The following is a 59,729-nucleotide window of genomic DNA, read 5'->3' as shown; positions in this document are numbered from 1 at the left end:
TAAAATCTGATCTGAAGTACAGACAAGTGACTCCAGAGGGCAGGACGTTCGTGTTATGAGGTATGAAACAAGGAGCTGGAACTGTGTGTGGCGAGGCACGCATGCAAGAATCGACAGGATTTAACGCAGTTTGGAGCATGGAACGTGAAAAATGAGGCTTGTTTTTGCAGTAATAAAGCTTTTCAGTACTTTGACATTATCCTCTACATCTGCACACAGAACCTATATGGATAAGACTGTCTTTTCGTGGTTTATCATATTTTAAAGCATATGAATGTAAACATTGACAGATTACATTAAATGAAAATATATAAAATCTGCTTTTAACAAAATAAGACAGGAGACTTGTTAGTGTTTGAAACCGTGAATGCAAAATAAAATAAAATAAAATAAAAAACATTACAACAATGTAACAACAGCAAAAAAAAAAAAATTAATAATTTGGCATCATTTGTCTAGAATGGACAACACAGGACCGCATGATCTTGAAGTTCTGATAACCATGCATTGACCCGTACTTACACGACGGTAACGTGGATATAAGATTCTCAGGTTTAGCGCGCATGGCTGTAGCACAGCGTATTACGCCTATTTAACTGCAAAGGTGGTCAGATTTTAGGTCGCTTTGTACTGAATTGACACTGCTTCTTTAGGGTCACTGAAAGTCAACACTGGGCAGCTGTGAATGTTCACGTCCCGATGATGAAACATTTCCATACCGATGAACGTGGTATCTTCCAAGATCATGCAGGAGTCACTGGGGATGAAAATTATGTCATTCCTATGATGTCACCTACAGTCACCAGATCGCCTGTGGGACATTTTGGACAGGAGTCCTGAGAATCCGGCTGAAAACAGAAAGCCGGTCTGAATATGCTGCAGAGCTGCAGGTTCTGGCACAATCAGCCAGATCACAGGGCTGCCAATAATTAATAAAATTTTTCATAAATAAATGTTTTCAATACAGTGGATGTATTTTTTTTGCTTCCTCAGCCAACAGAGCCCAAGTATTTTGGTGAATGAACCCTTGCTTATGAGATCTGGCAACACAGTTCACCCCGGCAAGACACGCCACCCTGCGGAACCATGTCCACGTGTCCATGTCCTTCTGTATAATCCAATGTGAGTGTGCTGGTATGAGAAACTCTCAACAAAATCCTCCCGGTGATTTCGACATAAAATGTTTCAGTTTACTTGACTGAAGTCGCCACATGCTGCTTCTGGGTCAATCATTTTAGGGCTGTCTCTAAAAAGATGACTTTATTCTCATATTTGTATATATATTTCATAAATGTACAGCATTATTATGTCCCTGACCTTTATCTCAAAATGCGACTTTGATGTAATAATTTTATCTCTATTCTTGTGACATTATGACTTTATTCTTGAAATCCAATATTATACTTTTTTTTTTTATAAATGTTGTGGCCCCTGGACCGGTCGTGGTGTTTCCCCAAACCTTCCCCCAGACACATCGTCCACGTCACAGTGCACATTATGGTGCTGTTTTCGTCAGGGATTCCATTGAAATGATCTTGATGAGCTTCATGTCAAATTATGAATGGAGCAGCATGATTCGAGGACACCGTATTGAATAAGGTTACTGAAGTCAGTGTAGAGCTAAACGTTCTCCAGAGGTAAAGCGGAAAGGTCAAGTTCATCTCCAGCAGACGCTCGCTTTCTTTAGTGCTGACGGCGGAGTACGGGACTTTAACTAGAGGACGACACCACCAGGTCCATCTCTTTACTGCCCTCCTGTGTGCTGGTGAGGCCACAGCTTCCGGAAAGCTCCGGGAAGTGGCTGGCCCTGGTGGAGGGGACAGGGGACCCTGGGGACTGGCTAGTCCCAGCTTTCTTTGGAGGCACAGGGGGCGGGTGGCCCCTCTCCAGCCGGGGGATGATGGGCGACCTGAGGCCTGGCGAGAGGGGGCTTGGGGATTTAGTGGTGGGCGAGGATGAGGAGGACGAGGAGGCCAGGCTGCGGTAGTCTGTCCCGAATGGAGAGCTGTTGTGGGAGGTTAACTTTCCGCCGCCTGCCTGCTGGCTGGTAAAGCGTGACAGCACCTGTGTGACGGTGTTGCGTGCCAGCTGCTTGGCGGCGGTGTTCTCGTGCAGGGGCGTCGTGGCTGTGGTCGGAGACAGGTCCCGGGGGGAATGGGGGTGCAGCTCCTGCTCCGCCTGGCTCTGGAACTTGTGGCGGGCGGCCTGGAAGCGCTGGTTGACGCTGGCCTGGTAGGAGGACGGGTAGGTGGGGCTGGAGGCTCCCAGGCTGGCCAGGCGCTTGGAGAGGACCGGCGAGGAGACCGGGGACGAGGACAGAGAGGAGCACGCCGTACCGCTGGGGGACAGACTCTGGAGAGGGGTGGTGATGGGCGTGCTTCCTGCAGAAGGAGCCGCAGGGGATGGTGGGCTCGCTGCTACTGCGGCGTCCATGCCGTTCTCCTGGCCGGGCTTTTCCTCGGGACCTTCTGGCTCGCGGCCAGTGAGGTGGTGGCCATTCAGCTTGCTCAGAACAGAGGTTTTAGTGACCAGTGGGGACTTTCCATCCACCTCTGTCTGGCTTGAGGTGGACACCATGGTTGACGCGGACGTCTTGAGCGACACCAACTTCACGTTCGCCTTCTCTTTCTCCTCCTTCTTGTCCTTTGCTGCGTCTCGTTCGCTGATTTCCTTTCTGAGAGCCTCCACCTGCACCAACACCCAAACTCACATTAATTCTCACACACGCTTAACTTCTGCAGACTATCCTGTGGAATCATTTTTAATCAAGCATAAATATTAGCTACACACGTTTCGCTTCCAATTTATAAAAAACAGCTAATTCTAGCATTGGGAACCACTGCTTTAGGAAACTATTTTCATAAAGTAAGTGAGAAATAGAAATCGACCGCTTGATGGTTTACATTTACGACATTTATCAGACGCCCTTATCCAGAGCGACTTACAATCAGTAGTTACAGGGACAGTCCCCCCCCCCCCCCCAGAGCAATTTAGGGTTAAGTGTCTTGCTCAGGGACACAATGGTAGTAATGGTAGGGGTTTAAACCTGGGTCTTCTGGTTCATAGGTGACTGTGTTACCCGCTAGACTACTACCACCCTCATGGTTATCTGTATCATGGACACAACTTTTTTTTAATGTTTTAACAAACACGATGACTGCTCCAAATGCGCCATGTGGATTTTTAATGCTTTGATTCTGATTGGTGAAGGAAAGTTTTGTGAAAATACGGTCTTTTACGAACGCAGCCTCCTCTCCCTCGGAGAACACACCTGTGCCTGCAGCTCCCTGCACCGCTGCTCCTCCTTCTTCAGCCGCGCCCCCATCTGCTCGCGCTCGGTGTCGAGCTCCGCCAGGTGCCGCTCCGCCGCCGCCTCCGCCCGCCGCACCCGGCCGCGCTCGCCCTCCAGCGCCGCCCTCAGCGCCTGCGCGGCGCCGCTCTCCTCCTGCAGGTGGCGCCAGAGCTCGGCTGCGCGCTGCTCCTGCTCCTGTGCCCGTGCGCTGGCGCGCTGGCACTCCTGCGCCAGCGTGGACGACAGGTGCTGCTGCTGCGCCCGCTCCTCCTCCGCCTGGCCCTGCTGGCGCTGGCGCTCGTGCTCCAGCCGCTGCACCTGCTCGCGCTCCACCTCCAGCTGAGGACCAAAACATACAAACTCATGTCACTGCATTACTGACTGCATTACATAAAATATTTCCGTAAGGAACATTCATGTGTAAGCATATACAGTACAGGCCAAAAGTCTGGACACATTTTCTCATTCAATGTGTTTTCTTTATTTTCAGGGTGGTAGTAGCCTAGTGGGTAACACACTCAGAAGAGCCAGGTTCAAATCCCACTTACTACCATTGTGTCCCTGAGCAAGACACTTAACCTTAAGTGTCTCCAGGGAGACTGTCCCTGTAACTACTGATTGTAAGTCGCTCTGGATAAGGGCGTCTGATAAATAATAAAAATGTAAATGTAAATGACCATTTATGTTGGTAGATTCTCACTGAAGGCATCAAAACTATGAATGAACACATGTGGAGTAATGAACTTAACAAAAAGTGGAGACCTGACCTCCACAGTCACCGGACCTGAACCCAGTCCAGATGGTTTGGGGTGAGCTGGACCGCAGAGTGAAGGCAAAGGGGACAACAAGTGGGCCAACAACACCACTGGGAACTCCTTCAAGACTGTTGGAAAAGCATTTCAGGTGACGACCTCTTGAAGCTTATCGAGAGAATGCCAAGAGTGTGCAAAGCAGTAATCAGAGCAAAGGGTGGATATTTTGAAGAAACTAGAATATAAAACGTTTTCAGTTTTTGTTAAGTACAGAACTCCACTTGTGTTCATTCATAGTTTTGATGCCTTCAGTGAGAATCTACCGTGTCCAAACCTTTGGCCTGTACTGTATTTGAACATATTTACTGACTCACAGGAGGGCTTTACTAGTGCATATCATAGTGAATACAGTATTTTTGAAGTGTTACCTTTTGAAAGTAAATGGGAAAAGACATTTTCCACTATAGTCTCAATTTGATTCTGACTGCCAATTCTTACTGCCAACCACCAGGTGGAACCCTATCATAACTGCTCATGGCCTTTTTCTAACAGCACGTTTCAAGTCTGGGATCGGTGTTCTAAATTGAGTTCTGGGTTCCTGGGTTAACACAAACAACTGGTCTTTTTCCCGATCCCTCTGCCATTTCGCAGATCCCAGCACAACTGTCACGTTAATGTCTCCATAGACTACACTGTTTTCGGGAGCGAGCCCTGTATTTCAAACACATTAACGTTGGGAGCTGGGAAACCCTCAGAAAACCGGGACCCGTCAGCTTAGTGCCTCCTGACCCCAGCTCCGCTGTGGGGATCACACACATCGCGCACACATCCTGTCGCTATAAAACGCCCCACGCTGCCAGTCAGCTGAACAATGGCCTCTTCCTCTTGGATGCTTCCTGCAGGTCCACGGCCCAGTCTGGAACTCCCAACAGTGCTGCATGGACCAGCCAGAATGGAAAATATGCAATTCTCCAGGCTGTTGTAACGACCATGCATGACAGATAACATCTATACCATGTCACATTTCCATCGACTTCTTCTGCTTCAAATTCCACTTATTTTTACTTATTTTACATTCTTATCAATGTGTTTTTATTCTGTGCATTTCAGATGATTGTATTCCATGCTCGGTTCTTTCAGATATTTCTTCATCGCTTCAGTTCTAGATCTACTTTTGTTCTGGATCTAGACGGACGGCGTGTGTGTTTTTGGAAGGAAATCCACCTGCTGCAGAAGTTTTTCCCGCTCTTTTTCCAACATGTAGGTGACATCATCACCCTGCGCCGTGTCTTGGGCATGGCGTCGCTTCTCCTCCTCCAGGTCTGCAATCACCTGCACCAACACACACACACGCACACACACATACATATCAAAAGTTCTATAGTAAAGGGTTTCCACAGACACACACACACTCACACACAGAACTCAAATCCTTTGATCATGGCCTGGTGTGCCGATCAGGTTTCAGCAGATGTGTATAAATCAAGATGACCAGCACACACACACACACACACACACGCCCCTCATATCCTCGTCTTCTTTTACAAGCAGGGAGTGCTGTGCTTCCCTCCAAGGTTAACACGCAGTGTGACAACAGGGCCTTTGTGCTGCCCTGAGACTCACACACAAAGCAGAGAAGCTGGAACAAAGAAAAGGGGGTGCTCTCTCTCGCTCTCTTTCTCTCACACACACACACACACACACACACACACACACACACACACACACACACACTTCATTACTGTTTCCCAGTCAAGGGGGGGCAGGGTGTGAGCTGGATCATGTCTGACAGAGAAATCGAAATTCTGTCTGGAGACAGCAAAGATGAATGTGGTAATAAAGACAAATGAATATATGTCATTTTATTATTATTATTATTATTAAATATATTGGTAATGGTTTAGAACTGTGTGGACAATGTATGTGTGTATTTTTATGTATTTTTCCATTGTTAGATTTAAAAAGGTCCTTAATGGTACCCCAACATACAAAGACGTCAAGTTTTAAATAATTTCAACTGAAATATACGAATTAGCAGTTCTACCGGACTGATCTGAAGGTGACATGTAGCCGGAATGCCGCCTTTATTCTACTCAGACTCACCCTGCGGTGCCGGCTCTCCACAGCAGCGAGCTGGGCCATCATCTTCTCCTGCATGCGTTTGCAGTGGGTCATCACCAGCTTGAGCACAGCCAAGGGGTTGGGGCTCCCGGTGGAGGCTCGGTCCTCCCCTTCCTGCCCCGGACCCTGACCCTGCCGCACCACCTCGCTGTCCCTCTGCAGGGCCAGAAATGGGTCGGTCAGCTCATACTTCCCATAGCGCTCCTGCACGAATGCGTCCCGGTGCTGCGCCTAGAACACACGTAGAGCACACACACCTTCTTTAAATGCACTTCTTTACGAGACAAAATACAACATATTTTCAATAGGTTTTGTGTGGGGCATGTTCACTAATGTAAGGTCAAGGAGTCTTCGGCTTTTACTAAAACAAGTAAGAATCACTTGCTAGTTATCTGCTGATGAAGACAAAGAAAAACTGACTGGACATTTTGTTGGTGTGTAATTATTTCCGCCACCCAGGACACGATCTTTAGTGATGTTGAAAATGTTCCCTCTGTTTACCTCCGGTCTGGTAGTTAAACTTGCTCCAAACATGCAGGTAGATTATCCATCGAAGGTGCAAAAGTGGAGTCAGTATCAGTTCATTAAGTCTAATGAGTGTAAGAGGCCAGCAGCTAATAACTAAAACTCAGTTCTCTATCCACCCATCTATCTATCTATCTAAAAAAAAAAAAAAAGATCCCCATTTGTTTTTCACAGGGGAACCGGAATCTACCCAGCATTCTTCAGCTCTTCCCCGCCTGCCAGTTTACTGCGGGGTCAACGCCTGGGTCAATTTAGGGTCACTAATTCACCTGACCTGCGTGTCTCTGAGCCAGTGTGAACACAGCGAGAACGTGCTAATTCCATGTAGGAGTTCCATGCACACGGAGTCTCAGGTGGCCTTGTGATATGGTCATAAATCGCTGTTTTATATTTAAAATCCCAGAATTAGCTTCTCCCTTATGTTCTCTCACACAGGTTTACGTTCAGCTTTAACCTTGATAAATCTACACTGGATACCGGTATTTGAAAAGTGAGTCCGAACACACTGCTCTATCTCCGAATCAGAATCGGAAAACTTTATTTAACTTTGCTTACATCACGACACCTACAGTACACACCTTCTCATTTTTCGTTTTCTTTATTTTCATGACATTGGTAGATTCTCACTGAAGGCATCAAAACTATGAATGAACACATGTGGAGTTAATGGTCATGACAAGAGCAATGCAGTAGAGAACAGCACTAAAAAATGAAGCTAAATATGAATAATTGTAATAAAAAAGATATATCAGAGATAATAGAGACTTTCTCATTTAATATAATTCCTCTGGTACCTCTAAAATGTTCACGTTTCATCCCACCCCAAGTTGAAGGCAGGGTAAGTTGGAGTGTAGGGTGCTAGTAGCCTAGTGGGTAACACACTCACCTGTGAACCAGAAGACACAGGTTCAAATCCCACTTACTACCATTGTGTCCCTGAGCAAGACACTTAACCCTAAATTGCTCCAGGGGGGGGACTGTCCCTGTAACTACTGACTGTAAGTCGCTCTGGATACAGGCGTCTGGTAAATGCTGTAAATGTAAATGAGTGAATTGTTTCTGCCGCTGGTCCTTCCAGGATCAGGACTTAGAGATACTATACTGATGAAGGAGTAAAGGGTTAGAGGAAATCCATTCTGTGCTGTTGCCAAGAACAGCAGAACAGACTGCCAACTCAGCACACACACACACACACACACTCACTCACACACACACACAAACAGACATATGTCTAATGCAAAAACAATCTGTCGGTGGACTCTCGCTGGCCAAAGATGCTCCGCTTCTCTCTTTAATGATGCAGTCTGTCCCGGCACAGCCTGCTCCCAAACACAATGGAACGGGCACCACCCCCACCGTCCAACACAGGCAGGTGCCCGGCCACTGCCTATCTAGCTCTCTCGGTGTGAGCGTGTGTGAGGGTGATTATGTGCGCAGGACACAAAAGAAGCAGCTGCAGGGGAGGGTTCGACTGTGCCGACGCACAGAAGGATGCGGCTGTTAAATGATTCAGCAGATGGAGACGTCTGCCAGCTGAGAACAGACGGGGTGAAGACCCTCCGAGACCCTTTATTTGTAGTGCCGTGGCCTTCGCTTTTCTTTGTGTGGAGCCAAATCGTGTCAATTAAACTTCTGCGGCATGCCAGAGATTCTCCGCTCTACGTTCGGTGGGGATGCAGCCGAGGTGCTGAAATGGGTCAAGATCAGGTCCATGTCAGGAAATTTAGATCATTTTCACACTCGTCAACGCTTCATCACAGCATTCAGGTGATCACTCACTATCGTTTGGTATTGATCTGCAGTGACCCCCTCCCTCCAAAGGGGACAATGATTTTCTCTGCTTAATTTATTCCGCTTTTAACGGACCAAATGGAAGGCACAGGAAGCGCTTTACTATTTGCACAAATCAACATTGTAAACTAAAACCGGGACAATGAAAGAGGAATAATAATGCTGCTCTGCTCTGATTTAATTCTCTGTATGAATGTTATTGTATATTTGTATTATGAATATTACCTTTCATGTATAGCTGCTAGTTTTTGTATGAACTCTAATCCCGCTGGTTTATTCTTACTTTGAACTCCTTCGTTGAGTTCGGTTGTGCGTGTTTGTGAGAACTACATTTCTTCTCGGTGCGACCCACTTCTGGAAACTGAAGCGCGCTGCATGCTCGTGGTTCGGCAAAATAACCCGAATTCCGACATGTTAGCCTGACGCAGGACAGACACGTGAGAAGCGAGGGAAGAGCAAGAACACAAAACAATTATCACGCTGCTCGCGTCCGAGGAGTGACACGTCTTGCTCTTCTCAGCACGTAGCCTGTGTGACTGCGGTTTACCCTTTAATCTCTTCACACCACACGTGCACACACACACATTCCCTGTGCATTTAATCTGCATTCCTCCTGTCGCATCATCAGTTGAACTCTTGGTGACAGCAGCTCTCATACGACACACATGCCCTCTCAGGCTATGCATTTTAGGATGCTTTTAATACATGAATGCACACATTTCTTTTGTATACATTTTATTCGTAATATGCCTGCCTTTTTTCTTCACACATATGTGTCTTTACATATTTTGCACTGTGCAAATATTTTAGCTGCAAGCAATTTTTGTTAAGGTAGCAAAATCCACTTTGTCAACTATTGATCAAATATTGACTGATCAAATATTGAGTTTCCCACTTAAACAAAAAGAGAAAAAGACAAAGTGTCCTTGCAGCTTCCTGCTGTCCTCTGAGATCTAGTACAATATGGTTCTACATCTACAGACTTAAAGGAGGGTTTTCAGTTTACACTGCAGCACAGCACACGGTTAAATGCACTTAAATGCAGAGGACGCAATGTGTCCTCTGATCTTAACCCACCGCCCTTGGTGGGCAGTGGGCAGCCAGGAAAGGCGCCTGGGAGCAGTGTGTGGGGACGGTACCTTGACACCTTGGTGGTTTTGGATTTGAACCCACAAACTTCTGATTACGAGTCTGCTTGGTTACCCTTATCAACACCCACTTTCAGTTTGGGTTCACAACTGCTTAACTGCTTTTGCACTGTACTGTACATATATTTTTAAGGAAAGTCATAAGCACAATCATTAATTTTATAACACAATATATGTAATAAATACAACATCACCAAACAAAAACATAGAATTGAAGTGACGTGCACTTATCGACTGCACCGTGTTTCAGCCAATCAGGTTTCAGGGTGCAGATTAAGCCCATGCCTGCACTAGAATGCTACTGAATTGAAAGCTTTAACTTAAAACCCCAGTGTGCTAAATATACAAATGCTCTCACCAGTTCAATCTGAGATTATAGGAAGAATGAGTGGCTTCCTGTCATTTTAGCTCAGTTCGGATTTTCGACCGGGGAGTAGCAAGGGCTCCCGGAGGGACGGATGGATGGACCCTTACTAATGGAGGTGTCTCTCGCGCTCTCATTCGGTCAGCGATTTGAGCTAATGACAGTGCCCTGGGGATGTCGGCTTATCATGTCATGAACGTTCTCCTCACGCTTGATCCTCTGCTTAGAGATGCAGTAATCAAACTAGACCGATTTCACTCTCTGGATCAATAATACAGCCCCTGCAGCCAAAAATATCTGAGTGTGTGTGGTACATGGGACCATAAAAGAGCCGCGAGAGATGAACAGACACTTGCCCTGAGTGGTGTTCATGCCGTGATTATGGCACAGCCATTTGCAGCTGGTGTCTGAGGTCATCTGCAGACGTAGTGTCCTGTTACACTTGCTCCATGGAGGGCCTGAGTTCATGTTCCTGGGTTTTTTTTTGTTTTTTTTTTTTCCAGAAGATTTGGAATGTCTGCCCTCAGGTAGGAGGAGCCAAATACAGCCCGTGAGAATGGCTTGGGACATTCCTGGTCCTTGCGTGTCCATGGAGATGGTTAGATCCTGCTACACCGATCAAAGATTGGCAGGAAGTAATTGTGAACAGCGTCAGCATATGCGATGCAGACAACACAACACAGACAAACCAGCCTGTGCTTCTTTCACTAAGACAAAAATTCAGTTTTGTTCAAACGAACATACAAAAAGAAGAACCCAAACCAAAAACAAGCAGCTCAATGCCACAGACCTCGGGAGGTAGCCAGGCACAGGCCATGGCACTAATCCGTGGATAATCGAAAGGAAAATCCCTTCAGTCTCGCCTCATTCCTGAGAGGGTCGGAGCGTTGCCGCTCTTCGGAGGGGCGACATGGCGGTCATGCTCACACGCTTCTGCGGTTCATTTCCCAAAGACCGAATCAATCCCAGCAATCCCGGGGCTGACGACTGCTCGGCTGCCTGTCCGCTCAAGCTAGGGTCTGGCTGGACGTGGGGCGATGAGGGATGCCTTGACTGGGTGGTCATCAACATTCTGAGTTAAATTGCAATCAAATTGTTAACGGTTTCTGACTAATCAGCGACCAGAGGGATCAAACACTAAACAGTCTTTCTGTTTGGTCCATTGGTTTTCCAAAACTACTCTCTATCAAAAAAAAAATCGATGTTCGAACAAAGTGATTCACAATCAGGCTCCTATCAGACATTTTGAACAACAACCTCAAAATCAATCTTACAATCTTGTTAATTAAACTGGCAATGATCTCGATATTTAAGTTTCCATGACTAGGACGCAAAAGTAAAAAAAGCCAAAATGTTCTAAAGGTTCTAAAAGTGAATTAAAACCCTCCTTGGGCACTTTTGCTAAAAGGATCTGAGATTCCTAGCAGGTCCTAGAATTAATAAAGACACAGCTGGACACAAAGCTCTGCAGCTATGGAATAGTCTCAAAAAGAGGCTAAATCCGCCTCGTCTATTTGACAGAAAAAAAAGTGTTCCCACCGAACCCTCTTTCTCATTATTAATATCTTTTTTCTCTTCGTTTTAGACTGTATGCATGTCCCGGTGCTGAAAGCAGTTGCTCTCATTGCCGAACTTTAATTTAATTTCGGATTATTTTTTTTTAATGGAAGGATTTACAAGAACAGGGTATACAATGAACTAGAAACATTAATCCCATGAACTCTATTAACTAGCAAACCCTGACTAAGGCTGCAATAATACAGTGGATCACTTCCCGGATCCTTCTGGAAATCGCCACAGGTCGCTGCTTCTATGCAAGTGCTGTGTAACGCTTCAGAGGTCTGAGGTAGGGAAACGAGAAAAACAAAAAGAACGTACGCCTCCTTTAACTAGCAAAATGCTCGTCTTGCTTTGGTTCAGTTGCGTTCATGATCTGAAGCATGTACTGTGAGGTATGCGCTGAGTGGTCCATCTCTGTGAGATGCTGGAGACAATTAAATTACGGAAAGCTGCAGGATCTAGTAAGCAGCTGCAGGGGCAGAACAGAAGAACCTAACAGAGGGTCTTTTTATGGTCGATATGATCTTGGTTTATTTTACATTGAAGGCAGAAACAAAATGACCCGAGGATGTATGGAATGTTGGTATAGATCGACCCCGATGTGGGGAAATTGGAATTTTCTGGAACAGCAAAACCCCAATCTGCCCATGTGAACTGATTCATTTTCATTACCTAATTCTTGGTAGACTTTAAAACACTTAAAACTGTTTAAATGTGTGCATGCAGTGCAGAAATCTACATCAAATTCCCATGAAACAGCGTGTCTCTCAGTTCCTCAATACAAAAGGGCCAGAGCCGGAAACCGTAAAAGAGAATCAACGGCACATTGAATAGTAGGCAATAGAAATATAAAAAAAAAAAAATGATGAATCGTTTCAGTACTCTGCTACTGCCACTTTTTATCCAGGCAACTTTTTCCATGGAAATGGATCATTCTGATGATGGAACAATTAAGGGTGGAACTGAATTATTAAATATTACATGTTGGGTAGACAGGGGAAGCCTGAACTTCACAAGGAAGACTGATGAGGAGATCCTTCATGTTGTTTCTTGGTTATCAATGGTCCAACCAAACTTGCGATACTGAGCTGAGCTTCCAAACTTCCTCTCAGCAACCATGGAAATGTGCGAAATGCTCTGAGACAAGGCCATTAAAATTCTGTTTAATGCAATATTCTAAAAGTGAAACTTGACTTAAAAATGAAACTTTGTTACTCCAAAGGACGGGAAGTTTCAGTAAACAGTGATACACGGAATGATTAAAAAAAGCGATCCAGCCTCTGAGAAACTACCAAAAAGTGGAAAAAACAAGAGCAGACAGGCCTCCTCTCCATTGCCGTCAGCATGCCACGCCCGGACGCTCACGTTCTCCTGCTCTCTTCCTGCCCTGCACACCAACAATAGCTGTGTGGGGATTCCAGTGAGAACTTCAACAGTGTGCAGATCCAGTTCTACCACTAACAGTAGCCTTTTATCAATAAAATACCAAGAGACAAAGAGAACAAAGATGGGCATTTTTTATAGCAAAGCCCCTTTAAGCATGATAAACATCCTCCCTGGGCCCATTATTTCAAGAGAAGTTGGCCCGTTGTAGAGGTTTGAGACACACTCATACTGCTCTTGATAAGTCACCAGGCAGCCCTAATTTTTGAGTCTTATAACTCATTAATAAACTAAATTAATTATTGACTATTAGTGTAGTGATATGACTGGCAACTGCTTTGCTTTGCTGACAATGGCAGTTACCTACAGCCTCTGAGCCAAGACTTATTCCATCTGCAAATACTCAAAGAGTACAAGACTTGAGCCATGCCAAAATATTTTTTATTAGGGCTGTGAAGATGAATGCATTAATTCCTGTGAATAATTTAAATGAACGCTGTAAAACGCAGTAGTGTTATGCTTCCTGCGTGTCACATGTCCTGCCATGGCCTAACCCGACATGAACCTGACTTATTTGCTGCCAGTTGCACAAGGCAATTTGAAATAATGTGACTTTCTGGCCAAGATGCTCACAAGGAAATTTGCATGAATAAATTTGACCAATTACCGCTGGTTAAATGAATGACAGCCAAAATTTTTAGATATCTTTTATATTTTCCTTCACTGCACCTACTGTCTCATTTTTGTGTGTATGCATTCGGAAATTACAAATAATTAAAAGTAGTGACACGGCTTCCTCTGAGATGTCTCCAGCATGTTGCCTGTCCTGCAAGCAAAACCAGCGCAGCTACGGCTTGTTATGAGCAAGGCCCGAAGGGATTTTGTTTTCTTTCCTTATCGAAATGTCTACATCAATCTGTGCCGTTCCCTTTTTGACAGATTGCCTCAGCACTGCGCCACGCCTAAAGCCTGCCAGAAGACACAACAGCTTTTTAACCACAGGTGAGCTGCTTGTCAAACACGCTTTAGACACAGAGGAATTTGCACTTCAGCAGTTAACAAAAAAACATGGAAACAGGTCGATCTTTAGCCCTCTTTAACTGTCAGGGCCTGGGAAGGAAGGCGCACATTCAGACATTTTAGAGCTTGAGGATTATGTAGGAGGGCTTGGGGTAGCTGAAATGAAAGGAGGCGGGCAGTAGAATGGTCTTTGGCAGGTCAATGGCAGATAATTCTAAAGGCTGGGCTGAATCGTAATCAGGGGACAAGCGAGCGGTTCAACACATCAGGGACAGGACAGGAACCAGACAAGGGCAAATCCTAAGAATGACAAGTAACAGGCAGTTGTCGCGGACCTTTGTCAGTCAGAAGCGGGAGCTGTTTATATAGGACGCAAACACCGGCCACGAAGCGGGAGGACGTGCGCCCCCTGTGGGGCTGGCAGTGAGACGGCAGCCGTGACATTAACATTTAATAGGAACAAAAGTACACCACAGCTCATGAGATTTCGGTTAAGGCAACATTGGCATGTGACTATCATGATTCATTTTAAAAACAAATGTATTTCTTTGCATTCATTGCAATATATTTACCCTACGCATGTTTTCTGCAGAATAAATGTGACAGGCTCTGAGTATTTCATGGTACTTTTAGGGCTCTAAAGTGTGAGACAGTGTGAGAAGCAGGTAAGCACTAAATGTGGACCCTTAAGTTGATGAGTCTACAACATTTATTTCTTATATAGCATCAAAATCACATACAGTGTGCCTCAGCGGGCTTTGACAGGCCCTACAGTTGACACCCCCCACACTTGACCCATCTGCACACAAGGAAAAAATTTGGAGAGAGAAATCTTCTAATATCTTCTCTCACTAATTTGATATTTTATACACACTCTAGACATCTAAACAAGTTTAAGGGACAGCAACAGATTGGTGGTTAGATATGTGAATAGCAGTTTTGGCTGGATTAGTTTCCAGAGAGTGAACAACTTCAACAATTTCAGCCCTGCAATGCAACTGTACAGTGAAAACTGAAAATTAATTAATTGCAAAATCATTTTCAATAATCTGTAATATCCTTCAGAATACTATATCAAATCAAGGATTTATATTTGACTTTCATGAAACAAGTCAATATTATCCAGGAATTTTAACATTAGCTTTGCTCTTCCCACAGGTGTTGCCAGATTGGGTTTTAAATCTTTGGGTATGACAGAAGACCTTTCTTGTTTAAGTAAAATTAATATATACATCGTTTTCTTACTTTTGTGTGTGCTTTGCACACTTTTGGATACGTTTGCACTGAAAAAATCAAATATCTGGCAACTCTGCTTCCACGGCACTTCAGATTCAAGAGCCAAGATTCAAGGTTCAACCCCATCTTAAAGCACACTATAAATGTGGGGTTTATAACACCTACTAAATGCCCCTAAAATCATTGGAAATCAGGGCCCACATTCACTGAAATTACATTTGCAAGAGTCACACAAATGACATATATCTGTATATACACACGCTTATATTATGGTCCATGCATCTCTTGCTTAACTGTGGAAGTCACTGTTACTTAGATGACTGCATAGATTCATCCTCGTCGTACTCGTGCAGGATTTGTTGTTACACCGAGTTGGGAGTTTTTGCCATATTGTTTACACTTGGGGATGTGAAGACTTGTGGAAATTAGATAAACAGACTTGTGTGTTGTGATTCTAAAAATGCATTATGATACACTGCGGAATTGGCAATGCTGCTTTTCTGTTGACCTGGTGCTGCCCCCAGCCTGTGCATTACAAGGCGGGAAAATGTCCAGTTTCTGCTGCGCAATGGACTAATAAAGAAACTTTTAGCCCGGCTGCTGCTCCCAGCACACAAACACAACTCTTCACTTGTTCAGCCAAAACCAACACCGCGGTTACCAATACTGCACTGTCGCCACGACCAAAGATGGGGCTTGGCTAGGTGACCCGAGTCCCAACCTCTTCTCTCCCTTCTCTTTCTAATCCCATCTGGGAAGAAAAAATGTTCATTTATGGCATTGTGGTTTTCCCCCCGGCACTCTGAGCCAGCGCCTGACTCATAAGCAAACAACCCAGGTCGTCCTGGGTCGGGATCCGTCCACCTCTCAAGTTCACGAGCCACCTCGGGGCCTGTCCTGCTAATAGTGGTGTAAGGGCAGAGCAAATAAAGTCTGAACTACAAAAGATCTGAGGGTGGACGGTTGTTGGCGTAGCCTTGCTGGGCTCTCTCCGGTGTAATCTGGCCTGACGGAGATGTGGTGGCTGGCTTCCTTCCGCTCTGAGTAAACAGACGAGGGCCCAGAACCACCGGGCCGAATTAGGACAGGAAACAGGAGTGCAGCAAGGAGAGGACTATGTGGACACACACAGAAATACACACATATGCGTGAAAAAGAAAAACGCCGGGCAGAAACAAAAGAACAGCACTTGCGGGTGTTGATTTAAGTGTAAAAAACTATTTCATACTCGCCATTTGACTCCCGAAAAGTAGTGATCCCACAGACCAATCAGATTGTCCTTTGATGTTTCTGCCTTGACCAAGCAGAACATATAGTGGACATCCACCCCCGTCATGGCACCTCAGGCCAGTCGTTGGCCTTTCGGCACCCCGGTGATACTTCGTATTTATGAGGGGAAGGCTTGGTTATAAATTGGGGATCTTCATTAAAAGCATGGACCTGGATTTTCCCATCTTAAATAAGCATAATCAATATGATTCATAGTATATTATTTGACAAAAATGCTTGTTAGAGTTAAGTCATTCCTACTGATTTGATGACCCTTTGTCATCAATACAGGGGACTGCATTATGGTATCAGTAAATTTTTACTCTCTCGACTGCAGCTGGTCCAAAACGCTTCCACTCATTTTGTTTCTGATACTCAGAAAAAATTCTAAGTTTTATGGTGATACACCACCCTACCTGGTGCTTTTGCAATCTTAGCACCAACATTATAGAATGATTTACCTTCAGATCTAGACTTAAACACATTTCCCCTTACATGTCTGTCTATTTGTATTGCATTTTAATTGTATTTTAATTGTACAGCACACTGGAATGACACTGCGTTGTCTTTAAATTGTGCTCTGTAAATACAATTTTATTTAACTTGATTATTTATGGTTAGGATTGGCCAGTTTAAGGTTCTCATACAGTTTAACTGGTCAGCACATCTAAAAAATACCAAAAAATACCAGCTACCACCATCATGCTAAGCAACAATTTCAGTCTTTGAATCTGAGACAGAACAATTTCTTTTTTTTTTTTACTTAAAGAACATGTATCTCAAATTTCTCATGAAGGTTGTTTCGAGTTTTATGGTTGCAATGCCTTCAGCAAATACATTTAATATGCACCATAAATAGCTTAAGTCATGATTAATGGAAATTCATTTTGATTAATTCATGGCTAAATGAGAGATTAAGTTGTAATGTTTTTTAACTAACATTCTGGAGCATCCATGAATGATGAGAATTTTCCTTTCATGATAAGAAGCAATGTTTTATCAAAATATTCCCAAAAGTACAGACAGGATGCAAATGGGTGTGTAAATGTAGGAGTGGGTGTGTATGTGTGTGTGTGTTTGTGTGTGTGTGTGTAAACCACAGCTTCCTAACAAATCACACAGTCCCAGCCCAGGCCGTACTAATGGGCTTCAGTTCCCATTGACTAATACTCCCTCCAGTCCAGACAGCCCCCTCCACCCACTAAGAAGTCTTTGAAGCATCAAAAACAAGAGCTTGTTATTTCGTTAGTAGCTACTGAGTGTGACAAAACGCTCCAAAAAGCACAGAGCGATAACAACAAAGTAAGCGGATTAGCTACGCATCCAGGATAATTTAATGAGCGTGTTCACACACTGATCAGGCCTGTAAGGTCCAAAACACATGAATCATGTTCATCTTGCCTCGGCGCTGCAGCTGAATTCACCACTAAATCCGGAGGATTTTCTTCCATTCTGTGGTGAAAAAGGGTCTGCAAACGTACCTTTTCACAATTACACATTCTCAAAAAAAAAAATGATATTTATATAACGGTATTTCGCAATAGTGCTTGAGGTTTATAGCAATTTTACAATTAAACAAAGACTGAAGATTAGAATTTGCCAAATTTAGACTGTAGGCGGAAGTCTGAAAATGTTGTTATTGTGGGAGGTAATGGCGCCTGGGATAAATCAGGCCCAAATTACCTTCCTATCTCAGCAAATGGGTTATCTCGGCAGCCATAACTAACCAAACAAAGGCCTGAGGCCGCCTGCTTTTGAAACTGGGCAGAGATTGGGGGTGGAGGCTGCCCTGGGGAAAGCTGGGAAAGCCTGGTGGTGCTAATGAGTGATGTCCCTGGGTGTAAAGAAGCTGAGATGACTCCTGGAACCCCTGGCCCTGTAATTATGGCTGAGCGAGCCACCCGGAACCCTCGCAAGCACCGCGCTCCTATCTGCCCGGAATCCTTCCTTCCCCAGGGAGGAACGAGCTGACCTGATTCTCACAAAGGCTTGGATCTCCGGTTGAAACACTGTAAGCCACAGGCTCAATTTACCACGCTGTTCAGTTTGGGTAAGGAAATAAAATAAAATAATTATTTATTTCCACTTGGTGGAACACAAGAGACATATGCAAATTCCAACAAAACGTAATATTCCAGTAACGGAACGTAAAATTCCACTATTGTTTGGAATACAAGCAGTATTGGATTCAAGTTTTAAGAGGAGCTCAGTGATGGTCGTTCATGATAATAGAAGCTCAGAAAAGAAATCCGATGCAGTTCCTCCCTGACTGCTTCAATGGGAGTACCATGGAGCCATAAGGTCCTTTCCTGCCCCGCATTGTCCTGTTGGCTGTCTGCTTCCTGTTTTTCACAACTCCACCTCATGATACAGCAGCTTTGTCTTTGACTAACAAAACAACACTCATATTACATAAGGCAGTTCGGCCAAAACAGTCACTTACATCACACGTTCCTCGGAACGCTGCAAGAAGATGATCGTACATCATGCCAAAGAATACTAATGCGACAGCCTTCCTATAACGGAGTCTACCGTTTAGTGTGACACCAAGAAGGTCACGGTTAATTGGGACAGTTGTCTGATCATGGATGGAAGGTTGCGAGAGTAATGAGCAGGTGCAACTCACCCGGAGCGCGTGGATCACCAAGTCCTGGGCCTCCAGCTCTCCTTCCAGGATGCTGAGGAGCATCAGCAGCTCCGGTTTACTCAGGCTCTCCACATTCATCCTGCACTCCTGCAAAAACACAGCCATGAAAAAATGCGGCGTTGGCCACAAAACCACCATAAACACAAGGGTCTCGGTCAACCACAAAAACAACCATGTAACCCGCCACATGCGCCCACAACTAACCAGTCACCAGACCACCAACATGCCCACCTGACCGCTATCTGTTACACCCTTCAGCAATAATTATTATTTCCATCATGCAACATTTTCTCTAAAACGATAATGCAGAGAGACAACAATGCAAAAAGGCAAAATAAATAATAAGCCGGTCAAAGTCAGACAGAAATATCATTTTTAATTGCAGTATTCAGTGGAAATGTGTAAGTTTTTAATAAACTATGATAGAAACTATGAATGGAACAGTGTTGGACATATTTAATTGCAAATATTTTCATATCTGCAAAATTTCACATATCAATTAATTACCCAAACCCAGCCTACCACAGTATTCTGAGCTGAGCTGCGGCTTGGCGGTCCTCTCGGGTGGCTCAGGAAGCCATCTGAGCGACCAATCACAGCGGGCCGCGCCGGGAGCCTCAGTTCCGAAGGATGATACTGCAGCATGCTGCGGTTTGGCCCATCTAAAAGCCAAGGCTGACCACTGTGGTCTGGTGTTTTACGACTGCTGTTTACATTTTGCCTGGCCTGTAGCCGCTATCTTGCTGGATCTCATGCGGTTCTCCCTGAGGTCCTGCTGGACTCAGCAGAAGTATGGGCGGAATGTTCTCGAACGCTGCCCTGGAACCCAACAAACACCACTCAGCTGGAAAAGCTGCGCTTGGGCATTAGGACTCCGAGGAGGTTTTTCAGCCGAACTGCAATATGCTGTACGCTTACTGTAAGCTTACTGTACGCCATTAACTTGAGCATCTTAACGCATGCACAAACGGCCTTTTAAGCTCCTTAACAGAGGTTCAGTCATATGCCTGCACCAAGTGGGAGAGTCACAATCACAGCATCTGTCCCTGGTCCCACTGGGGCATCAGAGGAATGCCCAGTCTGAGCAAGTTTGACAGAAATTGAATGTCCACACTCACTGGTTCACGCCGCCTATTCACATCCCAACCCTGCGGCGTCAGAGCAGGGGGGGTCGCAGTGACTCACAGCGCTAACGCTTGTGAACCAATGGTATGGCAACTGCAATGCATTTTGGGTCGGCACCTTTAGTGCTGTTGTGGGATTGTTTTGGTAATTCAAGTATTATTATATAGTATTAACCTTTGATAATCAAGGTGAAGAAAAAATTTATTTATGGTTTGCAATTTAAATCTAACAGCACAACCAATTGTTTGAATGTAGTTTTATTCATTATTGTATAACATAATGCATAGTTCATGCATTACTACAATATATAAAAATAAGATTAGGATTTATACTTGTAACGACCGCCGTCTCACCCTGAGGGGACCTCCACCCGGAAGGAGGCGGGGTCAAGTTCAAGGCCAGTGGCCTGTAGAAAACGCCGGCGGCCATTTTGAACACTGCCCGCTCATCGTTGTTTTTTTCCCGTCGCCGCTGCTAGTTTTCCAAAGAACTCCAAAGAACCACTTTTACCTCGACGCCTCTTTTGGATTGTCCCGGCCTGATCTCTTACCGTGAACGTGGCCGACCGATTACACCGACCCAAACTATTCTACGGCCTCGCCCTCTGACATACTGTGATGCCCAGGTGCACACAGGCACGGCCAAGACACCTGATGATGGAGTCCTGATCAATCCAAGCTGGAACCAATTAGGCTCGATTGATCCGGACTCCATAAGAGCAGTCAGACAGGGCCCAGTAGATGCGGCTGCATTAATGTGGACGTTCTCCCTACCTGCAACAATGTGAATGACACACGTATTACCACGATTGTACCACCTGCCATCTTCATATACGACAATGCACACTTCCCACTCATGGCCCCGCTCTCCCTCAGCTGCTCTCTCTCTCTCTCTCTCTCTCTCTCTCCTGCGATCCGAGCAAAGATGTTCCGCGTCTCCCTGCCCTCCAGCTCTCGTTCCAAATACTGTACTGTGTGCACGTGTTCCCCCAGACCACCACCATGACAATACTCGATGATCACGATATGGTCATTTAACACATTCATGCAGAAGAAGCCCCGACACATTGAGTGTGTTTGATTTCTATATATATAAAAACATACTAGAATGAAGACAAAAATACACACACACACACCTCTCCTTTTATGCTCGACACTCGCAGTGTTTAGTTTAATGGCGGTACTCAGATTTTCCAACACTTCAGGAAAAGTTGCCGGCCTGGCTAGTGGCTACTGTTGTAAACTCCGTGAGAGAGAGATTTTGGTTTTTTTTTTAGACAGATACACCGACACTGAAGCTGTTGCTCCAAGAGCTATTCCAGATTTTATAAGTCTTAATCAAGCATTTATCTGCATTCTGATGAAATGATTGCTAGCGGTAATAATGCAATTTCTAACGTTACTTTTAATGTGGCCTGTTCAACAGTTAATAATAACACAGTTACTGTAGGTAAGCATGTGCGTGTGTCAGTGTCTGAGAATCTGTGACATCACTGGATGAACAACGTACTCATCACACACACACACACACACACACCTTTGAGTGACGAGACGCTTTGATCCCATTCACTGATAACATTCATCTCATGCTGCAGTGACTCATCTGACGCCGAAACTGACTCGTGTATTTTACCGCGGTGTGTATGTAATAAAAAGCAGAACGCCGCAGAGTGTCTGAGCAGAGCTTCTGTAACTCCCATAATGGAAACCAGACCTCTGGAGAATGCTCCCGCTGCCATGGGGATATGTGTACTGAGTTCACCGGGCGTGTTAAGAGTGTGTCTGGGTGACAAAATTGTGATTGGACGCTCTCTGTTAGACCAGACTTTAAAAGGCCCAGAGTCTGAATTCTTATCTTTCACGGCCAAGAGACCCGAACCTACAAAATCTAGCAAAGACACAGACATGTCAGAGAGCCAGATGACTAAAAGCACTTCCTGACCTCGAGCCATTCCACAGAGGGACAGCTCTTCATGTATCTGCCAAAGACAACCAATGGGAGCTCCCCTCGCGGCGGTTCTCCTCACACTGCTCCGTGCGTGGCCTTGACCCGCGGGAACGTGGCAGCGAAACGCTGAAAAGAAAAGAAAAAGGGACCTGTCTACGGCTGCACCCTCAAGACAAACAAATCACTGATCTGGATTCAGGGTTTGGCAGCGACTACGGGCAGACGCAGACCAGGAAACACCCTTTGAGAAAGGCTAATAGAAATGTAGTGAGTGACACAAAAGATTTTTTAATCCACGGACATAACATTATGACCACTCAAAAAAAAAGGTGTGCATTATCCTGCTGAAAGGCATCGGACAATTGCTGTCAAGTGTTGGTCATCTGTGACAACGTCTACGCAGGAGTTCCATCAAAACATCTACATGAATTCGGGACCCAAGGTTTCCCAAATCTTCCCTAAGTGCATCCAGGGAATCGGACCAGGCCACCTTTTTTCCCCACTGTGGGTCGGTAGGGATGTTCATGTGTGCATGGTAGGAGCCTTTGGTGGTGGACACAGGTCAACCTGACTGGTCTTTGACAGCTCTTCCTCAATAAGCTTCCTTCCATGTTCAACCTTTGGTTCTGACCGCTGCAGACCGTGAACATTTCACACAATTCCACACAATTTGGGCCATCACAATTTTGTAAAGTCTCTCAATTCTACACCCTTGCTAATTAAGTCTGCTTCCAATATAGAAAGTGAAGTGATTGTCACACGTGATACACAGCAGCACAGCACACAGGGCACACAGTGAAATTTGTCCTCTGCATTTAACCCATCACCCTGAGTGAGCAGTGGGCAGCCATGACCGGCGCCCGGGGAGCAGTGTGTGGAGACGGTGCTTTGCTCAGTGGCACCTCAGTGGCACCTTGGCAGATCGGGATTCTAACCAGCAACCTTCTGATTACGGGGCCGCTTCCTTAACCACTAGGCCACCACTGCCCCAGGAAACAGAGAAAGTGCACCGCTCCCGGAGGCGCTGCAATACTGGGTCGATGCGTGGAGCAGATGGAGCAAGCTCCTTTGCCGACTCCCTGTTCTAAAAATCCGCTTAATATGTAGTCCCCCGCTGGGGGACGTATCAGATATTAAACTGATAAGAACAGATACTACACTTGATCTTAGCCAAAAGGCCGAGAAGTTGCCATATTGGCAACTTTAAGAACATGCTGCCTGATATGGCCGATTAGTGTATCTGGAGAACACTGGAGAACACCGGTCTGTGTTCAAGTAAAATTAAATAAAGTTAATATATCATCTTACATTATTCAGCTGCATACTGCAGACATCTAGGCATCCCTGTGGAAAGACACTGTTCTTGGCAGCGAGGTGTTTTTTTCCTCCGTCGAACTAGTTAACATCAACGACACCACAGCATCAATAAACCGTTCAGTTGACCGTATCCCAGTGAGCAGGACATGGAGGCCAAGGTCAATTTAGCAGCTAAACTCGGCTGGATGTGGAGTGTTGAATGAATGTTGGCCCTTTCAGGGCCATATCCTTGGGGTGACTAAATCAGGCTCAGATTGGGAGCGCAGAAAGGTGAGCTGTTTCAGGTGCGGGTATGACTTGCACCTGAAAATGAATATATGGTTCAGGGAACACACACACACACACACACACAGTGTTGTAGTGCTGAATATACTGTGCTGTCAGTCTGAGGACAGGAAATACCTCTGGCCTTTTTTTTAGGGGGGGGAGTCATATTGGGTTTCTTTAACTCTGTCTCCTGTCATGAGCCACTGTTATGCCATGTAAAAAAAAAAAAAACATGCATTTTTATTTTTTTCTGATGTTTTACCCAAGGGACTCCAAACTATTCATTTAGTTGAATCTGTTCTGCGTTGGTTACAATTAAATGCATGGAGGGCTTGGTACTGTAAATGGTACTGTAAATTACAGATTGTACCTGTTATAAAACACGCCGGCGGGGAACAATACCAACAAATATCAGCGCAGCAGCTGAAACAACAAGCGTTCGCGGCGCAAATCTGGCTGGAGGCCTGAATGGGAGCAAGTACACTGAGCACAATACCAGCTGAATGGCCACACACACACACACACACACACACTTACATTCACTCAGCACCGTTCGCATTTCCGCAGGGGGTCGGGCCACAATGCCGGGAAAATGAAGAATGCGGGGCCGAAGAGCTTTCAGAATATGACACACAGCACCCATAAGTCACACGGCGAGGGGGTTTTGCACCAGCTAAATAAACCCGGATCCTCCCTACAGCGCCACGTTCTTCTGCAGCACCCCGAAAAAATGTTTCCTCGTCATTCTGACACGGTGTCGGTGGAGTCACGACAGGGCCATGTCACCTCACACATTCAAGCCCGACTGCATTCTTGACCTTCATGCCGGAGCCTTGGGAGAAACCATCTTTAATCACATCACCGCTGGATGCGGCTGCGCGCCCCCGCCGCCCTGCGCGCCCCCGCCGCCCTGCGCGCCCCCGTCGTTCTTTTTTTTTTTTTTTTTTTACCGACACGCACATGAAAGCGTAGCAGAATTATAGCGCATTGTCATCTGCGCGCATTTTAGCGACAAGCTGGCAGCGACGGCGTTACTACGTCGTTACTCATTAGCCCGTGGGAAACGCGAACGTCTCCAAATTACGCGTGGAAATTCGAGTGGACAATTAAAAAAAAAACTTTTAAAGCTTTAAAATTTTGTTTGTTTTTGGAAACGACAATAAGGCAATCACGCGAAATAATGGATAACAGATAACCGTGCAAATAGAATAGAATAGGAACAAGGTTAGAACGAGACGTTCACTTCACCCGCACTGGACTGTGACTGGACTACGCCGGGGTTAGATATTAAATGACCCTCCCGTCCAGGCTCTGCGCCTCACCGGGAAAGGCCGCTCTCATTTCTGTTTCTTTTTTTTTTTTTTGGAATGCGGTAAAGAAACGGAACGTATTTACCTTCATGCGTCCCGCTGTCCCCTCGTACTCAGAAGCTGCATCACACAAAACACGCACGGAGCGACGTCTGCCCCGGGCGCCCGTCAACTGCGCGCTGGCCCAGCGGAAAACACGAGCCGCCGACGGTGACAAGGCGCTCGGCCAATCGCTCGCCGGAACGTCGTTGAGTTGGCCAATAGGAGGACAGCGCCTGAGTGACGGGGGCGGGGCAACGTGGTGCACCGAGAGTTATAGACCCCTTTGTCTTAAATCATCCGCATTTGAAACACTGACATACAAAGCACTATACCGATATTTATACTCTGTCGTAATGAAATCTTCTCATGTTTAAGGCGATTGGTTTTGGTTCATGCCTTTCCTGCAAGTATTTAGACAATCCCTACTCGTCCTATTAGCATTCTAGTACTATTAGCAGTCCTGATGAAAGAACTATGCATAAAAAGCCAAATGCTATTAGTAATTGCTATTTAGGGCTAAATGCAGTTAGTAACGGTCTCCTTTTTAGTATTAGATTTAAAGTCAGTTTGTTTTATTAGACGCGGTGCTGAAGCAAACCACTGCAGGTTGCACGTGTATTTATCCGGTGGATTAAATTGTTGTGTGTGAGCCTCCTCTAGTGGAAGTATGTAGCATTACATCCTCGTGGTAACTTTGTGAACTGCAGCTTTATTGTCATCCATATTCATAGTACACAGTATTGTCCTCCTGCACCATAGTTGCAACTAGTAGAAACCTAGCGGGTAACAGGTTGAGACCCAGGTTCAAATCCCACTTACTACCATTGTACTAAGACACTGAGCAGGACACTTAACCCTAAGTCGTCCCTGTAACTACTGACTGTAAGTAGCTCTGGATAAAGGCGTCTGCTAAATGCTGCAAATGTAAATTTAAAAGAATAGATTATCAATCATACTGTAAGTCTGACAACTTTGCCTTGAGCTGTGGAGCACACAAATCTAAACCATTTTTATAATTACAATCCTATTTTTCAAACACATTTTAAGATCTTGCTGAATAATGACCATTGTTTTATCCTTTGGCCAGACTAAACTTTTATTTTAACACAACTTACTTGACAGACCACATGAAAGCTGGTTTTCAAAGAAGCCAGATGATGCCATAACGTCACAACCCCCGAATTGCTTCAGAGAAACAAAGTATTGATTTCAACAAAGAGACCCATCCACTGCCAAGATCCGTGTTCTTGGCTCAATTTCTCACAGGCACACAGTTTATCCAGCCTGCCTTTGAACCCAGCAAAGGCCACTCCCCGATGGACACATCTCTTCCCATTTATTCCGACATTCAGTGCACACGCATTAAAGCACACAGCCACGTCCGAGTAAAGACAACAGGTGCCGCACCAGAGCTGCCACTTCCACTATCGACTGGTCGAAGACCGCCAGGAATCCCTGATAGATTCCCCCCTGCCGCTCGGCCATTAATCTTCCCAGCTTTGCAGCTCTATCTTTTCAAGGGGAGGAAAAACTGTCCTGAGTGGCACAAGCTTGAATCCATCAGTGGCATCTTCTGTTAAAGATTTTGGTAAGAACACACAAAGACTGGGGTACATATTGAAGGCTTTTGATGAAATTCTGCAATGATGATTTCATAGGGTTGTGATGTCTTACGGTTGAATTTTGGCCTGAGACAAGGAATCCAAAACTTTCAAAGTTATTGATAAAAAATAGCTTAAATTTAAAAACAAATACATAATTAAGAATTACTCCCAATTTCTCTACAAATGCTCTACTAATTTCATAACCAATGTCCAAATACAATATTAATAATAACACAATTAATAATAAGAACAACAAAAAATTATAATAAAGTTACATTATAATGGAATTCAGATATAATATAAAGAAAGCACTTTAAAAAACACAAAAGTAATATAATAAACATCTGAAAAAACAGAATGGAAACCTAATTTAAAATAAAAAATTAAACCTCCACAAACTAAGATTTCTCAGGTAGCTGTTTTAACTAAAATATTATGTCATGACTGTCCAATAAGCAGTAGTGCCCGGGCGGTTAAGGAAGCAGCTCCCTAATCAGAAGGTTGCCGGTTCGAATCCCGATCCACCAAAGGTGCCACTGAGGTGCCACTGATCACTTCACTTTCACTTTCACAAGAATTTAGGTAATGTATTATATTGGATTATATTGGTTAAATTAATCCATCTAATTTAGTAATCCTGTTTTGTGGATGTACCCTAGAATCAAATGTGTCATTTGATCTGAAACAACTATCAACATAATCACTAATCCAGAGCTGGATTAAAAATAAATAAATAAATAAATAAATAAATAAATAAATAAATAAATAAATAAATAAATAAATAAATAAAACGTCCACTCAATAATCCAGTGCAGCGAGTACTGACATTTACAGCGTGACTGAATTTTTGCCCATAATATGGAAGAAACAGAGTAAATATTTCATTTGATTCCAGTACCTCTTTAGTGCTCTGTTTTCGATGCTGGGATTAGTTCAGCACAAACCCTGGTACCTACTGTTGTTCTTCATATTTATTTTTATTTCACTTATTTCTTCCTCCACTTGCTTTCACATTTTCTCTCTTTATCTTCTTTTTCTATTGGCCACACACACGCGCACACACACACACACACACACGCACACACACACTGCAGGATAAGTGCATGTCTCAAGGCCAGATCCAGCATGGTTCAGTGGATACTCTGCTTCATTTGGTGTTAAAGCGTGCAGATACTCTCCCTCGCTGCAGTGGGAAAGACTGTCCGAGTACCAAAAAGCTTCTACTCTGTCAACCAGACCTCTACCAATAAAATATCGGCTAAAGTGAAATATATCTAGAAAAAAAAACAATGTCTCATACATTTTGTCCAACCTGCATTCCAGCTTTGTGAGAGGGCTTTACAGCAACAGCAGGAGCAACCGAGGTGACGACCACAACTCATATGTAGATTTGGAGGAAAAAGACAAAAAAACAAATACATCCTCACACACTCAATTAAGCCAGAGAAGTGTTTAGTTCTCATTGCACCAAACACAAGAAGCACATTAGACCCTTTCCAACTGCTCCTCCCTGTCAATGGCAATTACTTGAAGAAATTGGGTTGTTCTTCGTATGTTTGATTTGTTTTTACCTCACCAAATACTGACTTCAGAGGCGTGTTCTGTCTACCCTTCTGACCCGGATAAGTGTGTGTTAGAAGATGGATGGAAGTAGATTCGGGAACCAACTCATTCATGTCTAGCATGTGGTAACTTTTTGTATCGTTGCCCACAACCTGTGTTGCATTCCTTAGATTCTTTTGTCTCTCCATGTTACCACGCAGTTCTTGAATTGAACGAGGCGTGATGGTCCACGACCAGGACCAGTGATTCAAGTGACAACATCCACCTTCATGACTTTACTTCAGTGGAAGTCACATTTTTCTAGTTCGGCCCTCAGTGGCTCTGAGGTTGGAAAGAAACCATAATCAATAAAACCGAGGGGAATGCATCAAAAATAAAAATGTGTCTAAAAGGAAAGGGGGACAGAGGGCATTGGAACTCTCTTCCTGCAAACTGACCTGATCTCGAGTCACAAAGGACCTTCCCCGAGGAAGGTAACACAGCGACACCTTAGACTCTGGGAAGCGAATCAGTAGAAGACTGACGAAGCATTTTTCATTCATCTGCGTCCTTCTCTGAAGGTCATTTTGCTTCTATGCGGCATAATATGGGGCCTGCATTACCATGCCCCTTCTCTGCAACGCAGCAGCTAGATGAAGGGAAATTGTGGAAAGTCATTTACTTAATATGACAAGTGCCACATAAAAATAGTGAAAGTTAAGTGATTGTGATAGACAGCACAGCACACGCTGACACAATGAAATGTGGTCTCTGCTTTCATCCCATCACCCTTAGTAAGTAGTGGGCGGCCATGACAGGCGCCCGGGGAGCAGTGTGTGGGGACGGTGCTTTGCTCAGGGGCACCTCAGTGGCACCTTGGCGGATCAGGATTCGAACCGGCAACCCTCTGATTTTGGGTGTGCTTCCTTAACCGCTAGGCCACCACTGCCCCACCACATTTACATTTACAGCATTTATCAGACGCCCTTATCCAGAGCGACTTACAATCAGTAGTTACAAGGGACAGTCTTCCCCTGGAGCAACTTAGGGTGAAGTGTCTTGCTCAGGGATTTGAACCTGGGTCTTCTGGTTCACAGGTGAGTGTCTTACCCACTAGGCTACTACCCCCTTATCACACCAAACATTCTTCTTCTATAAGAAACATTCCCACATGCATCATAGCACTGGCCCAACACTTTAATGAATGTGTTCCTCTGGGCTCAGGAACCTCCCGGCCCAAATTGTCTGACTTCCTAAAAGGTTTTGGATTCAGGCAAGCATTGAACTAAATTTGTCTGTGCAGAGTTTATTGATAGGCTTAATTTCAAGCCGTGGAGGGTAGCAAGGCTCTGCAGACGAACATGGGCACCCACCCACACTTTCAACACACATTCAGGGGCCAGGGCCAGGTGAGAACACCTGCAGACGGCGCACCAGACAGGCAAATGACTCACGCGTCGTCTGCGGCGGCCCCTGGGAGGACGGCCAGAGTTAATTGTGTCCTTCTTCCCCAGAATCTCCAGTGGTGGTGGCTGGAGGTGCTTGTGTTGATGAATGTCACCTCTGCGAGGTACACCAGTGTCTCAGTGGAAATGACTCATGCTGTGTGTCACTGTGTGTGTGTGTGTGTGTGTGTGTGTGTGTGTGCGTGCTAGGCTTGACTGCTTGGGCTTCAGTAAATGTCAGACCGGTCAAGTTCACATTTGTACAGAGGAAGGGGAAAAATGACACAAAGCTGGACAACAATTTTTCACTTGAATATAATCATATCCATTGCAATTTTTTATACGTTTTCTTCAATATCTTTCGAATTTGGTTTGCTCATATTAATTTACAGGGTCTTGTGATATATAGCGAAATACCATTTACTTATGTTGCCATATGTTCATACATTATGTGTATGTAAAGTCAGGGTATATGGTACAGGCCAAAGGTTTGGAAAACACCTTCTCATTCAATGTGTTTTCTTTATTTTCGTGACCATTTACGTTGGTAGATTCTCACTGAAGGCATCAAAACTATGAATGAACACAAGTGGAGTTATGTACTTGAAATAACTGAAAACATGTTTTATATTCTAGTTTCTTCAAAAAAGCCGCCCTTTTACTGTTGGCATTCTCGCGATGAGCTTCAAGAGGTCGTCACCTGAAATGGTTCTCCAACAGTCTTGAAGGAGTTCCCAGAGGTGTTTAGCACTTGTTGGCCCCTTTGCCTTCACTCTGCGGTCCAGCTCACCCCAAACCATCTGGATTGGGTTCAGGTCCGGTGACTGTGGAGTACATAACTCCACAGTGTTCTTTCATAGTTTTGATGCCTTCAGTGAGAATCTACCAATGTAAATGTTCACGAAAATAAAGAAAACACATTGAACGAGAAGGTGTGTCCAAACATTTGGCCTGTACTGTACACAGTCCTTAGTCAAGAGCACTGATTCATATATAAATCTTCCATTAATTATGCTCATAAATACAAGTGCACTTTCATACTATGCACATTACATAGAAGTCCAAATTAATAAACATTCCCACTTCATCTGATTTTTTTCATAACCTGTGGACGTTCAGGGCATGAGGTGCAGTTAATGTTACAGTCCAGAAGAGGGCAGCATTGCGCAGCACAGGACATCACACAAAGAGTGAAGGTCAAACAGCCAATGAAAGACCAGTTCATTTAAAATCCAACCTCTTCTTTAATTAGAATTTTTGTATATGTTTACATTCCAAAATTGCTAATTTAGCTTTGAACAATATTACAATAATTGTGATTCCATGCTATTTGGACTTTTTTACTTTTGCTTGATGACCAGAAAGCTCTGTGCATTTGCTTTAAGCAGAAGAAGCAGAAGCACATCTGCAGCTAAAGCAAATCATATAGATCAAATTTTGTCTTCTAAAAAAAGCCCAGAGCTGCGTGTTGGGATGTCACTCGAAACAGGCCAGCCGGGCTCATCCTCTTGCCCATTTGCTGCAAATGTGAAGTCACGCATGTAAATGGCCCGGTACTGGCGTGAGGCAGCCCATATCCGCTATTTCCCTCGAGTTTACGCACATTTCCATCCCCTTTAGGTGGCCTGTCCCACTTATGCGCTGAAGCAAGCACACAACCGCGCTTCAGCATAGCAGCAGGACAGGACAGGACTGGACATATGTTTATGAACATATTTCTTTCAGTAATATATAATTTTTTTTAAAAAAAGGTTGTCAATAGTGACTTTGATTATATATATACCCTATATGATGATGTTCCTCATTTACATCACCATTCAATTTATAATGTTAAATATTTTTTAATAAGCCCTGAGATTTAAAAAAAAAAAAAGTATTAACTTTGGCCACTGATACAAAGTTTGTAAGTTTCACCCTTTTCAGTCCTGAAGGTAAGGGCGCGGTGAGAGCAGACAGATGACAGCTGCTCCAGCTTACACTGCTCCAAGCATCTGAATATGTGTGTGTGTGTGTGTGTGTGTGTGTGCCTGTTGACTTTATGACCATATTTGCTATATTTTCCACCCCAGTATGAATATATGTAGTGATTTATTTTTTTGTAGATGCTGGCATGTCTACCTTTTTTTGTAACCTCAAGTTTGTGTGTGCGTGTGTGTATTTGTCTCCTGTGACCACTGGTGTGTGTGTGTGTGTGCGTGTATGTGTGTGTGTGTGTGTGTGACAGACTCCTACAGCGGGCAGCTTCCTGTAGGGTCTCGGTAGAGAGTAGGCAGTGGTGGTGCAGCATCCTAACACAGCTGTAGATACTTTCCCACTCCTCTGTGTCACCTGGTTCTCTCCAGGGTAGGGGGGGTATAGTCTCCTGCAAGTATTTGTTCTAATCGTCATTCAAAACAGGCAAGTCAGTGGAGGATCACGTTTTACCATATCCATGACTATCCATAGATATCTACCAGGATTGCAGGTGCTGAAGCCCATCAGATCAAACTCAGCACAAGGCGAGGATTCATCCAGGGCAGGTTATCACAGGGCACAAACACACCATTCACACACTAAATCTTAAGTCATAGATTCCCCTAATGTACGTTCCCCTTTGGCAGACAGGAGGAGTCTGAGAACCTGGAGCAAGCCTGCAACTGGGAGAGCATGCACACACAAGACCGGAGCTGGGGTTCGAGCCCACGACCTTGAACAACCTGCTGCAACACTGCGTGGCTTGTATTGTAATTTTGTAATGTGCTTGTGCAGAACAAAGCATTTCAAAATTGTTTCAAATGGATTAGAACACAAATTTTAACTACTTCCCACAGTCATGATTGCTAACTTTACCAGATTCTGTCAGGTTTTGTGAGTGACTTTTTTACACATTTTTCCAGCAGATTCCATCAACAACATCCCAATGTGATGTTGCAACAAATAGCAAAATTATATACAAATCTGTCTTAAATTGTGATATATAGGGATCTTGAATACTTTGTTTTCAGAATAAAAAAAGCCACTTAAGCCACAGCCACTTGACTCTGTTAAAAAATAAAATAAGAATCATGTAATAATAATAATAATAATAATAATAATAAATCCAAGCATATGATCTTTGTTTTCAAATGTTTTCAGCAAACAGGAACCAGCGATTTATCTATATTCCTAGTTGCTGAAATGATCTGGCCCAGGGCGTACCATTCATAAGAGAGAGTAGATGTGCTGGAAAATGGAGGGAGTGTTCCAGCCAATGGGCTACAATAAAGTTGACTTGCGTAACGCTAAAGTAGCACTCAATACATTTTCTATCTTTATTAGCCACCAAGCCACACAATTTATTTTATTTTAATGTATTTTATTTATTCATTTATATTTTTGCACTCAGTATTTTTTCGTCATGAAAACAGTAAGTGGCATCCTCATAGTGATTGTTTTGCATCTCGAAAGTGTTCAATTATTTTGTATTTCAGCGTCAAATAAAATCTTATGCGTGAATAAGGCTAGAAGTTCCACGTGTATGTGTAGTTGCAGAGAAACAGATGAAATACACACAAAGACATGAAATAATCAATAATCGTCCTTTTTGTTCTCACAGTCATTGCGTTGGGTTTAGGATTGACCCTAAGACTTGTCTGGGAAAGGAGCCCTCAGAGGGGATCACTAAGGCTAGATGGGCTTCCATATCACTTTGACCGAGAGCATTTAAGGACACTGAGGATGTTGCATGACAGGACATTTAAAATGGCTGATTGTCATCTTAATAAACAAATCCAGTCTGCTGGCTCAGACCAAAGATTGTAGAGCTTTAAGGGAAATGGGGTTTTGATGAGGATGGTGGTCCAGACCTCCATGTTTTCACTATTTCCACAGGGCAGGTTACTGATGAAAATGAAAGAGCATCCTTTAAGGGCCAGAATCTGAACATGGATGTTCTTCTGGGATTAGCAGCAGCACAGGGATGTCAGATTAACTGTTCCTCTCCCAAATGAAGATGGAGGGCCGAATTTCCTCTTTCAATCAATTGATTGATCGTTCAAAAAAATCCTTGTTTTTTTTTCTCCCAAAGCCTTAATCTTTTTATTAGATGAAGTTCTTTTTTCAATTCTTCCCTGATGGGTCTGAAGATGGCTTTGGATGTGGTCTCTATCAACAGACGCATTAATGGTTTATTTTTTTCATCCGGGACTGTTTGAAAGACTGCAATAGAATGCATTTTTTTCATCTCATTCAACAAAATTTTTACCACATCGAAGTGTTTCATGAGATATAGAAAATATATAGTGATTTAGTGATTTTAGAAAAAAATAGCGCCAGTAATGTACACAAACTGAATCAGTAAAATGATAAAATTCATTCAAAAACGAATTCATTTTGAAAATATATTCAGACCAGAACAGAGAATGTTGTTTTGATCAGAATTTACCAGTGTTAATATAGAGTGTAGAACTGGCGTATAGCAGTCCGGTCACAGTTTGGGGCCACGGTAACGACTGCAGGTGGCATTTTAGTTTAATTAGTTCACAAGTCATTCGGGTCAAGTGACACAGGTCAAGGTAGATGAAGGCGCCGCCCAATCAATCCGATCAATGCTTTTCATTTATCAGGTGGAAGTGTCCCTGGCGGTGCCCTTCGGCAAGTTATCTCCACAACTATCAGGGCGGGATCAATGGGACAGTGACCGATAGAGATGACACTTTTAAATCACTGTTTCATCTGCACCCACCAGGGCCGCTTCGCATGCAAATTTAACTTTTTTGTACGCACATCCATTTATCTCGCTCGCTAGCGGGGTGATTTACATCTACTAATTACAGGCTGTGCCCCTCCAGAGAGTGTTGAGGAGGGGCTGAATTAGTAACGCTAGGTTTACTAGCTGAGGCGGACAACTAACTAGTTTTATTTTTTCACGCACGTTCGAAACATAGTCTTAAGAAATGTTTACCAGCATTATCTCCCTGGTCAAGGAGGCAATGTGTTGCCTGGAAAATTTGGGTCCTGCATTCATGTGGATGTTACTTTGGTAGTGTCTTCAGTTTTGTTCTGTAATTTTCATCATAGGTACTGTACAAACTGTGAGAAAAAAATTCAACAATGTAAAAAAACCCAGGAAGTCACATTGTATGATTTCTGAAGACTTTATGTGTGCATAATGCCGAAAAAAAGTATTTAGCCCCTGCAAACAATCAATAATTCTGGCCCTCACAGACCTGTTACTTCTTCATTAAGATGCTCCTTTATCCTTTACTCGTTACCTGTATTAATGGCGTCTGTTTGAACTGTATGAACTTGAATCTTATCTGTATAAAAGACACTGTCCACACCTTCAAACAGTCAGGCTCCAATCTCCACCATGACCAAGACCAGAGAGCTGTCTAAGGACACCAGGGACAAGACTGTACACCTGCACAAGACTGGGACGAGACAATCTGCAATAGGCAAGCAGCTTGGCGAGAAGAGATCAACTGTATGAGCAATTATTTAAAAATGGAATCACCATCAACCTGGGGTGTCACCATCATCAAGATCTCAACTCATGGGGTACAAATGATCTTACAAATGGTGAGGAAACTGCCCAGAAATACACGGGAGAACTGGTCAATGACCTGAAGAGAGATGGGACCACAGAAACAAAAGTTACTATTGATAACACACTATGTCGACATGTATTATAATCATGCAGTCAGGCCCCTCTGCTTAAGACAGCACTTGCCCAGGCCCATCTTCGCTTTGCCAGAGACCATGATCCAAAGGAGGATTGGGAGAATGTCATGTGGTCAGATGAGAACAGTTTGGAGCAGGAAGGGTGCTGGGTTGCATCTCAAGAACACCACACCCAGGGTAAAGCATGTTTGGGTCTGCTTTTCTGCAAAGGGGACAAGACGACTGATTTGTAGGAAGGGATGAATGGGACCATGTATCGTGGGCAAAAAACTCATTTCAACAGTGAGAGCATTGAAGATGAAGCATGACTGGATCTTCCAGCATGACAATGATTCTAAACACACTGCCTGGGAAACGAAGGAGTGGCTATGCAAAAAGGCTCTGAAGTGGCCTAGCCAGTCTACAGGCATCAATACAGTATAGAATCTGTACACAGCGACAGCCCCAAAACATCACAGCTCTCGAGAAGATCCGCATGGTAGGACGGGCCAAAATACCAGCTCAAACCGGGTGAAGACCTACAGGTCTCATTGCTAACCAAGGTTACATTGCAAGTATTGGGGTGAACTTTTGATGTTGACCAAATCGGGGGCTGCCCCATTGTGTAATGTAAAAAAAGAAAAGCCATAAATGAATTGGTGTGTCCAGACTTTTGACTGGTAGTGTAAATTGTGATACTCCCACAAAGATGACAGTGACATGGAGGGCAGCTCACGGCTATCTCACCATATTGAACACACCCCTTAGGGTGCCTCAAGCTTTTATTGAGGTTTTTGTATTCTTTCTGTAGCAAGCCATTAACATAATTAAATGCTATTTTTCAATGCTAGTGCTAGTGTAATAATTTCCAAAAATTTGGTTCGTAGGACGGGCTGCATCTTAAACCCTGCACACTATTTACTGGTGTTAAGGCAATATCATTTAGAACCTGAATGCACTCCCCATGGCCCCGTGATGGCAGGGAAAGTAAAAGCATTTTGCCGTGGGGGTGTGGAGACGGGGTAATGTATGTTTCAGGAAGGCTCTGCCTGCTGCTTCTGCTGCTGGGACAGATGAATGGTAGCGTTCAAAGGATCTTAGCACAGCACAGGAGTGCATCATTACTCTTTTCCCCTGCAGGACGCTTTCCTGCCTGGGAAAACGTCGAGCCTGCAGCACAGGTCTCCGTCCTAATGTACGCATTTTGACAGGAAGACGGAAGGAAAAGGAGGGAAAAATGGCTTCCCATCAGACTGACCACAGGAGTCGAGTGGAGATCTGCTTTTTTGCTTTGCTTTTCTAATGAGTCCCAGTCTTTGTTGGCTTTTGTGCTTGCGAGATGCTTTTGTGACTCTCGTAGGTGGCCGGCTGTCTAATCTCTTTTAGTAAAAATGATATTTTCCTCTGCTCAGCACACACATGCAGACACAGACTCATCCAAAGCCATTTCTTTGCTCTTGTCCAATCAGGTTTCACCTCCCCAGAGTGAGAATCTGAAAGCCGCCGTGGTTAATTAGAACTTTTCACTTTTGTATTAAGTATGCAGAGTGGTTCTGAGGACTGTGCAGTGTGTTTATGAAGAGAAAAAAAAACTCTCTCTCTTCTTCTCTCTCTCTCTCTCTCTCTCTCTCCCTCTGTTCTCCTTCTCACTCTCTCTCTCTCACGAACCTGGAAAGGTTTCGGGGTGAGACGCTTTTCCGACCAATCTGTCGAGCATCTGTGTTTGGAATATGACTCTTACCTTTCCCCTCGCCCTAATTGGTTTGGACTTGGCGCGTGTCTGTATATTTTTGTGGCATCTGCTGCCTTCTGCCTCGAGTGCTCATGATTTAATATACAGCGATTTCTGGTTCACAGCAGAAGTCAAGGTGCTTTTGGTCCAATACAGCAGGATGGAATGTGTCACTGCGATGCACTCTGGAAATTACTGCTGGTTTCAGAAATATTACATATATAACCCCATGGATTTACAACAGGTTTAATATGCCTAAACTCTGAATGGTAAGCCCTGCGTAAGTTTTATGAGTTAGTTGGGATAAGTTAAGCTAGAAAACTGTAAATAAGGATGTGTTGCATTCGGTCAATCGAGACCTGTGGCCCAATCCAACTTTGAGAAACATCCCTGGACAGTTTTTAATTTTTGACTAGTACAGAGGATTGACAGCCAGTCATCAAAAGTCCAGGATTAAATTATAATAATTCACTTGGTGTTCACAGACCTGAACCCGAACCCTCTTCACACAGGGGTTTAAATTCATCAAACATCACCACAGTTGCATATTGCATTTCACAGCCAACGGTATGTAAATAGCGCCTTGTCCGGGTTTCGGTGGATGTTGAGGGGCTGTTTGTTTGTGTTTACTGTCATTCCCTGGCCATGTACACCGTTGAGCGTTGAGCAATGGTGCAACGGCCAACAGAACGTGAAGTGCAGGAGTAACTTTGTTTGGGCTTTGTTTGCCTCACACCCCGGTCTTTTGAGACAACCTCCAATGCCTAAACTTTTTTAAATTGATTTCTTGTGTATTCCTGCAGAATTTTAATAATGGAGGTTATGTTTATGCAAGATTTTGTCTGTCTGTGTGCATGACTAGGCAAAAACAATCTCCTGATAGCAACAAAACTCGGCAGATGGATGTGTCGTGGGTTATGGAAGAATCTTACAGAATGAATCCATGCCACATAGCACACATTTGGTTTAAAATTCTACTGCACTTGACTGTACAACCCTGTAGATGGCTGTAAAGTTCAAAAGTGACGATGACGAGCAGCTTAAAAAAAACGATCAATTGCTCATTATCATTCATTTCCACGGACGGGATGCAGGCAGGCAGTCTATACACAACATTATACATAAAAAAACTGTTTTAAATTTGATTTTCATATAAATATTGTCCTTGATAGAGGTCTCTACTCTCCTCATGCTCTCCCCTTTTCTACCGTACAAGAAAATTGTGTTCTCTTTATGCTTTATGGCATTGTGTTTTTCTCACTCTGCATTTGTAAGTGTATTTATTCCAGACTGGTGATCACTGACTGCTTGCCCTGAAACCCAAGTCCTTTAGTCTGAACCTGTCATCATTAATTTAAGACAGTCTGGCTGAGCAGTCCGATGCTATATCCTTGCCATGACCTTAATGTTGCCTTGCTGTTTAAACACACTTACACTTTGACAGACTGCTGAAAGGAAGATAGTGCCGATGTAATATAACGTCATATTTCATTACCTCGCAGAGACAGAAGACACTTTAAATTGTACTTTTTGTGTATATAAATAAGTATCTGCTGTAGGCTATTCCTAATTGAATTAACCCTCAAGATGGCTAGATTCTGATACCCTGCAGCAGTGGACACACCACATGTCACTGTTCCTTCAGGTTGCCTCGAGATCTCAGCTCACGCTCAGACGCTCAACTCAGGGCTGAGTTATTCTTCTAAACAGATAGAAAATTTGATCAGAAGGCCACGTGTTCATGGGAAAGGAAATGCAAGGTCCCCATGACAGTGGGCAGCAGAATAGCAGGCCTCCATCAGCTTTCTTTTCCTTCATAAAGCACCTGGATGGAACAAAAGGCCAAAGGATCCACACAGGCTAATGAGCGCTCTATAGCAGACAGGTTTACAGAGCACCTGACAGATGCGCATTTATTTATTCATGGCGGTACCTAAATGTCAGCAAGAACAATAAGAATGACATTCACTGCATATGCTGCATTGCGGGTGTCTAGGTTCGGTGACTTTTTTTATTTCCCCTCTTGCCCCGACTCCTCCCTGTTGTACTGTCACAGCTGAAGGGAAAGCAAGACTCCACCAGCCATACATTTGCCCCCACTTCACCTTTCACATTCTTAAGCTTGTTCCCATCGACCGACTGGCCACCATCGGTCTCCACATATTGTTCACAACGGAGTATGGAAGGACACGTCACATTATTACTCCACCGATGATCCCCACCACTGCCACACACATTTACTATGAGAGCCTGCAACTACCCCGGCTGGCCTGTGATCCTCGTGCCAAGCAATCCCAGTGGAGCCATTTAAAAAAAAAAAAAAAAAAAAATAGGCAACAGTCAAGAGTGACAAGATAATAGCCTAACAAGGCCCGCCATTTGCCACAGTTTTAACTCAGAGTATTTGTGTGTTTTTTACGCCATTCCTAAGAAACAAGTCTTAAGAGCTGCAAGACTATTACTTACCATAGCAGGCAGATTTTTTCCATCTAGCTGATCAATCTAATGGGTCGTTTTTTCTGTGCTAATTGGCATATACTTATGCAGTGGGTAGTCACTGAGCTGAGAAACTCAGCCATGATGGATAATAAATCCAAAGTGCCATTATTCACACCGGAAATGAACATTAGTTATGGGCCTGACCACCGCGGCCATGCTGTAATGAATGGGTTTGATGTAATGTCTTGGAACTAAGTTTCTTGCCAGAGTCACAGTGAGACTGCAGATCATGCAAACAAACTGACAGTCAAGCACTGGCATAGCTTGGCATTGTGCTGACAGCCTCCGCCAGCTAATGGGGCCCAGCAGTATCAGGTTCAATCAAGCTTTCGTCAGGTAGGGCTTTCATGTCAGGGAAAAGGCTTCAGCCTGGCCGGGGTGATTTGTGTCCCTGCATGGTTCTCTCGTACAGTACACGCGGCACCGATGATTAAGTTGGAATCAGACACGGCCCGGTCGCGGACGGCCTCCCCGTCTGTGGCGGCCAGTGCGAGACAGGGCCCAGTGCTGCGGTGGCATGTGCTCCTGTGGGTGTTGACAGACCTGAGGCCGCGGTGAGCCTTATTTTATTCATGTGGGCCCGACACAGTACCAGCTCCTGTCAGGCCCAGCCAGGCTGTGAGACGGCCGGGACTAAATTATTGACTGAGGCAATACAAGACCCAGAGGCCTTCGGGGGGAAAATAAACTGTGACAGTTTTCCACCAGCTGCAGATGCCAGTTTTACATGCCCATGTGAAAAACATAAATAAATATGTCATAGCCCTTATGCCTACAGTCATCATAAGGGCTATGACATTGGTTGTTGTCCTATGGGCATTGTTTTAACATTGTGATCATTAGTTACCTGCATTAAATATTAATGAGAGACATTAAGGGCTCTTAAGGACAATATTGTTTAATGCTTGTCCATCAGGATCACAGCCTGTGTAATCCCTCATGGCAGTGAGTGGCACACACTCAGTGGCACACATTCAGTGACACAGCACACCTTTGTATGACACGCAGGTGGAGGTGCAATACTAAAATGCATAAGACTAAGTCTTATGATCATTATATTCATGGTTCAATGGTATCTTAGCACTTTGGAAGGTAAAATGAAGGTAAAAGGTAGACATACTCTGCGTTCTGGCTTTGGCCATAACCCAGTAGGAAATCATTGATGCTCCCTCTTGATTTCATAGCTTACCTGCTGTAAATGTGCGCAAATTACATTCTGATTAATGAGTCCATTGATAATGGTCCTCGAATGGCGGCTAATCAATTTTCGTTTAATGTAATTTCCTGAACAATCCCCAGTTCTATCCGGCAATAATTCCAGAGGGCACCAAAATGCGCCATAATTTGGAGTGCAATTACCTTCTTTTTACCTTCAAATCATCCAGTGTCACATCCTCTTACAGTTGAGGCCAAAATTATTAGCCTCCCTTTAACATTTTCCCAAACACCTTCCCAATATTTGCCGCAACTTGATATAATCAAACATTCACCAAAGCGATTAGTAGTTTTGGCTACATTTTGTTATATAAAATATATTTTTAGGCTTTTTGTCCATTATAGTAAGAAACAGGGTGGTCACAATTTTTAGCCCCATGTGAATGTTTCCAAAACGGACCTACAGTAATACATGTGCAGTCATTTCCTCCTCTTTTTGTATTCTTCATATGGTATAGCAATGATGCAATTTTGGTTCAATACTTTGATCAAAGGTTCGTAGGTGTACAAAAGAAAGTCCTCCACGATAAGGATGTGAATTTTCTCATCCTTATGCTCCGACCTCATCGGCATCAGGGACATTGTTGACGCTGTGCAACTGCTCAGACTTCACTGGGTTCTTCAGCCAAGCGTGGATTGTGTTCATTACACGTCCAAAGCAGTAATGACATTATACTATTTAAAGCCATCTTCACCAACTTCAATCTGACTTTGGGGCTTGAAAAAATCATCCTGGTGAACCACACAGCAGTTGTGAAGGTTCTTGATCAGCCTGTTGGTCAGCATAGATTTATCCCCTTTGGTAATGTCTTCAAAAGACAAAAGAAATCTGTAGCTGGAGTTCAGAAAAAAAAATCTTAGAAGCTCATGCTAAGGGGGAAGGCTACACTGACATCTCCAAGCGATCCACAGTGTCTAGAACTGCTGTACATTGCATAATTGGCAAGTATAATGAGACAAATTCTGTAAGAAACAAATCTGGCCGTGGCCGTAAGTGCAAGGTTTCGAGAACTCAGGAGAGGAAAATAATCAGGGATGTCACCAAGGAGCCATGGGCATCTGATAAGCTAATTGTTGCTGACCAGGGCTTTTCATCATGGTGGGCTTCAGGGCCATCATCCCAGAAGAGCCCATTTACTCACATCAGAGCTCGACTGAGGTTTGTCTGTAAAGATTTGAAAGGCAAAGATGAGTTTCTGTCAGGGCCAACACACAACCTCCAGCCCACCAGAGGAAGCTAGATCAGCCGGAGAGACAGCTAGCCGGAAGTGGAAGTGCGAGCGGGCAGCGGTGAGTATAAAAGCCAGGTGACCCCTTTTTGTTGAATTTATTTGCCAGAGACGCTAGCCTTCTTTATCTACGCCTGACTGATTGTACCTCATGTTTGAGTTTGCCTGCTGTTGCTAAGGTGAAATTCCATGTTACCAATGTCGTCCCGTCCAGCCCATGCTCCCGAACCGTCCTCAAACCAGCCACCTTCCTGTTCTCCTCTGGCCCGGTCCACCCCAGACTCACCCCCTCGCCTCCTTCCCCGCTGCTCCCCATGGAGCTCCACTCCCATTCCCACTCACCTTCTGCCTCCCTCTCACAGACCAAGCGCCTCCAGTCCTCCTCCCCAGCTCGTCCAGCGTCCTCTCCCCGTACTATGACTTGTCCCCCCACTCAAAGCATGTCTGCAAGTGCCTTCCTTGAACTCTCAGGCTGACAGTTTTGGAATTGTGCTTTGATCTGATGAGACAAAACTAAAACTGTTTGCACACATGGATGTTGCTCATGTTTGGGAAAGAAAAAGAGAGGCCTTCAACGATGCCACAGTCAGACATGGTTGTGGGACCATCATGCTGTGGATCCTATTTAGAATCTCTGGCGGAGGCTCAAAGTGAATGTCCGTGCACGGAAACGATGCAATTTGAACCAGCTACAACAATTTGCAAAGGAAGAATGGACCAAAATCTCTTAGGAGACCTGTGCCAATCTACTAAAGAACTACTCTTAGGGTACACTAGTGACAATTAATGGCAAGGGTGGGTTATAATTTTCTTGTTTCTCTTGTTTCTTTTATCAATAAAATATCCTAATTAAACTCAGTGGACATTGTTACTTACAGAGTATTTGGTTCCAAATTAACAGCACTTTGGAAGTTGTTGGTAATGATCATTTTCATGAATGTAGAGAAATCATAATTTTACACTGTGTGTGACTAATTAATATCGTCCCTACGACCTTGATGGAGCTACATCATGTACCTGATGTATTCGGTTCTCTTGTGGAAATAAGCAGTGTTTCATATTTGTTAGGTGCAGGCTCTTTTATTACTGCAGCAATAGCGTTTTAAAGTAGAGTGAAATATTAACAGTCTAGGTATGCCCACCTGCCCATAAATCTGAGCACTTCTACCCCAACTGGTTTTTATTAAAAGTTAGCGAGCCTTTGTCAGTTTGATGGCTTGGGCTGTTACTTCGGCACATTTCACATTAGGCTTATATTAACTGGGAAGCCATTTTTTTTTCTCACCACCGAAGTTCACAGAAGGGCTCATATCTTCTTGTTTTCTTCAGAATGTCAGTGCTCTCATTTCAGTCAGTCTTCCAGCTCTGACAAAAGTTTTAACGGACTAACTTTTTGGTGTGCCAACAGGTGGGATTCTCCGGTGGAAGCTGTGCTCCTTTCAAAGAACACTGAGCTGCGGGATTGCGTCTTGCCCCTCAGAGGAGCTCCGCGTGGATTTGCAGAAATAGACCCTCACTTTGGCCTAGAGCCCCGTCAAGGTGGACATGGTAGATTTATTTTGTATTCCTCCCCACGGTGGTGCAGTCAGCGCCCACACAAGTCCAGAGCTCTCACCCTCGGGAGACTGATCACCGACACACAGTGGGACTGCTGCGTCTGCAGCATACCTTGGACTTCGAAGCCAATTATTTTAGCACAATTTAACAGATGACAGCCTTACTCGAGCTGCAGCTAAATGTACTTACAGCTTAAATCCTTCTTGCCATTTTGAAAGCGCTTGACCTTATATGTGGTAAAAAAAGTCAAGGACATTTGATTGATTAATAACTGCAGTGATTAACACACTTCTGGCAAGAGCTGTCCAATGCATTATGGGATAGTGAAACAAGGACTAAACAACTAGTAAAGCTAGTAAACACAAAGGTTGGACACTGGAGCTATGGAAAAAAGTGACATGGTCTGATAGGTGCATTATGGTGGAGTCCCTTCCCATCCTCAAGCCACACGCCTCTTCAAGGAGTATCTACTGGACTAAAAGCACAGTTTCTCCATTACAAATGGGGAAATTGCCAAGGTGCCACTGAGAAAAGTACCGTCCCCACACACTGCTGCACACGGCACCTTTCATGGCTGCCCACTGCTCACCAAGGGTGACGGTTAAAAGCAGATGACACATTGCTGCAGTCTTTCACAATGACAACCCCTTAATAAACAATAATCCTCTATTGAATCTTGAATCATGCTAAGGGCCTACTGTAGAAGCCAGTGAAGGTCCATCAAAATATTTTTTTATTTTCTAATGGCATATTTCAAGATGAAAGTCTGCTAGAATTTATAAAACTCTAATTGTAAAGGAATGTTTCAAGAAGCATTTTTAACACATATACTGGCTTCTGCATCAATAATAGTGAGCAGTGGGCAGCTATGTGGGACAGAACCTTGCTGAAGGGGACCTCCATGGCATAGGATGGTTGGTGCATTTGAACCTTCCAATCACATGTCTGCCTCCTTAACTGAATGGTCACCACTGTCCTCATGAATAAAATAACTCTGTATGTATTTGCAAGTATACAACTGCAATGCTTAGCTGTAATTTTTTGTTTATTAAGATTAGTATGAACTGTACGAATCCTTGATATGCTGCTCTCATGAGTCTCAAGCAGTAAATGCATGCTGCAGAAGCACAGCCAGCTTGTCTTGATTAAGTTGTATTTGCATGTGTTTCACGCCATAGCTCTGGGTTGCATCATTTTATCTGTCAATGTCGTTAGATTTTTTTATTTATTAAAATTTAACAGGCAAAGTGACAGTGGATTACTTCGTCTGTCTTAATTACTTGGCCTCTTGTCTTCCCACCTCAGGCCATGCACTTCCTATCATGGCCGCTTGTCATAATGAAAGACTTTTTTTTTTCTTTTTTTGGTGTTAATAGAGTGTTTGCATCTTGAGGCTTAATGACTCGCGGAGTGGGTGGTCTTGTGCTAAACAGAAAAGATCAAAGAGCAGCATTTCTTTGCATAACATTTCATTTATCTGAACCCTCAGCACAGCCAGAAGTACACTCTGTCTTACAGACATGCAAATTGTCATGACAGACCACCAAACTGGGGCCTAATTATGATTAGCATGCCATAAGGGCCAAAAACTATGGATACATATCTACATGCATTCATTTGAAGCTTATAATTTGTCATGCATCATCAAGGTTCAATATTTGTTTTATATGCACATGATGGAAGTTTACAGTATCAACAAGAGGGAATATGATTTTTTTTCCCCCATTACATCTGCAGCATCATGTCTTGCACTGGCAGAGTAAATCTCCTGTATTTTGATTCAAAGAACAGAAGCTCCTTCCTTGCAGCTTTTATTAAAAAATAAATATATAAACGCTACTCACCCAACGCCCTCCCTGCTTTCTGTCAGAGTCTGAGGTAAGGAAATAGTTGAGGGCCAAGGGTGATTCAAAGAAAGATAACAGGGAAGAAAAAAAAAAAACCATTAAAGGCAACAAACACAAAATGGAAACAAATTTTTCTCTTTCCAGCACCATGCCTTTTGGGCAAATGGACTACATGGGTGTCTGTGGTGCTAGTAAGTAATTATAATATAAGTTCAAATTTTACATTTTAATCAAAAATTAACCTTGTCAAGCTCCTCAATAATTGTGATACCCAGGGGCCATTGGGGATAACCTGCCCAGGGCACATTGGGCCCCTGCACCTGATAATGGAGTCCATCCCAGCAGAAACCAATTAGGACTCCATAAGAACCATTGACGTGAACCTGTACTTCCCTTTGCAATTGCTTTCAGTTCCCATCCTTACGACACATGCATCCGGGTTGATGTAAGTTCTTTCTGTTTCTTTTTGGCCCTCGTGCTGTTTTGTTTGTGTTTATTAAAAATCTCTCTTCTTCCACAATGTTCTGTGCCCCCTCCGACACTCAGACGTGACACTAATAATGAAATTACATGTTCGTTCTGCATGTTAATTTTGGCCATCACCAAAAAACTGATAAACTCAACAATACACTTCCAGCCATTTGCATATATATTTTATGATTGCACTATGGGGGGAACCTTATTTCAATACACTGTATACTGTGTGTACTGTTGTACTGACAATAATCCAATCTTGAATTTGCTCTTTTGTGTGTGTACGTGTGTGTGCGTGTGTGTACGTGTTTCAGTTCAGGTTTAATAAAACATGAAGAAGAGGCCGTGTTCATTTTTGCTTGTTTGATCCCGCAATTATTTGTGGAACTTTGGGGGGACAAAAAAGATGGAGGGCTTCGCCCAAGTCATTTACATAATCACTCTCAGCCAAAACAGCTCAGCCGCGTTTGCCAGGCAAGGACGCACATCACGCACCCCGCCCTGCTCCCTCTGCCCGGGATAGAAGGAAGGGTTTGGAGCGGTGGAGGCAGATGTGAGTGGAGTTGCTCCTGGCTTGGTTTGCAGGGGGAGAGGGAGAGAAGGAAAAAAAAGGAAGGGGAGAAGAGGTGAAGGAGCAATGGATGCGTCCCCCAGGGACAATTCCTGACTTGATGTGCGACACGGCGTGGGGGCATGAGAGGAGGACCGAGGGTTGTCCAACGTATGTGGCTCTATACGCCTGGCACTCCTTGACTCAGTATGTGGGTGGGAGTCCTACTGTACTTTTCTGTGCAGGACAGGGATAAAAAGCATCCCTTTTTGTGCAGAATAATTCGTCCTGGCTGCGTAGGAAGTTGGCATTTCCAGTTGCTCTACTTTTCATGAAAAGATCTCTGTGTCTGAGTGAAATTCTCTCTGTCAGTATGGGCGAGAGTGGAAAGTGAGCTTTTTTGTATTCTGTGGAAAAAGTGCGGGTGGTTCAGCTGTTTACAGAAAACGTACAGCCGCATTCTGCATTTTCAGATTTAATTCCATACCGACAGACATGTCACGAAAGGAACACCCATACTCAGTTGCCTACATACTCCTCAAATTTTTATCCGGCATAGTTATATTTTTTCCCTTTCAGTTGTGTGCAGCAGCGTAAAGGGAAGTGACTGACTTCTACATGATGTATGTGCTATTGGGGGCCACGTGGTGGCATGCCAGTTCGCAATGTGCCACCACACCTCCAGGGGGTTGAGTTTGAGGCTTCGTTCCAGAGGCATGTAAGGGTAACTGGCAACTTTGAATTAACCGTAGGTGCAAGTGAATGGTGTGTGTGTGTGTGTGTGCCCTGTGGTGTGCTGGGTTCCACAAGCCTTGACCATCAGTAACAAGACTTATGGAAAGTGAATGAGAGGGGGGCAGTGGTGGCCTTGCGGGTAAGGAAGAGGACCCGTAAACGGGAGGTTGTCGGTTCGAATCCCCAAACCGCCAAGGTGCCACTGAGCAAAGCACTGTCCCCACACACTGCTCTCCGGGCGCCTGTCATGGCTGCCCACTGCTCACCAAGGGTGATGGTTAAATGCAGAGGACACATTTCGTTGTGTCACTGTGTGCTGTGCTGCAGTGTATCACAATGACAATCACTTAACTTTTACTTTTTTAAAGTACAGTATATGCTGCTGCTTGGGAGCTGTCTGTGGTGCTGAATTCTGAAATTTCTTTAGTGTTGCAGTACTGAGACCACACTTGTACTTTCTAGTAACAAAAGCATTCCTTTATGATCTTGACTTACTGTCGTGGTGTACATTCAGCAACACGTTGATACACCTACTGTGTATCAGAAGACCCGGGTTCGAATCCCATTTACTACCATTGTGTCCCTGAGCAAGACACTTAACCCTAAGTTGCTCCAGGGGGACTGTCCCTGTAACTACTGATTGCAAGTCGCTCTGGATAAGGGCGTCTGATAAATGCTGTAAATGTAAATGTATTGTGTTCAAGGGACTGCAGCCACAGGTTCTTCTTTCCATCTGACATAAAAACATAAACTTACACTGCATAGGTGCAATAACATTTCTGTATGCTGTTTCTGCCTCTTTGCATATACAGTTTGCATGTTTTTTGACCTTTTTTTACACAAGTATTAAATTAGAGCATGTTGAAAATTTAACCTGGACAAAACGTGAATGCTACCCTTCTGATTGGCTAAAAATATTTGCTGAAACATCTGCTTACTACAACCAAAAGGTACTGTTAAGTCCCCCAGGTTTCAGCTGTGAAATCACCTGCCCACCACGGCACAGACACTTTCAGCTTGGGTGTCCTGTCTTCACACCTTCCCAAAAGCCGTACCAAAAAAAATGGAACTGCTGCTGACAACTAAGCACCGATCATAAATCTTGCACTGTAAATACAGCGTGATGTATTGTCTTCGGAGAGGGCCATATGTCACCAGTGATGAAATATCGGCCCTGCTTCTTCAACGCTCTGAGACACACGGCCGCGGTGACGTTGTGCTGTGGATGGCGTGGCTGTGCGAGGGGCATGAAGTGAGATCAAGTGGCGGTAACAGCGTTCTCTTCGAAAATCTGCGGAAACAAAGACTTATGTCCTGTAGGCTACAGACAATATTTATTAAATATAACTCAACTCTATGGTGAAATACTGATGTGTTCGCAGCTCCCTGACATATGCAATGACAGAATATACTTCATTTCTGATAATAATTGTAATACCCCATGTTGAACATACATAATTAGCATGCAGGCTGAATAAAAAAATCAAATCAAATGAAACACGCTCTGCCCTTTTCCTGTGGGCGCAGCCATTAATTAGTGAAATGCGTGAACCTCTGCTGTCTTTGTTTTTTTTTGCAAGGGTGACAAGTCTGCCATTCAGCGTCACATGTGCCGCTGCAGCTGATGGGACCTGGTGGCTGTGTGAGCTTATCACCGGTGTTACTGTCCGCGCCCGCCCAGGAACAGGGCTGACAAGCGCAGGTGTGGGCAGCGTGGGTTGATAAGCAGTCTCCATGGGAAAGCCACGGTCCCTACAACTGGAACTGTTGTAGGTCCCTACAACTGTAACTGCAGTTGAGGGGCAATGCGTGACTGAATACAATCTTGTGATAACCAAAACACGAAAAAATGAATAATTGAAATAACTGATTGGCCTTTAATTGACTGACTATGTGGGCCTCTTTGCCGGGTCCCTGACACTTTTTCGAGCTGTAATAAGCCTCCATTCGACGACTGAAAACACGTCCAGTCTCACCAGGGGCGGAACTGTCACCCTGCAGGAGAACATGTCCAAACTTTTACACTTTCAGCTGACAGGGGCCATTTGCATAGAGAGGGCAATCCTGGGGAGACACACAAATGGACAACATACACTAATGATAAGCACTGAATTAGCAATTCAATCATTAATAATTAGCATTTTTTTTTTTTTGCCTAACCAAAAAAAAAGAAGGTACAAGGTACGTCTTGAAAATGTACTATAGGAAGTAGCATGTAGCTATTGGGACTATTTAATTTATTGGCCGATATTAGCCTTGGCAGCTTGTTCTCAGTGGTGATATGATGAAGGGAGATGGACTTGTGTGCAGGTGGAGCCTTGTTTACGGGGCGAGGACATGAAAATGACTCGGTGGTGCTCAGTTGCTAATCGCGTCCGGAGGTCTGCACAAAACACCGCCTCTGGTTCCGATGTCACGCTCAATCAGAGGGAAGTGGGGATGCTCAGGTGGTCCGCCGAGCGCCGAGTGACATTTGACAATAATAGTGTGCGCTCACGGCCTCACCAAATGCGGTCCGCCGCAATCTGCATATTCTCTGTGCTTTCCCCGAGGAGCTGCATGAGGGCTTTATTTAAAAAAAAAAAACATGCAATGCGTGTAGATTGCAAAAATTGTATCACTTAAGCTTCACACATGAAGGTGTTGGTCCCTGCCTCAGGACATATTTTTAAGTCTTGCTTCATGTAGAATAGAACACAGACACAGTGAATTGTTTTCCTTTGGAAACTTTCAGTTTCTTGACCTATTAAAACCCTGGTTTGACAGAACATCGAATAAAAAAAAAAGGCCCATGACAAGACTAGACACATTAACATAGATCTTCTATACTCTTTTCATAAAAAAGAAATACAAAGTTATAAAGTAAAAATAAAGAAAGACCCTAACGGGATTTTATTGTGCCCAAGCGTTCATGAAATACGTGCGAGGCTCCTGCAATTTCTCGAAATCCTGTTAGTTATTAATACCCCGCATACAATAGCTCAGCAAGTCGTAATTACTTTGACAGGTTCTGCATTTAAATATTCAGATGGCTTCTTGCCTGCATTCATTGTTCCTGACATCGCCTGCGTGTGCTGCCCAGCCCTGAGTGGGCATATTATGCCGGCAGTGCATCAAACATGCGTGAAAGCTGTGAAAACAGATGCACGGCATGGGAGAACAGCCTGTTCTTTTAGTGTCTGCTAAAACACTCGTTCATTAGTTGTTTTTTATTATTAAATCAAATAAAATCAAATAAATGTCTGTGTTTATGTGTGATGGATGGAAGCTCTTCTTAATTGGTTTAGCATTAGTAGCATTCACAATTCATCCAAATGATCTGTTAAAATGAGCAACATTTCTTTCAGCACGAACATTGGTGATTTGTTGCACTTCCTCAACATCATCCAACATCCTGGTAAAAAGGGTTGGAGGCTTTTGCCATCCGTGTCTAATTAGATAAGGCTCAAATATTACAAATATGTATTGTGCTTTGGCCAATGCTGTGGCGACCTGACGTAAGGTGGGGTTTATAAAGACAGGGTTTGGTAAAAAAAAGAATTTGTAAACACAGTATGTGTTGAATATTGCTTCTGTAATCTGCTGTGCTGTACATTAAAAAAACAATATGTTCATGCTTTAAATCATTTAGGGTATTTTTATTCATTGAGGGTAGTGTTTTGACATAGTTAATAAGAACACTGTTTTTTTTTTAAGATTTATTCTAAAAAATTTTAAGGTACCACACCTTTTGTTTTATTTCCCAATATTCTTTTCATCTGTCTTCATAGTGACATAAAACACTTTTAAAGTGAATCCTGTGAATTTTAATGAAACAGTTTAATGAGACCGTAGAAAAGGATGACAATGGAAATGATGCAGAAAAAAATGCACAAGTGACCTGTTGTGCATACTTTTATTTAAACTTCTATCTCTGGAATCAAAAGCTATACTGAAACTATACAGAGACTGTAAGTGACGTATAGAACTAAATAGTTACCCGTTGATATAACAAATCAAATTCAATCAAACTTCTTCTCCACACTAACAGGGGGGAACATAAATCATTTTCGACATAAAGTGAATTGTAAATACAACTAGCTTTAGTTGTATTTGTGCTTTCAAAAACAAGCATTGTCTGCATGCATGCATCCCCACATTTTCCAGGAATCGGCCCCTGTGATGGGTATGGATGTTTGCATTCGCTCCCATATGATCAGAATGTCCATCTAATCGAATCATCTGAAGAGGATCCCGGAATACGATGATTTATCCTGTAATGGACGAGGCCAGAGCAGAGACGTCAGGGGTGCTGTGTCTTAATAAGGCCGCGGCGGGCGTGAGATATTGCCCAGGTGTTGTGAGTTTTTCCCCTGGAGCCTAACAGCATTTCATCAGGAGCTGGATGGACAGCATCCAAAACTCTCGCTGGTAAAGCCATGTTTGAGCATTTTTCAGGCTTTCAGGAGCTTTATTCTGAGGGGTATGCATGTGCTCCATGAGCACTGATTAGATGTATTTTCTATTCAGGGGTAAACAGCAAGTTTGGAAAAGGCTGTAATAATAGGACAACACCTTTTTGTCTGTCGAACACAGTGTTTTATTTATTTTCCTTTCAACTTTTTTAAAATGAGGTGAAACTGAAACAGTATCTCTAATAAATTACAGTAGCCTTCACAGAACAGAATGTGGAATTTCAAGTACTTGAATATAAATTTTATGCATGTAACAAACCAGCACCAAAACTTACCCCAGTAAGTACACTACAGTGTAGAGAGACAAAAAAATACAACAAATGGGGTAAAAATTAGGTTATAACTGAAAGTCCAAGAGCCAGGGTTATTCTGCTTACAGATCCCATTACTTTTGTCTTAAAAAAAACACCTGGATCCACCTGTCACTCACTGACAGCTGTCACTTACTTGCATACATGCATGAAACTACTAGAGTAGTCAACTCTTCACTGCTAGACCATTGATCCCGCCCTGTCATGCTGGTTGAAAATACACCTGTTGAATTGGATTTTATGAGTTGGCCTTAATTTCCATTGCTGTGTTGTTACCTTATTTGTAGCCTCATTTGTCCCGTTGGCGCCAACATGCTGTGTGTTGACCTTATACTGCTTCCTGGGATTTGTTCTGATCGTGTTTTCCAATAAATCATTCTTGCAGTTCTACATCTTAAACCACCTCTCTTTCAAAATTAACCTCCACTGAATCTTCTTACATTTTAGGAATCAGTATCACCGTATTCCACATTCTCACAAGGGACAAAACAGGTTATTCTTAACTTTCCCAGTCCGCTGCATATCATATGAGGTACACTTGAAGGACACATACAGACATTAGAGAAAATAAATCCATAATTCACTCCCCTTTCCCATCGCAACAACCCTTTTTTTAAAGCACTCATGTTGCCTATTAACTTCTACAGAGATGGCGGTCAAGTACAGCACCTCTTTTATTGCTCCGAATTTGTTGGCTGCACGTCCTTTATTCTTGTGGCTGAAGGAGAACCCTTGGGGGCCAAATTTCTATCATGCTGGTGCATAGAAGTGCAGTTCAATCACAGGCCAGTAGCCAAACGGGGCAGTGTTGGCCTTGCGGTTAAGGAAGCGCCCCCGTAATCAGAAGGTTGCCGGTTCAAATCCCAATCTGCCAAGGTACCACTGAGGTGCAACTGAGCAAAGCACTGTCCCCACACACTGCTCACTCAGGGTGATGGGTTAAATGCAGAGGACAAATTTCACTGTGTGCACCGTGTGCTGTGCTGCTGTGTATCACATGTGACAATCACTTCACTTTCTTTCAAACAGGAGAAATCATACCAACCGAGCACATTTGCATCATTTAAATCCTCACCCCTGTCATATTTCAAGATCTGACGACAGATTTCTTTATATCTCCGCCCATTAAAGCATTCTGCCCTGATGTTCCCACCAGGTCAGCCTGTTATTCGCTGAGACTTGATGCATCACATTTAATGGCCTTCCGCCTGTCCTTGCTAATTGTGATGTGTAATTATTGCGCTTTTAGGTGCAATGCCTGGTGAAAATTGTCAAGTTAAGACTTTCAGTGTAGAGTGGTGCATGTGACAATGAACATGAACTCGTGTCATCAGCTCTGCGATGGTTTACCTGGCCATTGACAGATATTCCAGACTAGCTCATTAGCGAAATTATGTTGGAACCCAGTAGTTAAATAAATGCAGACAATGTAAAAGTTTTTTTTAGTGTGTGATGCCATTAATAAGAAGTCATGAAACATATACAGTACAGGCCAAATTTTCATGATCATTTACATTGGTAGAGTCTCACTGAAGGCATCAAAACTATGAATGAACCCATGTGGAGTTATGTACTTAACAAAAAAAGGTGAAATAACTGAAAACATGTTTTATATTCTAGTTTCTTTGCTCTGATTACTGCTTTGCACACTCTTGGTATTCTGTCGATGAACTTCAAGAGGTCGTCACCTGAAATGGTTCTCCAACAGTCTTGAAGGAGTTCCCAGAGGTGTTTAGCACTTGTTGGCCCCTTTGCCTTCACTCTGCAGTCCAGCTCACCCCAAACCATCTCGATTGGATTCAGGTCTGGTGACTGTGGAGGCCAGGTCTCCACTTTTTGTTAGGTACATAACACCACATGTGTTCATTCATAGTTCTGATGCCTTCAGTGAGAATCTACCAACGTAAATGGTCATGAAAATAAAGAAAACACATTGAATGAGATGGTGTGTACAAACTTTTGGACTGTACTGTATATATGCATGTTGTGCATAGTTCATATTTTTACATTAATGTATGACAGGACATTTGACCACTTTAACTTAGTCCTGGTGTGTATGTTAAAGATATCATCAACTTGGCTTGGCTTGTACCTTTCACCTCATTTAAAGGTAATTACGATTATTTTCAGGAGAACTAACTTGATACTGAGCAGGCTAACTGTCAGTGAATGACATAGCCTTCCCAGTATCCACCGCAGCACAGGAACAGATGAGGAGAATTAAGGTAAAACATAAACTCATATAAAATTCAGTGTAAGTCTATTGCAATGTGTAATGGGTGTTTATCAAATTCAGTATTTATTAGTATTCAGTATGGGTTTTAGTGCAAGTTAGCGCCACCTAGATGGAGTCATACTGTGACTGTATACGTGAGGTTTGTCCCCTTCTGGTCTCCAAAGGTTGCCATTACAGATACAGATTGGAAAGCCAACTGAATACGATTGTCAATATATTTAAAAATTTTAAAACCCCAACCAAGAAGTTCGGAAAAATGAATGCATGGACATCTGAAGTTGGACTGACTAGGTTGTAAATACTGCAGCCCAGAGTAAAGTTGAGGAGTCAGCACAGGTTTCGTGTAAACCGTGTGTTAACTGATACAGATGGTGAGCTGAGACAGTTTTTCTCTCCAGGAATGGTGTTCAGCCTCCAGAGGCTGTGTCCCTTCAGAGGTGTGATTTTTAAGAGCAGAAAATAATCTTCCTCTCCCTTCTCTCCAGTCGCTTCATCCCTCTGCTCTCTGCTCCTTTTCTCTCTCCCGCTCCCTTTTCTTTCTTTATTTCTTTCAGGCGGCGTTCAGAGTCCTGTGGGGTGGCTGCAATGAGAAGTTAAATCAGTCCTCCGTGCCGCTGCTGTGTACAGAGTGCCAGAGTATTGTCAAGTATTGACTTGTAATTTGGACCAAGTGGGAAGGACCTTTTATAGCAACCAGATATATCTGTCACTAGTCCCTTCCAATAGACACCAGATATATCTGTCACCAGTCCCTTCCAATAGACACACAAATGTCGACAAAATTTAAATGCACACATTCTTCAACACAATTAATTGAACCACGTCTTAAGTAGACAATTAAGACAATTAAAATCTTAATTGATTGACTTTTCCTCTTCTCTTTAACGTCTGCAGTCTGCATCAATACTGGGAATGACTCCCGTTGTCGCAAATCCCATTCATGCCAGAGGCCCTCCCAGGATGATTTTGTGTTTTCAAAGGGTCAAAGGGGTCAGTGTCAATTGGAGTACAGAAAGAACTTAATCTAGAAATCAATTTTGATGGAAGTTTAGAGTTTACATTAACCAGTTTTAACTAATGGGCTACTGTTTTATAGATAACCAAGCAAATCACTGGCATATTGCTATAACATACCAATCAGCCATGGGTAGCCAGCAGTTAAAGAGCAAGAAAACATTTGTGCTGTCTCTTATGGGATGTTCCCAGTCTAAAAGGTCATTACCTACCCAAGCAGTACAAAAAAAAAAGTAAACCAGGCAGGTTGGATCCTTTTGTCTGGACCACTTTCACATGTCCATTGTCAAAGGGCACATTAGCGTCAGAACTGGAACACTGTGACAGTCCATGATGGATGGCATGTCTGTGTCTGCCTCTCTCTGTGTCTGTTCCATGCCAGTTTGCAGCTAATTAGCCGAAAATTGATTGAACTCCGCCAACTCCTGGCTGTGTTGGTAGCGTTGTTTGGGACAGGACCTTGAGAGGTGTGAGGCAGAGGTGAAGGCGAACAAAGAACTGAACTACAAATCAACCAATCTACCAAAAAAAACAGCAAAAGAGGAGAAGAAGGAAGGAGCAAGGGGACTGTGTGGTGGCCTGCGAGGTGGCCGTTTGACCCTTACTAACAGCAAAGTGACCGTTTGGCTTTGGGGTTTTAACCATGTGCATTTCTTTCTGTCCATTTGTTGTATTTTTGCAAGTATACAATTGAAACTTACAAGGCCCTAGTCTTGGGCTATAACACCACAGAGCAATGGAAGAAGGTAGCCTGGTATAATTAATCACATTTTCTTTTATGTCATGGGCACAGTCGTAGGACATCACAGCACTTACCTAATTATGGCTGGTGACCAAGTACACCCCTTCATGAAAATGCTATTCCCTGATGTCACATATTATATTAATGTTTAGTCACTATAGCACATTGCCATGGGTGTGGCAAACCACCACAAAATTGCCAATTGTCATTAACATCTAATGAATATCTGCACGATCAATGATGTCTGTGATTGTTTTTGTTCTTGAACATTCACCAAATGACTTTAAATCTTATTCCTCCCTCTTGGGTGGTGACCCTGGGCCTAGACGAATTGCTGTTACTGGGAACTGGGCTGTTATTTGTCACCTGGCCAGAATACATGGCAGTAAACATAATTACACACATAATTATTAACTCAACATAAATTGAAGCCTTTCATAAATAGAGTTGTCTACGCAACAACAATTACACATTTGCATTTTATGCAATTCAAAATATATTCAGCACAATGTATGTTATTGTGAAAAGCCTAATATTTGGGTCACATTCATGTTTATTTCTAATATTAGCGCAGAAAGGAGAATTGGCTCGAGCTTCTCCTGTCAGATCTGTCTATGAATAAATCAAACCTACTTCTATATTTAGACCTGACATAACATTAGTATGGGTGTCTGTAGTAGAACACGGGGGTTGAGCCGTAACTTAGCAACTGGTGCTAGGCAACCTTGTTGGTAAGCATCGATTTGGTAGTCTTGAGAATGTGGGAACCGTTCCCAAGTCAAAAAAAATTGGATTCTATTCTGAACCGTTTTAATATGCAGGGGAGGCATTCGTGTGATGAGGACGCAGTGTGTGAATGAAATGTGCCTTTGCTACGTGATAGAATCAACTGAAGGCTCGTGCACAGAAATGTCACAGTTTAAAGCTAACCTGTGCTCAGCTGATACTGAGAATGCTGTTCTTCACCAAATTGCACCATCCAATGAGACAGAAAAGCTGACAAGATTTGAAGTCTTATTTTTATTCTTTATTATTATTTTTTTTTCTCTTTGTTTTCTCTGGTGCAGTTCTGAAAGTCACAGCTCCCACTTTGTCACGGTGATGTTGGTGACAGCGGTAGGCGTCCTTGTCACACATTACCGGCCAAGGGAACACTTGCGGGGTAGGGCAGACAGCAGACGGACAGGCGCAAACGTCTGGTCGTGCCATCTCTAAACACAGACATGGGGACAAGGTGAGACGGGGTCCATTATTAGCCTGGCTCTGAAAATAAATGGGTGAAGCTTGGTGCAGATTTAAGGTCTGAAATTTGCCTCAAGGATGGACATTGAGAGAAATGATATAAACTTGGTACCACCTCGCTTGGGCATAATAATACAAAAATGTTGCATTTACCACAGTGATAAAAATGCAGTCACCAAATAAAAAGAGGAGCAGTCTGGGGTGCAAGATATTGAGGCTTCAACAGGTCAAGTGTTCTTTTGAAAGTAACTTTTATTTAGAATTTAATGGATTTTAACACTTCTTACCTCTGAATCATGACCGCTTCCCATTTATGCAAAGAAAGGGGTCAAAAGTCTCATTTGGAGGAACTTCAGACTCAAACCTCTGCATGGCTTTTGAACATCTGATAAATGCTGATTAAATAAAAAAAAAAAGTAGAATACATGGAGAAGAAGAATGTGGAGCTCCTCTCTAATCCAGAATTCTGAATGCATGCTGATTCCCAGAAGCACGGGTGCTTTTATATTTAAGAACCCAATTCAGCGAACCATTGATGAATGAATAAAGCAGTGATGGGAACGAGTCGCCCTACACAAAGGCTTAATTCAAAAACAAGTGAAGGACAACCTTTAATAAGCAGCGCCTTGGCTAATGGTACTTCAAGTCAAAAGAACAATGCTGCAAAGTATCTGGGTTGTGTCAAATGTTAGAATTTCACACTTTCCACACAGGGTTCTAGCCATTTCTATAAAAAAACAAGCCTCTTAACGCTATGTTACTGTGATTGCTGTGTTCTAACGATGTTGAGTTCTGAATACAATAATGTGCTAACATTAATTACACTGTACTTAATGGCACAGTAACGACTGATGTGCAATGTAAATTGTTACTGGTTTTTCAAACACTGTTAATTACATTGGATTTTGACCATAACCAGTAACAAATCCAACTTCCCAAATTAACTTCATATGTGAAAAGTAGTGCAAGTTTGCACACGTTTGCTCACGCCATGTCAGTGTCACCCACGTCCAAAGTCCTGTCACTGGCCACCAAATCAATAGACTCACATCACCAATCTTTCCAGCTCATGTAAATTCCCCTTCTACAGTATCAGACAGATCTGGCCTTGTCTTAATGCCCCCCCCCACAGGCACTCTTCACCCTCCTACCATCCGGCAAAGCATTCGGTCACTACCATCAGACACCTGAACACTCGGGGACTCACCCCTCTGGACTGACACTCTCACACACACACACCTCTGTCATATTGTTTTACTATCTATCTGTAATATAATCTATTCATGCATGGTTCCTTTTAGATTATCTATCTGTAATATCATCATGAACCATTTTCCATTTTGCACAGCAATATTTGCACTATTTTACTTTTACATTTATTTATTATTCATTTGACCTGTTTAGAGCTGTCTGTCTTATTGTTAAATGTTATTTTTGCGCTGCCTGTGTCCCGTTTGCACTTTTTTTAGCCCAATTTGTCTGTGTCGCACACGCACACTTTATGTAAGTATTTAACATGTAGCTCCACGTTATGGAGAAACGTTATTTCTTTTCAATATGTACTGTCAGTATGTACATGTATGTAGCTGAAATGAAAATAAATCTCAACTTCAATCGTTCAACACAGCCCACCCAGATACTTCAGTCCCTAGTAATCTCACAACTGGATTACTGTAACTCTTTTCTAGAAGGTCTACCTCTGAATACCATCCGGCCTCTACAACTAATACAGAATACAGCAGCTCGACTGGTTTTCATCCTTCCCAAATACTCCCACATCACCCTACTGCTACACTCCCTCCACTGGCTCCCAGTAGATCCCCCCCTGCTTCAGATTGAAAGCCAAACATACATTGCACTGCACCTCACATTGTCTGATCCTCCACTACTGCTCGCCTGGTCTCTCCACCACTGAAGGTACAAGGAAGACACTCATCTAGACTCTTCTCTGTCTTGGCCCCGAGGTGGTGATATAAACTTCCCCTTAAGGTCAGAACCGCACAGTTGCTGAGTATTTTCAAATGGCAGCTAAAGACCTTCTTCTTTAACAATACGTAGACTAACTTCTTATAGTCTGACAGGCCAAAAGTCTGGACACACCTTCTCATTCAATGTTTTCTTTATTTTCATGACCATTTACATTGGTAGATTCTCACTGAAGGCATCAAAACTATGAATTAACACAGTGATGGTGTCACGACTACGGGCTTACGGGGGAAGGAAGCGCAGAGGTCTGACATGTTGGGAATGGGATTTTATTAATAAATATTAAACAATAAACACAAATAAAGACTGGCGCGGTGGCCGAAAACGATTTAACTTAATGAAGAACGTAAACAAGCCCGTAGGCATGTGGTGATTGCCAGAACTCAAATTACAAACATGCACACTGTTGCCAACTGAAGTTCACGAAAATGCCGGAGACCTGGAAGGGGCGGAAACATCCAGCATTTAAGCGCTGTCAGGATTGGCCACCGGTGTTGAGCACAGCTGCAGTCAATCCTGACAGATGGAGTGCTGCGGCAGATGACCTGGCCTCCACATTCACCGGACCTGAACCCAATCG

At 43.6% G+C, this 59,729-nt stretch overlaps 1 protein-coding gene and 1 non-coding gene across 3 annotated transcripts; both read right to left on the bottom strand.

Moving 5' to 3' along the window:
- Positions 1–1,312: 1,312 nt before the first annotated feature.
- On the bottom strand, positions 1,313–25,287 carry cttnbp2nlb (CTTNBP2 N-terminal like b). Of its 2 annotated transcripts, none has more exons than XM_028994840.1 (6): positions 25,160–25,287; positions 19,088–19,195; positions 6,148–6,396; positions 5,269–5,376; positions 3,272–3,631; positions 1,313–2,688 (listed from the first exon to the last, which is right to left on the bottom strand). In XM_028994840.1, exons 1-6 carry the CDS (start codon positions 25,163–25,165, stop codon positions 1,711–1,713), a joined length of 1,809 nt encoding a protein of 602 aa, XP_028850673.1. In that variant the 5' UTR covers positions 25,166–25,287; the 3' UTR covers positions 1,313–1,710. The 2 variants fall into 2 exon arrangements, with proteins under 2 accessions (XP_028850673.1, XP_028850674.1); XM_028994841.1 differs by having other exon boundaries at positions 6,148–6,321.
- LOC114798960 (U2 spliceosomal RNA) lies at positions 23,180–23,370 on the bottom strand. Its single transcript, XR_003751162.1, has one exon. It is a non-coding gene; the product is annotated as a U2 spliceosomal RNA (small nuclear RNA).
- Positions 25,288–59,729: the final 34,442 nt, after the last annotated feature.

The sequence above is a fragment of the Denticeps clupeoides genome, chromosome 10 (assembly GCF_900700375.1).
Source record: "Denticeps clupeoides chromosome 10, fDenClu1.1, whole genome shotgun sequence".
In the NCBI taxonomy this organism is placed as follows: domain Eukaryota; kingdom Metazoa; phylum Chordata; class Actinopteri; order Clupeiformes; family Denticipitidae; genus Denticeps; species Denticeps clupeoides.
The sequence above is the reverse complement of the archived record's forward strand: the minus strand, read 5'-3'. Positions and strand labels throughout refer to the sequence as shown.

Coding starts and splice junctions, on each gene's coding strand:
- cttnbp2nlb (XM_028994840.1), bottom strand. Junction 3,632..5,268: donor GGGAAAAACTTCTGCAGCAG/GTGGATTTCCTT, acceptor TTTGGTCCTCAG/CTGGAGGTGGAGCGCGAGCA. Junction 2,689..3,271: donor GCAGGGAGCTGCAGGCACAG/GTGTGTTCTCCG, acceptor GTGTTGGTGCAG/GTGGAGGCTCTCAGAAAGGA.